The 68281-nt window shown below is 41.4% G+C and overlaps 5 protein-coding genes across 9 annotated transcripts in view; 1 reads left to right on the top strand and 4 right to left on the bottom strand.

The window, feature by feature from the left end:
- Positions 1 to 6740: 6740 nt before the first annotated feature.
- Positions 6741 to 10519, bottom strand: tada3l (transcriptional adaptor 3 (NGG1 homolog, yeast)-like). 2 transcript variants are annotated; one of them, XM_005915355.3, is made up of 9 exons: positions 10281 to 10519; positions 9726 to 9969; positions 9345 to 9592; positions 9086 to 9191; positions 8846 to 8981; positions 8652 to 8755; positions 8424 to 8530; positions 7866 to 8057; positions 6741 to 7759 (listed from the first exon to the last, which is right to left on the bottom strand). In XM_005915355.3, the coding sequence occupies exons 2-9, from the start codon at positions 9933 to 9935 to the stop codon at positions 7567 to 7569; spliced, it is 1296 nt and encodes a 431-aa protein (XP_005915417.1). In that variant the 5' UTR covers positions 9936 to 9969; positions 10281 to 10519; the 3' UTR covers positions 6741 to 7566. The 2 variants fall into 2 exon arrangements, with proteins under 2 accessions (XP_005915417.1, XP_005915418.1); XM_005915356.1 differs by lacking the exon at positions 10281 to 10519 and adding an exon at positions 10070 to 10274.
- A 275-nt stretch (positions 10520 to 10794) lies between these two features.
- arpc4l (actin related protein 2/3 complex, subunit 4, like) lies at positions 10795 to 13398 on the top strand. Its single transcript, XM_005915354.3, has 6 exons — positions 10795 to 10946; positions 11534 to 11652; positions 11975 to 12086; positions 12180 to 12275; positions 12632 to 12802; positions 12882 to 13398. The coding sequence occupies exons 1-6, from the start codon at positions 10944 to 10946 to the stop codon at positions 12885 to 12887; spliced, it is 507 nt and encodes a 168-aa protein (XP_005915416.1). The 5' UTR covers positions 10795 to 10943; the 3' UTR covers positions 12888 to 13398.
- Positions 13399 to 14745: 1347 nt separating this feature from the next.
- Positions 14746 to 30187, bottom strand: pfkfb4a (6-phosphofructo-2-kinase/fructose-2,6-biphosphatase 4a). Of its 4 annotated transcripts, none has more exons than XM_005915360.3 (14): positions 29937 to 30186; positions 22792 to 22908; positions 22562 to 22658; positions 22403 to 22469; positions 22227 to 22301; positions 22094 to 22150; positions 21892 to 22013; positions 21575 to 21782; positions 21313 to 21459; positions 21119 to 21223; positions 20397 to 20526; positions 19076 to 19138; positions 18918 to 18982; positions 14746 to 15747 (listed from the first exon to the last, which is right to left on the bottom strand). In XM_005915360.3, the coding sequence occupies exons 1-14, from the start codon at positions 29989 to 29991 to the stop codon at positions 15688 to 15690; spliced, it is 1368 nt and encodes a 455-aa protein (XP_005915422.1). In that variant the 5' UTR covers positions 29992 to 30186; the 3' UTR covers positions 14746 to 15687. The 4 variants fall into 4 exon arrangements, with proteins under 4 accessions (XP_005915422.1, XP_005915420.1, XP_005915421.1 ...); XM_005915358.3 differs by lacking the exon at positions 29937 to 30186 and adding an exon at positions 23870 to 26267; XM_005915359.3 differs by lacking the exon at positions 14746 to 15747 and adding an exon at positions 16525 to 17322 and having other exon boundaries at positions 29937 to 30187.
- A 2915-nt stretch (positions 30188 to 33102) lies between these two features.
- Positions 33103 to 49725, bottom strand: mapkapk3 (MAPK activated protein kinase 3). Its single transcript, XM_005915361.3, has 10 exons — positions 48964 to 49725; positions 42669 to 42808; positions 40013 to 40077; positions 39774 to 39853; positions 39537 to 39663; positions 39305 to 39380; positions 39023 to 39147; positions 35575 to 35660; positions 35400 to 35480; positions 33103 to 33734 (listed from the first exon to the last, which is right to left on the bottom strand). The coding sequence occupies exons 1-10, from the start codon at positions 49264 to 49266 to the stop codon at positions 33579 to 33581; spliced, it is 1239 nt and encodes a 412-aa protein (XP_005915423.1). The 5' UTR covers positions 49267 to 49725; the 3' UTR covers positions 33103 to 33578.
- A 210-nt stretch (positions 49726 to 49935) lies between these two features.
- Positions 49936 to 68281, bottom strand: part of dnah1 (dynein, axonemal, heavy chain 1) — a 28240-nt gene continuing 9894 nt past the window's right edge. Inside the window, exons 27-78 of the mRNA XM_014341169.2 lie at positions 68056 to 68219; positions 67835 to 67948; positions 67575 to 67763; positions 67378 to 67483; positions 67116 to 67229; positions 66876 to 67025; positions 66332 to 66418; positions 66037 to 66223; positions 65871 to 65962; positions 65641 to 65795; positions 65381 to 65558; positions 65097 to 65291; positions 64879 to 64998; positions 64641 to 64799; positions 64418 to 64516; positions 64192 to 64332; positions 63921 to 64081; positions 63662 to 63819; positions 63266 to 63439; positions 62690 to 62868; positions 62153 to 62383; positions 61776 to 61972; positions 61462 to 61597; positions 61097 to 61305; positions 60847 to 61018; positions 60037 to 60228; positions 59823 to 59933; positions 59487 to 59672; positions 59184 to 59375; positions 58893 to 59060; positions 58597 to 58788; positions 58239 to 58370; positions 57931 to 58056; positions 57715 to 57834; positions 56948 to 57097; positions 56689 to 56849; positions 56276 to 56501; positions 55928 to 56123; positions 55665 to 55816; positions 55383 to 55579; positions 55128 to 55272; positions 54847 to 55005; positions 54199 to 54330; positions 53893 to 54063; positions 53568 to 53747; positions 53133 to 53309; positions 52342 to 52512; positions 52028 to 52158; positions 51435 to 51579; positions 50953 to 51159; positions 50544 to 50778; positions 49936 to 50135 (exon numbers count right to left, since the gene is read on the bottom strand). Coding sequence (XP_014196655.1) covers positions 50014 to 50135; positions 50544 to 50778; positions 50953 to 51159; positions 51435 to 51579; positions 52028 to 52158; positions 52342 to 52512; positions 53133 to 53309; positions 53568 to 53747; positions 53893 to 54063; positions 54199 to 54330; positions 54847 to 55005; positions 55128 to 55272; positions 55383 to 55579; positions 55665 to 55816; positions 55928 to 56123; positions 56276 to 56501; positions 56689 to 56849; positions 56948 to 57097; positions 57715 to 57834; positions 57931 to 58056; positions 58239 to 58370; positions 58597 to 58788; positions 58893 to 59060; positions 59184 to 59375; positions 59487 to 59672; positions 59823 to 59933; positions 60037 to 60228; positions 60847 to 61018; positions 61097 to 61305; positions 61462 to 61597; positions 61776 to 61972; positions 62153 to 62383; positions 62690 to 62868; positions 63266 to 63439; positions 63662 to 63819; positions 63921 to 64081; positions 64192 to 64332; positions 64418 to 64516; positions 64641 to 64799; positions 64879 to 64998; positions 65097 to 65291; positions 65381 to 65558; positions 65641 to 65795; positions 65871 to 65962; positions 66037 to 66223; positions 66332 to 66418; positions 66876 to 67025; positions 67116 to 67229; positions 67378 to 67483; positions 67575 to 67763; positions 67835 to 67948; positions 68056 to 68219 — 8343 coding nt within the window. The 3' untranslated portion in view covers positions 49936 to 50013. The remainder of the gene's footprint in view (positions 50136 to 50543; positions 50779 to 50952; positions 51160 to 51434; positions 51580 to 52027; positions 52159 to 52341; positions 52513 to 53132; positions 53310 to 53567; positions 53748 to 53892; positions 54064 to 54198; positions 54331 to 54846; positions 55006 to 55127; positions 55273 to 55382; positions 55580 to 55664; positions 55817 to 55927; positions 56124 to 56275; positions 56502 to 56688; positions 56850 to 56947; positions 57098 to 57714; positions 57835 to 57930; positions 58057 to 58238; positions 58371 to 58596; positions 58789 to 58892; positions 59061 to 59183; positions 59376 to 59486; positions 59673 to 59822; positions 59934 to 60036; positions 60229 to 60846; positions 61019 to 61096; positions 61306 to 61461; positions 61598 to 61775; positions 61973 to 62152; positions 62384 to 62689; positions 62869 to 63265; positions 63440 to 63661; positions 63820 to 63920; positions 64082 to 64191; positions 64333 to 64417; positions 64517 to 64640; positions 64800 to 64878; positions 64999 to 65096; positions 65292 to 65380; positions 65559 to 65640; positions 65796 to 65870; positions 65963 to 66036; positions 66224 to 66331; positions 66419 to 66875; positions 67026 to 67115; positions 67230 to 67377; positions 67484 to 67574; positions 67764 to 67834; positions 67949 to 68055; positions 68220 to 68281) is intronic.

Here is a 68281-nt window from a genome sequence, read left to right on the forward strand (position 1 = left end):
TTCTGTGTCTCCCGTCCGCACGAACCAGCACATGACCTGCATCTCACTCGGGTTGTTATTTAATCAAAGGTGGGGGGTAGGAAGCAGCTGCTGATGTCACACCCAGGACAGGCCATTCCTGATAAGAGCGCTTCAGACAGACAGCAGCAGATATGGCAGTAAATCACATTAGTCACTTGCATCGGTGACACAGCTGTTGAATTTGTTAATTTGTCACAAGGGGAAAGGTCGCGTTTATGTTTGCTGGCTTCATCGTTTGCAAGCGGCGAGGCTTTTTCAAACAGTGGAGAGCTCCAGTTCTATTTTACATTTTTAAAAAAACATCCTACCTTGTGCAACAGGTGTTTCTTGAAGTTCGGATGGATGGAGTCGTCAGTGAAACCGAGAGTTCAAGAAACATTTTAAAGGAATGTTTCTCATTGCCTTATTTTGAATTCTCTGCATTTGCTTCCATGCAGACTGTTAGTAATAAGGCAGGAAACAGGGAGAGGGCTTGGCTCTGCTTTTTCTTTTCTAAAGCCCACTAATTAATATGATTGTAGATGATGTGTGTTGTTCTCCATGGACAGAGCCCCAAAAGGTCAGGCGAGATCTTAGTATAAACTTTATAAAACGCAATGATTCTTAATGAGATCAAAAAAGGGGCATCTTTTGATCGGAGGAAGGGAGATTGTGCTAACATAAGATGAAATATACAACCCGCCCTCTGAGATATTTTTAGCCACGAATTCATCTGTGGTTTCTTTCACAATCTCCTGCACGTGAACCGTCCCCCACCAGTTGCTCATTTCTCCCATCATTTCTTTTTGGTGGTTTCCTTAAACCTCTCCTATTTTAGTATGTTCCACCAAACTTGCCCTCTTGTGTAAAGACAAAAAAAATACCCCTCCAAGTTCCCCGTCCTCTGTCTCATAAAACAACATGGTCCTCTGTGTTTGCGCACACGAGTGTGTGTGTGTTTTCATGCACCGACGGTTATGTTCCCCATCCTGTAGGGAGTGATCTGAGCTCAGTACAGCGAGGAGGATAGCCTGCCTGGATTCACCAGCAGCTCTTTATAAGGACAAGGGGAAAAAGGCCCCGCTGTCTCTAAATTTAGATGGACTTTATTAGGCCTCTTGTCTTGTTTCCCCTGTCCCATCCCCTCCTCCTTTGCTGCTGTTAGAAATCTCTCACCAAAGCTATGTGGGAGGCCGACCCTCCTCTCCATCACAGTGAGGGGAGAGTTTGCCTGATAATGATCTGGGCTGATAATAATCACAGAGCAGAGGAAGCAAAAGAAACATGGGGAGAGGGTGACAAAGCAGCGGTGGGTGGTGACAGAAGCATTTTTCATTGTGTCTCCTTTGCTCCTCAACAACTATCATCGACACTGCCGGTGATGTCCTCTCGCATAGAGTCTTAGAGGGAGACCCGTAGCAGGAAAGTGGTATGTTTATTTATCCAAGCCCAATAAGGAAGAGTGTGACAATTCTCCAAATCCCACATCTATAAGAGTGGTTTCCATATTCCAGAAGCAGTTGCATTAAATCTCTGTGAAAATATGTGCATATTTATCCATACATAGCCCTCTACATACCTCTGCTATCAGGCCTTATCTCCACTGCAAAACATACTTCAAGAGCTTTGAATGCTGTTGTCCACATTTACTGCCAAAGATAAATAGCCTCCTAACAACTCCACACTCTGTCGTTCTTATCTCACTCATTGCCTAGGTGATTCAAACAAAGAACAGCCAAACACAAATTATCACAGTTCTTAGGAAAATTCGCTACCAATGCAGAAGGGAATGAGAGAGATCATGGACCTGTAATGGCTTGAGTCTCTCAGAGGAGAGACTCTGTATGCAGAATTTAGCATCAGCACTTTATCGGGATTTATCTTGTAGGTCTTGGATCTAACAGAAGTTAAACCTCAGCTTATGTCATTTATTCTGATCGAAACCAGATATGCATTTTTTTTTTTACATTTCCAAAATACCACAAACACAATCTCTCATATACCCAAACTTAGACTACTCTGATAACAATTCTTCTTGTACACCTAAATAATGAGCAACGCCCTCATAGTTTAATGTAAAAGCAGCGAGTCTGTGGTGCTCATATTCTACAAAATACACCAGAGGAATTACAACAGGGCTGGAAGAAGTAGCCCAAGAATATTTATTTCTACTTCACCAATGAGCAGACAGCCCAGGAGCCTGGACAGGTGGGGATGATCAGGGCAGAAGAGAGCGATTTGCATTTGAGCTGCCAAACTCCGGAGTCACAGAAGAAAGGCATCAACTGCCACGCAAATGGGAAGCAAATGAGATTCAAATCAGGGCGGGTTAAAGGAGTGGCCAAAAAGATGAGAGCATATGAGAGTTTTGTGTACTGGTATGCAGAACTATTTGCAGTGTGCACCATCCAGTCGCTTTTGCTTCTGGCCTTGTGCTAAAAAGCCTTTCCAGTTTTACCACAACAGCACCAGCAGCAGCAGCAGCAGCAACCCTCTGGGGAAGGACAAACCATGACATCAGAACAGTGGAAGGAGCACTGGAGACAATAGTTCTCTGTGCGGGAGAAGGGCCGAGGCGTGGCCTGGCTGGACAGAGGGTCTTCTCAGTGGACCAGCCAGCCTCAGCAGCTGTCTCAACCTCTGTCTGTATCTCTGTCACACACACAATTTCAATTCAGCATGAAAGCTGACATAGCATTAGGACAAAGAATCAACAGATTTATGTTGAAACCCTCCAGCTCTATGTATCTCTCCTTGTGCTTGTGCGTGCTTGTGTTTGTGTGTGTGTGTGTGTCAGCCTTTTATGCATGCTCAGTTCCAGCTAAGGAACGCAGGCACGGAGGTGGAGTAGGAGAGCCACAGAGAAAGAAATATGGTTGGTACACAGTGGCAAAACAAAGAGGCAATGGAGAGAACGCCCTCCTCTGATCTGGGGTGATAGTAGCATGGGATAACTGTGCGTGTGTGCACATGTGAACACACGTCGCCCCGCACAATGTCTGCTCACATAACAGAAATATATTTATTATAGTCTGTCTGTTGATGTGCAGCAGATACATATCTCGTGCCAAACTTATTTACCCACACCCTCCAGTGGCGGGTCCTCTTCTTCAAACAGCCGTAAAACTTTACGGGCCATGGCAGAGAGGAGTGAAGAAGCTCACCACGTAGCTGAATTTCACACGGGGAGAGGGGACTGGAGATGGAGCCTCGCTGATCCAGTGAGCATCGGGGACACACGCACCACCTGGGTTGTCAAAAGGAGTCTAACTAGCCCTTTTTTCCTCTTTTCTTTCTTTCTTTCTTTCTTTCTTTTAAAAAAGAGGCTCAATATGTGATGAGCAAACAGAGGACGAGCATCATTGAGCATGTATGAGCAGTGTATTAACACAAAACCCACCTGCCCTTCAGTTTAGGTCTAATGACAACAAATGCAACAAAAGACCTGTGTGATACGCCCGGCCTCGAGGGGCCACCACAGCAATCTATTCAGCCTCTCATTCACCTGTGAGGAGGACTCAATAGGTTTGCATGTTATTAAAAGCTTTCATACACAAGGGCTGATGGCATTATGGATCTGCATAGAGGACACTCGCCTAAACTGAGGAGTTTTTAAAATAATGACTGTTTGCACCATTGTTAGAAACTCCAGCTTTCTGAGCATGAGGGGTTTTTTAAACAACATGCCAGTTCCTGATTTTATCTTCTGGGTTGTATTAATGTAGATTCAGTAAGCTTCCATTAACTGTCTTGCCGTTACACACAAACACGGAAACACACGAGCAAAACACTCACACAATGTAATAAACAGGGCATTATTGCCACCCTTTCCCCCCCCCTGACAGGCTGCTGTTAAATTCGTAATGATTCAGCCGAGTTTTAAGGTGTCGCAAGATGTAAGCTGATTTGTTCCTGACAAACCTGCACTGTGGAGCTCAAGGCTATTTAAAATACAAACAAGCAACCTGACTACATGTAGTTCAAAGCCTGAAATCTGTCATGTCAGCAATGCTTGGGGATCTGACGTCAACCTAAACATGTTGAGAGAAGAGGAGATTTTATCTGTGGGGTTTTCACATGCTTTGTAACAGATTTTCAACAGAGAGAGTTTCACTGCCTTGATCGTGACTTGACCGACTGACCAAGTTATAGCAGTTTCATCAGGAAATAGCTCTGTGTCATAAGATTGTACAGGCCTCACAGATTAAAAGAGGTAGCTTTAAATTAACGAACACTCTCTATTTTTTTTAGTAGTTTCATCTTAATGAAGGGAGACAGAATATAATCCAGAAAAAACACATTACCTAAAAGCTACATTAAAGTTTCAAGTTGATTTGGATGTCATTGAGTGAAATAAGTACTTGATCCCAAAAACATGACTTAATACTTGGTGGAGAAACTCTTGTTGGCAACCATAGCGGTAAGACATTTTTTGTAGTTGTTCATCAGGTTTGTACACATCTCAGGAGGGATTTTTGCTCCCTCCTCTTTACAGAAACTTTCTAAATCCTTTAGGGTTTTTTTTTTTATTACTGCTTGGAAACCCAAACCTTCAGCTTCCTCCACAGACTTTCTATAGAGTTGGGGTCTGGAGACTAGCTAAACCACTCAATAACTTTAATGTGCTTCTTCTTTTGCCACGTCTTTGTTGCCATGTTTTGGGTCACTTTAATGCTGGAAGACCAAGCCATGACCCATATTTAGTGTTCTGGGTGAGGGAAGGAGGTTCTAGTCCAAGATTTTATGGTATATGGCCCGGTCTTTTGGCCACTCAGTGCTGTGAAGTCGTCCTGCACCCTTAGCAGAAAAACAGCTCCCATATCATAATGCTTCCACCTCCATGGTTTCTGTTGGGATGGTATTCTTTGGATCATACCACAGCATTTCTCTTCTTCCAAACACGACGGGTTAAGTTGATGCCAAAGAGCTTGAGTTTGGTTTCATATGACCACAGCATTTTCACTGGTAAACTTCAGACGAGCCTGTACATGTTTCTTCATGAGCAGGTGGAACTTGCAGACGCTGCTAAATTGCAGCGTCTGCAAGTTCTATTATGTGTGTTATAGTGGTGTTTTTGGTCACTGCACCTCCCATGTTGTTCTGTGCTGCTTCACCGCCTTTCTCATGATCCTCTTCGTATCATCAGGCAAAATCTTGCATGGAGCTCCAGATTGAGGTGGATTGATGGTCATTTTGTATTTGTTCCATTTCTGAATAATTGCACCAGCAGTTGTCATCTTCTCATTAAGCTGATGGTCAATCTTGTCCCTGATGTCCTTTGACAGATCTTAGGTCTGATTCTGATTTATCAAAGGACTGAAACTGATTCTGTGTGCAGGCGTGCTTTATATAGGTACGAAGTTGAGATTAGGAGAATCTATAATTGACTGACTGATTGTAATCTTGTCTTACATCTTGTCACACAGGCAATCTGTGGGAACCTGAATTTTGGCTGTGTTGTAGGGGATGAAATACTTATTTAATATTTTGCCTCTCTTCATTCAAATGAAACTACCACAAAAAAATTAGAGACAGCAATGATAGGACTTTGTACACATTTCTAATAAAGCCTCCTGAGTTTGAAAGTCACATGGACGAGTCTTTTCTTATCACACACATCAGGAGAAAGAATCACAGAAAAGCTGTTTGAAACTGCTGAGAATGAAAAAGAAACATGAGCATGGCTGCGGTCTTTTCAAAAGATACTTTCTGAATCCGTCTGGGTGAACAGCAGTTTGGTGGTTTTTGCTGTGACCATGTGACAGTTTCTTAAGGAAACTGTTTCTTACTGGTGACATTTCTTTGGGTGACTGTTTCTCTGTAGGATGAACTGTGTGACCCACAGCTGCACACTGAGCAACAGTCTCTTACTTTATCCCCAAATCCAGATCGGTGAGGATCATAAGTGAAAGATGGACATATACAATCACCAACAAAGAGACACACACAGTATTGCAATTATGTCAACCATGGGCTACTATGTATAGCAAAAGGCACAGACTGCCATCTAGTGGTGCCTCTGGATCCTGTTACTTTCACCTACGCTGCAGGAAATCTGGATTTGCAATGTGCAATGTGGCTTATTATTGAAGACATGTAGCTTTTATGTACAGCAGTTTAAAAAGATTTTAAGAGCATCCTCCTAACCAGCAAAAAAACTGGTGACAAACAGAATAACTTCCAGTCTAAGAGTTGTCTCTTAATTACTACTGCCATTGCTGGAACAATGTGACTGTATTTTATTCTACAGCCCAAAAGCCGAATGGAGAAAATATCTTGTTTTCCTTTTAAATGAAGACAGTTTTAATCATTCCTTAGAGACCTACATAGAATGGTTCTTCACCGTATTAGAAGTACTTAAGTATGTGATCAGGTAAACCTTTTCCACCTGCTGGATTTCAGCATCAGCAACTGAAAACTGAATATCATGCAGTGAATATATCTTTGAGATACAGAGATGATGGACGTTACCGCCTCTTTAATCGTAATGCACCGTGTTATGCTGCTGGGAACAGTTTTCTGTAATCAGAAGCTCACGTTGCTAGATTACAGCATCGGGCTCACCTCTTCTTCTTGGTGTGCGGCCCATTTGACATGTTGATCACATTGTTTCTCTCACGTTTTATGTTTTTATTTAATTTTATTCTAATGTATTGTTAATTATGTGGTCAGCATTTTTTAAACATTTTGCTAATAAATAAACTGACTAAGAACATAAAGAAAGCAAAAGCACAAATATCAACAGATGTAACAGTTTTATTGTTTTAATAAGTAGCAATGGTCTATGTCTTTTTTTTGCTCCTGGTGGACCCACTGTTAGCACTGAAGGGAAGAGATGTTGCTGCACACACTGCAGCATCTTGTCTGTTTTTTTTAACATATACAAAACCTGTTCTTAAATTGTACTGATGTATTCTTTTCACAGCATGACAATGGCAGATGAAATTTAAAAAAAACGTAAAAAAAATAAAAATGAACCAACAAAAGAAAAATGTTTCAAACAACAGTATAAAAGTCAGTGATGCATGCTGAATGTTACTGATCCGATGATTGCTCTGCTGTACATCACATGGAACAAAAACAACTACAGAAACGTCCCTACCTAAATCATGCAGAGCTGTAATAAACAGTATGTTACATCACTGGCCTCTTTCACATACCTTCCATTTAACTGCTGGAATCTGAACGTGTGGCTTCATACATCAGTGAGGAGCCTGCATTGCAACAGTAATGCCACTAGATCAGGCTGAGCGACACAAGTGAGACTGTTTGCTGCAGAGTTAACATGACTGCATGTGCACAGTGCATATTTGCGAGTTACTCAGCCCAACCCACTAGAAAATACCATGCAATAACAAGTTATAAAGCCATTTTGACCATTTCCAATTCCCAAAAGTCAGCATGGTCTGTGTTCTATCATGAAGCCGGCGTGTCCAGATGCCGGCAGGTCAACGGAGAGAGAAGCCTGAAAGAGGCCTTTGATGCAACTGACAGCTGTTCGAGCTGTGTGTTAGGTTGAAGAGGTTTCTTCCAATATTTTTTTCACCACAGAAACTGTGGTTTCCTCTATCCATCCAGTAATTTGAGAATGCTTTCCCTCTCCTTCAGTGCTTTCCAGGCCTGATCTTTCTCCTTCTTAGTTGGGGTACGTTTCTTCTGCCTGGCTGCCATGATTCGCCGGAACGCCTCCATCACCTCATTGTCAGACACCCTGACTCTCTGCCTTAACTCCTGTTTGCGCATCTCCTCTTTTGCCAACCTGTGAAAAAACAGCAAATCCAGAGTTTCATGTGATCAAAGATCTCTAACACATGTACAGTTTCACTTAGGTGGCAAACAGAACCACTGCTGCTCTCTGTCCTCACCGTAGCAGCTCCTGCTTTCTGGCTCGGTTGTGAGCGGTCAGGGCTTTGAGTTCTGCTTGTCTCTTCAGCAGCTCTGCAAGGACCTCATCCTCAGAGTCTCCTCCCTGGCCAGGTCGCTCCTCAGAGTCCAGCAACCCCTGGGCTACCAGCTCCTCTTTGATTCGAGCCTCCAGGGAGCGCGTATGAGGAACGCTAAAGATGGCAAAGATCATAAGAAATATGCAGATGCAGAGCGGAAAAAACCACTAAAACAACCAATGTTACCACCTTAAATCTAGAACCAATTTTTCCCTTTAAATTTAATGGACAGGAATTAACATCCACGTTTGTGTGTGCAGGCACAGCTGCATGAAAGTAGACAGCAATTTGAGGTACTTTGAAGAGTTAGCTGCTGACCTGCCAAAACATCCTAAAAAAGATTGAATGCGTTTTTTCTTTTGTTTCATGCTGAGGATACCGAGGTCTGTGTGGATGAGGAGATGTGTTTAAAAATGGCTGCTATTTCAGGAGGTCCTCTCATGTAATACATCAAAAATGTATTTGATGCTGACATTATACCTAAAAGCTTTTCCTTGGCTTCGGGGTGAAGTCCCAGCACCATCGTTAGCATCCTTTCCTGAAATGTCCGGTATAGGGGAATCCTCCATGGGGGATATAATGTTCTCCTGGAAGAAACCATGCTCATGTATTTATATGTATATTATTATTTGTATTTTTTACAACGCAATGATGCATTGTTATAAGCGTTATCAGGACAAAAGCTGGTCACAAAATGATGAGTCTGACCTCTACAAGGGCCTGCAGCAGACGCTGTGTGAGAGGACCAAAGGGACAACCGTCTTCTGGAGATTCGTGTTGGGATTCTGACTTTTTCAGCAGCGAGTCCACATCTACAGCAAGTGAAGATAAATGTTAGTGTTAAGGTGGAGTTACTAGTTCATGCACAGTCATGTGTAGGCACAAGTGAGCCTTCCCCTCACCTTTTGCGTCCAATTCAGAAAGCGGCCCTCCCATGACGCTTTTCTTTTTGTCGTTGGCTCGTGCTCCTTCCCTCTGCTCCTCCAGCAGATCCTCCTGAGCCCACCGCTGAGAGTAGTGTTTTCCCAATGCTGGAATCTACCATTAACACAGATCAGCCCCAAACCTCAAAACACTCTTATTCACTGCATTGCATACAGTTATTTGTAACATAACATTGCGTGCATGGCTCTATGTCATACCTTGAAGTAGTCTGCTTCATCCTCTGGTGGTTTAAGAAGCTCCTCCAACAATCGTACTTCTTCATTTGTAATATCTGCACAGTATGGCTCCACTGAGGCCCAGAATCTTAAAAACAGAAATATTACAAGGTAATATAAGAATAAAGTTCTTTTCTTGCTAAAACACACATCTGAGAATAACTTGAAAATTAGAAGGAAAAAAAAGAAACATCAAAGAGAAAATAAACTAAGCAGATATATTTTGTAAGTTGTTGCGGACCTGTTGGGAGCATCATTTTTAGGGTTGCGGGGAATGTCTTGAGGGTCATCTGTAAATTCATACTCTTGTACTTTTGGCTGCAGGTTTTTGGTTTTGGGTCTGCCGGGACCTTGGCCTGGCCCATGACCCCCTTTACCGTCCAATTTCTGCTTCTTTGGTTTGTGGCGAGATGAGGCAGCGGGGTCTGGGTCTTTTCCCAGCTTCAGAAAGCGTTTATCTCCCTTCTTATCTTGCCAGTCTGTAAGGATCTGAGATAAATAGAGAGGAAAAAATTATGGTAGCCTTTAATATAGAAGGCTGCATCTAGATGCTTAGAGATGAAAGCCTTATGGTTAAAAGAAAAGTTACATGAAAGAAGAGCGGTCACCAGCTTGTTCCTACCTGTCTCTGCTCTTCCAGTGCTCGGAGGCGGCGGGTAGCTGACGACAACAGTGTCTCCAGCTCCAGCTGCAGGGTATCCAGCTCTTCGATGCCGATCCCATCATCCTCTGAGCGGCCCAGCACAGCAGTGTAGCGGGGGCATACCTTGACATGCTCCACGGGCTTAAAGTCGTAGTATTTCAGTGGGGGGCAGTCCTTCAGCTCACTCATGATGTATTGCAGCAAAGACCTGACAGTGATTTTACTGGCATAAGACAAAGTACTCATTAGATTATCAGACTGACATACAATGTGAGTCCAGCTCTGTGCCTGTAGCTCTCACACACAAATTCAGAAACACTTACGTACGGCCGCACGTACAGTCGGGACTGCTTTAAAGAGCGCAGGCTCGCTGGGCCCGAAATGCTGGAGAATACGTTTAAATTCTAACAAGGCTTTCTTTTATATTCACGATTTGTGCACAGACGCTTTAAATATGGGCGTTTTAAACCCACACCACACAAATATAGCGCACAAATTATAATGTGTATAATATTTTAGAGCAGCGATAGTTACCTTCACTGAATGGCGTCCATGATGGGTGAAACCATTGTGGTAAGAGGGGGGTGTGTGTGAAAATTATTCACCTAAAATGATGTCCCATTTTATATATAATGACGATTCTGAGGAGAAAAAATAAGATAGTTAAATTTTTACAAAACCTAACCAGGCATTTTAAGTCGTAAAAGCAACTTAAAAAGTGGCAAGTCTGAGAATACAGAGTCTGGAGACTTGGCGCTTCATAGAGCCTGTTGAGTAGTCTATCACAATGGTATCATCGGATGATACCAAATCTAGGCGTATTAAAAATATTTGCTGCCAAGCTTTTAATTTGGAAGTTAGACAGTATAGTTTGTGTACGTTAATCTTGATAATTGACATCTAACTATGAAAACCATATAAGGTAAAAATAAAAACTCGTGAGACAACAGCCGTTGTCCCCTCTTCATAGTGCAGAATGGGAACACCCTAGGGTGTGCTCGTTTTACGAAAAATACACTCCACCTGGGCGGAGAAATAAACGCGAACCGTGACATTTACGCTGGGTGGGTAAAAACGATTCATTAGACTAACCCTTGCATCAAAACGAACACACCATAGATTTTCTCGACTATGTAGGATTTACGGAAGAGTCGTCCCAGGCGTGGCTGAGGAACTTCCGTCTTTTACAGCTCAAAAATGGTAAGTCTCCAGCACAACACTCAGCTTTATATTTAATTATTTAGCCAATTACCCCAAGTAACTACTGCCATATTTAACTTAAGATTAGCTAGCTGGCTGTGTGTTCCTTGTAGACGTGGTTTCTGGTTGACTGCAGCAAAATAAGATTACGGGCATCCTTGATACGGTTTGCAGAAACAGATTGACTGAGCTGTCTTTTCCTCTCGTTTCCTTTTCTGCTCGTTTCTGTGACCTGTAGCTTCACCACAGTTTGTCCTTAAACCGTGGAAAAGCGACGTATATAGCTGGCATAAACACAGTAAATAATTTGGATGAGCTGCAGTGTCGATCACCTGAAGGCATCACATCCTCTTCTGCATTCATATCGCAGATAGATCTACACGTAGCTACGTAGCATTAGTAGATACTTGTTCATTCTGCCTGTGATAACAGATAGCTGTCAAGTGAGACTTGCACACGGATTATTGTCATGCGTAGCCTTAAACACAAGTCCCTGCTGGGCGATTTACCTTTATTCAACTGGAAGGATCTCATTGCATGTGCCCGAATCCTCCCAGGTATTGACTTTTTATTACTTTTCTCTTCAGACAGCGACTCTGCGCCCCTACTTAAACGCTGTGAGGGCCACCTTGCAGGCAGCCCTATGTCTGGAGAACTTCTCCTCTCAGGTGGTGGAGCGCCACAACAAGCCAGAGGTGGAGGTCAGGTATGTTTAGCAGCACTCAATTGAGTCTCACTGGTTTGTCCCCTGCTGCTTCCCACCCTATGCTTCCTCATGTTTCTCCTGCCCTAAAGATGTGTGTATTATGATCAGCTGCTGGTAGACGAGTTCAGTCATGTGCAAACTTGCATAAGAAAATCAAGGAGGGAAGAAAAATGGCTACAAGCAAGGGCAAGGCTTTAAAGTTGGACTGAAGGGACTTGCCTCAGCTTGTTCGCAGGTGTCCTCCCTGTTCAGTGTTGCGGGGTCTCGAGCATAACGTTGAGTTTTACTGTGTTTAGAAGGACTGTTTTTGCTGTTGTTACAGGAGCAGTAAGGAGCTGCTGCTTCAGCCGGTGGTGATCAGCCGTAATGACAAGGAGAAGGTTCTCATCGAGGGATCCATCAACTCCGTCAGAGTCAGTATTGCTGTCAAGCAGGTCAGTAGAGCTAGAATGGCTTTAACTTTTATTGTGGTTATGAATTTCCAGAATATTCTAACGCTCTTTAAAAACTACTATGATTGACTGCAGGCCGATGAGATCGAGAAGATCCTTTGCCACAAGTTTATGCGCTTCATGATGATGAGAGCAGAGAACTTCTTCATTCTGCGGAGGAAGCCAGTAGAGGTAAGAGACAGCGAGTGACAAAAGAGAAATCAGTACTTATTAACAGTATCAGAGGAAGAATACCACGTACAAAACGAGGAAGTGTGGGAGCTAAATGAGTCATAAAGGTCTTCATGCATGCATGTTTTAGAAACATCATACAGACAGTAAACACCTCAATAAAGAAGATCCAGAAGAGGGTTGGTGCAGCAGGGGAGGATGTTAGGGATGGGGGGGTTGGAGGCAGATGATCCGCTGTGTTGACCCCTAAAGGGAGCAAGCAAAAGAAGGAAACAACATTAAATATCTCAGTATTTACACTAGCTTTAATGCAGTAACACAAATGGTGTCTTTTATTTTTTCCGCTCTTATTTTAGGGATATGATATTAGCTTCTTGATTACCAACTTCCACACGGAGCAGATGTACAAACACAAGTTGGTGGACTTTGTCATCCACTTCATGGAGGAGATCGACAAGGAGATCAGTGAGATGAAACTTTCGGTTAATGCCAGGGCCCGTATCGTTGCCGAAGAATTCCTCAAGAATGTAAGTAACTTGTTCGCTTCCTGCAGCGGCTCCGCTTTTATTATTGCCTCGTGTTAATTTGATTCTCTTGTCTTTACAGTTCTGATGGAAGTGTTAGTGTTTCCCCCGTGCCACCCTGGGAATGTTCCAACTGCCACTCGGCACAAGAGTGGAGAGTTAAAGGAGTAAGCAGCCGACCCGAGAGGAGAGGAACGTGACCAATCTGGCTTTGATGCCCTTTATTTACCCTTTACACCCGAGTGTCTTCCTGTACTCATGAATATCAATGACTGTACATAATGAAATATTTACAGTTTCATTTTCAGCCACTTAGAACAAATCCCCAAACAAAGGCGGGTCCTTAAAGTATTAATCAAGTTGATAACCATGAGTACAGGAGCACTGAGGCTGTGCTGTTCCAAATAAAACTCAGAAGAATTTTGTATTTTTTTGTGTTCTGTCGCTGTCGTTTTAAATTGTCTCCAAATTTTCTCTGTTCAGGACATACTTGTTTGTGGAAGTGTTAAGTCAAACGTAGAAAGAGCTCACTGTAAAGAAACTGCCATCAGTCATGCAAGAAGATACGGAAATATAATAATAAAACTCAGTTGTTTATACCTGTTTGTGTTTGAAAGCTGACGTTTTTGCTGCACTGTTGCTGTTCCTATAAATGGATTTGCTCTGTTTCAGAGGAAGTTGTTCTGAGCCTGCCCTTTAACCACATTTTGCCTTATGCGTGCGTAACTGCTGTGCGCCGTTTCAGCCGCCAGGAAGGGGAAGTGCAGGCAGGGTGTGAGTCGCTGCGTCTGACGGTGTTTGTTCACATTCACAACTTAATCCGAATCGTTCGATCCAAATCAAGACTTGAGTGTGCTGTGAAGAAAGCACCATTTTCACAATAACCTTAAGTATTTCTTAAAAAAAAAAAAAAAAATCCACTTTAATTTGAGCAGCTGTACTTACTACACGCACACATGCTTCACAAAAGTTGTGACTCGTGGAGGCTGATACTGCCGTCACACGCAGGGAGGAAGAGATTTGTGTTTCTGTCCTGGCTCGAAGAGGACGCAGCCAAATTAACTTTACAATAATGGCAAGATAGCTTTGCAACTTCCTAAGTTTCCATTGTGATACCATGGTTCATGCATTTGACTGTACAGTACTGTGCATAAGTGTTAAATCACCCCATATTTATATTTTGCTAAGAAAGTAGGAAATGCAGCAATTGATTGGAAGGTATAAACGCACATAGAAATACTTTTTTAAAGGCAGAACAGCTTGTAAGTCAACATTTGATTTGATCACCGTTATTCTTAATCACAGCCTGATGTCTTTTAGGTAAGCTCTCTTGTCATTTTTTTAATGAGTCTTCAGAAATAGTTCTGCAGGCTTCTTGAAGGACATCAAAGATGATCCCACACTGCTCAATGTTGATAATCAGATTATCTTCAGATGGTATTTCCTGGTTGATCAAAATCTGATTAATCTGTTTAAAATCCCATCAATTTTAACAAGATTTCTAAAACCACTGGCTGAAATGCAACCCTACACCATGACAGCCCCTCCACAGTGTTTTACAGATGGTTGTAGCCACTCACTGTTGGACCTCTCTCCTAAACACCTCCGTACATATTGACGATTTGATGTTTTTGATTTGGCTCCCTCACTCCTGGAGACCTGTTGCCACTGATTTTCAGTCCAGTTGAAAATCAGTTTCCTTAAAAATTTTAAGCACACACTGCACAGCATGTTGGCCACACAGAAAGGCCCCGTCCAGATGATGGAGTCAACCTTAGGACCTTCTTGCTGTGAGGCAACAGTGCTAACCACCGCGCCGCCCACAAATAATCCCATTATCAAGAAATAACCACAACACGAACAGTACTGCACAAAACCCTCATAAAGAAACCCATCACAAGGTATGCAGTCACAAAAATCTCAAGTGAGAAGACAGATTGGAGTGGTTGGCTTAAAAAAATAACATCTTTATTATTGTGTAGTTGGGATGTACATTTTTTTAAAATCTTAACCCACAACACCAACTTCAAGCTAATATTGTGTTCTTTTTTTCTGTTTTGCATGTTTAATGCTCTGATGTGTTCTCCACAGAAATGAGTGAAAGCATGTGAGTGTATTTCACTGAAGGCCCGTGTGTGGAATCATCATTTACATAAAACATCAGTTTCAGCTGACACTGTACAAGCAGATACAGTACACCACATAGCTAAGGAAAGCTATTACACCAGCCAGCCCTACAAAATGAAATGGCTACTTGTTTACCATTAAAAATGAACGACCCAGTCCTTTAATCTCTTACTGAATCAGCACTTTAAAAATAGTAAGCTGTTGTCCGAGTAGGTTTGCAGCCTACAAATTGCACATTATCACTGAATACAGCTTCACATCCGATGATGATTGCACGTTACAGTTGCATATCAAAAACATGGAGCGGAAAAAAAAAAATCACAGGGTTAATACTTCAAGACACAAAACAGTAACTTTCAGTGTTAGTGCTACTGCTGCGCAAAATCAACACAATGAAACCACACTGAGTACAGTAACAGGCAGACAGGAATCTGCTGTGTGAGCCAAGCGTTTAACTCCCTGCTGTGCAAGACAATACTTTGATTCATAAATAATTTGGAACAGCGATGCCGAGGGCCCGCTGAACACTGAGGCCCGGACACTCGCAAGTTCCTCAAAAAAATATGCTTAAACAAGGGGTAACAGAGAAATGTGTGCGTGTGTATGGCGCTGGTGGAGGAGGAAGAAGGAGACACATTAACCTGCTGGTCACCAGTGTGAGGAGGTTGTGCACATTTGGAAAGGTGGAAAAAAAAGGAAGAAAAAGGAGGAAGGGGAAAGGTCCAGCTTTCAGCATCACCGGGTTCCAGCCAGCAGAGGTATCAGAGATGAGGAGGGACGGTCTGCAAGGCGTCTTCAGCCGTACGTTGGACGTTCACGTTCTGGAAGAAGGAATGCAGCAGCGTCAGTGTCCTGAGTGAATATACATCAACACAAGCCCACTTTTATCACAAGTCACCAAAACAAGGACTCTTCTTTTACTGGGGTGAAAAAAAAAAAGAGCCTTTTTTTCTCTCTGTCAGTGGATGTTAATGCTTTTGTCTGCTGCTGCTGCTGCGACTTCTTCCATCAGTTTTCCATCCACGACTTTTTGCATTTCTTTTGCCCAAGGCACCATCTGGAGAGCCCCATCACCATGACAGTCACTGGCATGAGCAGACTGCCAAGTAATTGGTGTCTGGAAGTTGGTAACTACATGTTTCTCTAAACCTCACAGCAGCACCTGAGACTAACCTAAAATGCTTGTTACTACTTTTTCTTTACTTTAAATGTGATTTTTTTTTTTAAAAATTTCCTCTTATTTTGTTTAATTTTAATCAGAGAGCCTTGTTAAGTCAGTGCAGACAGAAATCTGTGACTGGCACAGTGAGCGTTTTGTTTAGCTGTTTGCTATTCACCCCAGTGGAGTCTTTGCATATGAATGACCAGGAGAAATCTCAGTCTCCTGGTTTGCACTGCACTGAACGTTTCATGTGTACACAGAAGAAGATACGAAGGAAATTCCAGCGTTTGTTTGATCTCCCTCTGATATCAGTAAGAAACACCCAAGTCAGCTTTCCACACCCATTTTAAGTCTTTGACAATTCATTAATATCAAACAGTGAAGCAGATTCATGCCATGCTTTCTAAAATGAAGCACAAAAAGAGTGTGATAAAGATACATGATATGGAAGTGTAGTTTATTTAAAAACAGTCAACAGAAATAGCTTCCTCTTAGTTCTGATCAGTAACGTGAAAAACACTGTGAGAGTCTTCACATTGTTTCACAAGAAAAGTGTAATTTCATATTTCCAGCATTTTCATTAGACAGTGTTAGGACATCTTAACAAATTAAGCAGGAGCTTATGTGCAAGAGTTTATGTGCAAATATAGAGAAACTGCACCACTTGGCTACGTCACAAAGCGCTAACCTTAAGAGTTTCCTGACTGCTATCTACAAACATATAAAGTGATGGCACACCGTTAAAAGTTAACGTGGTTAAAAATCAGTTCAACAGACAGAATCAAATAAACAACGTGTTCACTGACTGCACTTCAGAAGGTGCTGGAGTGTCACTGTTTCACAGTCGGGAGTACAGCATCAGCTCAAAAACACCTTCATTTGATTGTTTTGTTTTTTTATTCATTCTCCAAAAATAGGAGAATGAGCTTGTCACAAGGTCCGTGACAGGATTAATAAATGAAAAATTACAAACTGGATTCCAGTCGATTACCACCATCATCACGTCTTATTATTACAAGAGAAGGAAGAACAGAAGACATGAAGAGTGGAAAGAGACTCAGTCAGGGATTTTTTTTTCCTGAAGGTACACTGTGCATCTGAAGGGTTCTGTGTGGGTAATGAAGGACTAAAGGAGGGGGGAGGGTTGGGGGTGTTGGGAGGGGAGGGTACTGCCTCACTGGTGAGATGGCACTGTTAGCAAAGCTTCCTCTGACATCCGCGACACGTCTACGTTCTGTTTGATAAAAAAAACAGACAAAAAGGAGGAGGGATCAAAACACAAGGGAGACATGAAATCCACTGGGCACACACCATGTCAACGACTTGGAATAATGCATCACGTTTAAGGTTTCAACGTTTTTTTGCCCCCACATGGATTTATTTTTCCACTTGTGTGACAGCATCAAGAAGAAATGAAAACCACTGTATGCACATATTTATGGTTTTGCCAATCTAGTGCAAAAGTTTAAAAAATAAAATAATGTAAGTGCTCAACCATAAAACACACGCAGAGCATAAAACATTCACTGTTGTAGTATTTGTTATGCAGAATTCATCGCTGTTCAGAATCAACTCCTGTTAGAAAAAATAATAATAATAAAACAGTTAAAATGGTCCACTTGGAGGACTATTTACCTAAAGGAAATGAGGGAGAATGTGAAGAGCAGTTAGTCAGTGTTTCATTAATCTGTAACCAGAGATGGGCAGTAACGTGTAATCTGATTACTTTTTTCAAGTAACGAGTAAAGGGATTACTATTGCAAAAACGGTAATTAGATTACCGTTACTTTCCCGCAAGCGCGCTGCGTTACTAAAACCGTGATTTTTTTTGCGAGAATGTCTCTTGACAATGACGTAAGCGAGTATGACGTTCGTGGCAACAGCTGTGTGCAGATCAACAGTGGATCATATATCGAGTACGGAGAGAGTATGAGCGTGCAGCGTTTAAAGCGTGGAAGTACTGACCTTATTTTGAGTTTGATTCCATAAAAAGTGACAAAAACATTAGTGTCCGTTGTGCGTGGGAAGAAAACTTCTTTTTACAGCGAAAAAAAACAAAACAAAAACCCTAAACAAGCACCGAGTGCGCTACGACGTAATGGGAAATTCACTGAGAAACTCGCGGATTCTTCAACTGACCACCGCGGCACACCTGCACCAGGGCAAACCTCCGCCTATCCTACTCCTGCTTTACAGGTGAAAATAGAGCAACAGGACTGCTGAGTCTTTGACTTTATTTATTTTCTGCTGTGTTTTACTTGCATCTATTTGAAAGACTGAGTGTAAACACAAAAAATATTTTGCAGAAAATAGGTTTAAATGTTAAACTAATTTATTCAACTCAGAGAATGGTGCAGATAATTTAATTTTTGCTTGATGCATAAAGTTAAAAGATTAAAACTAATAAAACAAGTTTTAAAAAGACACTTTTCCATTTGATTACATTTTGTATGATGGATTATGTAGAAAAAGTAGAATTGGGCTGAAAGATCTATCGCTTTATCACCTATTCAGGTTGTAAATCGTGTTTTTAAAAAGTAACTAAGTAACTAAGTAATTATTACCATTGAGATTAAGTAATCAGTAAAGTAACGGGATTACTTTTTTGGGGGAAGTAATCAGTAAGTATTTACTGATTACTTTTTTCAAATAACTTGACCAACACTGTCTGTAACCAACACAGGATCTGCCAAACGAGCCAGCTCTGCATCGATTACGAAAGCATGGAAATCAGAAAGGAGCACCACAGTGAGCGACCTTACCTGTGAGAAAGCAGGCTCTGCTGTATGTGTCTGTTTAATGTGTGCGTGTGTGTGTCATGCTACCCACCGCTGGCCTCTCTCTGTGCGTGTTCACTGCATCCACGTTTAGGCTGATGGACTCCACTTTACAGCCTAAGCGTGCAGAAAGAAGGTTTGTTTAATTAGTTTATGTGGCAGATGTATATTCAGTTTGTACATTGCACATTGGCACGACAGCGGACCTACCGTAGGCCACCGGTGTCAGCTTCAGCACCGTGTGTAGTGGGCACTTCAGATATGGAAGCTCCTCTGTATGGAAAGATGAGTTCATTAGAGCACCACCGTATAAGTACACACAGTGCTTTTCACATATTTACATTCTTTTCATAGTGGGAGCAGGTACTCGTGCATGTGCATGCTAAAGGAGTCACATGCGCACTTTTTAAAATGAATTAATAAAAGATATGATTCATCAGGTAGTAAACAAGTATTTTGTGATGAATAAAGAATGGGTCCAAATCAGTTCTCTCTGCTTTCTTTGGGGCCATCGTGGTTCAAAGAGTTGGCAGTTCGTCCTGTAACCGGAAGGTTGCCGGTTCGAGCCCCGGCTCGGACAGCCTCGGTCGTTGTGTCCTTGGGCAAGACACTTCACCTACCACCTACTGGTGATGGCCAGAGGGGCCGATGACGCGATATGGCAGCCTCGCTTCTGTCAGTCTGCCCCAGGACAGCTGTGGCTACGACTGTAGCTGCCTCCACCAGTGTGTGAATGTGAGAATGACTGAATAGTGGAATTGTAAAGCGCTTTGAGGGCCCCGAAAAGCGCTTTATAAATGCAATCCATTATTATTATTATTATTATTTTCTAGCAGATGGACTCCAACTCCATGTTCTTGGACCTGCAGTTTAGTTTGTGCCGCCTCACAACAAAGACTGCTGTCACAGGCTGCACTCATGAGAGGTTGCTAATGATATCGTGAACTATCTGGCTAACAGCAAGGTAACTTTCAAAATAACAGCGTCTGCTAGTAAACTCATCATGGATCGTTATTTTGGAGGGGTGAAAAAACCCATTAATCGCTAAATACAATATGGCAGTTTTTAATACCCCTCAAGTACAGTGTGAGTGTGAGACAGTGACACAGTGAAGAATTCTGAAGTGGAGGAATTATTGAAATAAAGGAAAAACAGAAATGAGGTCAGTCAGCCACGTACGTCTCCAACTGCTCACTTGAAAAATGAGCTTTATGCAAAACACGTCAGCGCACAAACCTCTCATCCAGCATCTTAGTTAAAAAGACTCTAACCCAACCAAGAAGGTCTGTGAGGTGCACAAAAGTTAGTCTGGCATGTGAAGCTGCGGAAGCAGCCGGGGACCGGACATGCACAATAATTCATCTATCGCTCTGCCTTCAATAGATGTGAAAATGAAACTGAGCAGATAGCTCCAGGATCTACGTGATCTACAATAAAAATGTTGTGTGTGTTTTACACTAAAATGTGTTTCCTAAAATAATTTTTCTCTTACAACTCTCAGGTTTCTTGACATTTCAGTTTGAAAACTGACCTGCTGTTTTGTCCAGAAAGTATGCCAACAGGCAGCGCAGGACAGCTTGATGACAGATGACCAGCACGTTCTCCTGCCGCTCCAGCTCCATGATGACGGGCTCCAACCGCTGCACCAGGTCCTCATAGGACTGAGTGGCACAAAACAACGGAAAAGGCAATCGTGCGAATCCCCAAAACAATATAAAAAACTGAATGTGTAAAATAAGACTTCCACTTGACATTGACACATCCTGCAGAGTAATTAATTCACAGGTGAACAGGATGACATCTGAGCAAATGGAAAATCCATACAGGCTGTGTAGACTAACATAGGCTTTAACGACATTTCCGAAAGCATGATGTCACCGCCCGACTGGGCAACCAGCTAATGCCCATATCCATCTTCCTGTTACAGATTAATGGAGAGGTAATGGAATGAACTAAAGGTGAGAAAGGACCAGCAGGCACCTCAAACCACCTGATCACATATATCTGGCACACACACACACACACACACACACAGACTAATGCTGAAGCCTTTGTTTACTGTGATTTAGTGTTAAGCCGATACTGTCTGAGAAGCTGAAGCTCATTAGCACAGAGTAGGCTGCCAGAAGCCATTAAGATAAAATTAGATCATGTTTGTGGTTATCAGAAAGAAAAAGAGCACTTCATTATGCCCACAAAGGAAAATCCTGTCTGCATTAGCAATGTTCCACATGTTAAAAAATAACCACTGACCTCTCCTTTTGGATAGCGATAGCGATATTTGTCCTGGTCTCTTAGTGCAAACTCCAGAGGGTAGTTTTTTTGGATCTCCTCATACATCAACTCCTCACACACACCCTAAAATGCACATACGGGTTCAACTTCAACACAGAAGCACAAAGAGGTAGTCAACAGTGATGTGCAGAAGCCAAGAGAGCACCACCTACAGCATCAATCTCATTCAGGACCTTCCACTGTTCATAGGGCACATTGAGGGCTTCGGCTGTCTGGATGGTTCTCTTCATCTGACTAGTCCATACCTTGAGGTCGCTAATGTTTTGCTCCTGGATGAAGTGGCTCAGCTTCTTAGCAAACTGGAGAAAGAAAAACAAAACCTTTATTTATTTTCACAATAGCTCATGCAGTCAGGAGGAAGACAGGTAAGGGTTTAGAAGACATTTTTTCTTTGATTGTAAAGTTTCGTTGTACCTCCTTCCCTCTAATCGTCAGACCCGAGTCTCCTCCGATACGACCCTTGACGTTTAGCTCGCTCTCCCCATGGCGGCACAGGTAGATGGAGCGGGGTGTGATGTGGATGTTCATGAGGTAGTAGACAATCCGGCTCTGGATGTGGTCTAACACTCTATTGACCAAGTACCGCTGACCAACGTCCATGATTTTAATGTAGGACAGATCTCTGAGGGGAGAACACAGATAAAATACAATAAGAAAATGTGTTTTTTAAGCCGGTTACTCCCATAGTTTTGCAATGGGGACACACACACCATCACCAGGTTCCACCTCACCTGTCCAGTACCTCATCCAGTGTCTCGTACGAGTTTTCATAGCACTTAATCCGCTTCATGAAATCTTCCACTGCTTCTTCTGTGTTGCAGTTGGTGTAGTCCGGGCTATCCAGTTTCACTTGCTAAAGTAGAGCAACAGCAGAGGAGTGAGCCCTGCATCTTCTAACGAGTCAAAACAGTGCCAACAAACACAGACACTCACCACTATGTTCTCCTGTATGACATCTGGGTCTTCACACACAGACTCCACAAAGAACACCTGAAGGAAGACAGAAGACAGAGTCAGTGTGACCGCCAGCAAAACCCGAACCCTCACTTTGAGCCCGCCAGGTTACCTTAAAGCCATTCTGCTCCGCAAACTCCAGGATGGTCTCCCTTCTTTCTCGGGTAGTGTTTGTTGCATCGAACACCTGTAGTAACACACACATTATATGAGCTTTTTTAGCACTGCACCCCGTATCTGAGCTGAAGAAAATATCTCAGCCTGTGTGATAATTAACACATGACCCACCGCAACCTGGCCTCCGTCTTCTGTGAGGTACTCCCGCACATCGTTCAATGCCGCTGAAGCACACTTTCTGTGAAAATCACAGACAATCGGCCATAAAATGTTACATAATTAGTGATTAAATAACTTGTTAAGGTAGCATGATGCCAAAAGCACCCTTACCTTCTGATCTTTAACCCCTCCTCGTTGTCCGGACGGAAGAACTCAAAGGACTTGTAGATCTTTACAAACTCTCTTCTGTACTGTCCAACATTAAACTCTAAAGAGAAAAAAAATGGAGGCAAAAGCTATTTATTTTAATTGCACTCAAAACACTCTCACTGGTGCTTATGCTCTTGTGCATAATTTTACTAAAATCTGACACACTCTGTTCAACTCTATGGCACATGTACCTCTGGTGGGCACTCCGATCCAGTTGAGATAGCGGGTCAGCTTCTTGGAGATGTAGGTCTTCCCTCTGGCAGGTAGGCCCACGGTAACAATGAGTGTGGGACAGTTGGTCATACATACTGAAATGAAAGAGATCAAGGAAGCTTCAGTCCGCAGCTGATCCCTTACAATACGAAAGTCAAATTTAAAAACACACAGTTACTCAATCAAGACTGTCAACAACCAGGTTTGGGGATAGATTAGGAGACTGGCTCCAAAATGCTATCTTTCATATTACACAATTTATAAAGATATAATTTGAACGTTAGATTGGCATTATCAGAATGTGTGCGCCTGCGTGGTGCTGATATCGTTCATCTTGATAAAGTCTCACCACCCTGACAACGTGGAGTGATAGACAGAAGTATAACAGAGGTCACAGTTGCTGCAAGATGTGTCGGGGGTCTTGTGAAACGGCACTTTTACTGCAACAGACATCTGGAGAAAGCCAGCACACTGAGCCACTGCGTACACAGGTGACTGGGCCAGAGAGCAGCCAACCACTGGCCACATGCTCATTATTTTAAACTCCGCTCATTCCAATAATCCTCTCCGAGTCAGGCCACAGTGAGGAGACCCTGACCGTGCTGCGGCGCGCTGGTAAAACTCAGCAGCACAGCCACACGGCGAATGAGCCGCATGACTGCGGGGATACAATTCATGTTTACAACCGGCGGTCGACACAGAGGGTCATCCCTCGGACCAGTCATTTCTCCTCGATACGAGCAGCCTTCATGTGCGGCGAGCATCATGTGAGTCCTTACATAAGCGTGCGAACCAGATGGCTGCTGCAGCAGAGAGACGTCTGACCTCTGTGAACTGTACTCCCCGCGGTAACGGCAGCTACTGCCACACAGATATTAATGCATACTGACCCAGCGCTCATTATTCACGGCGGACTGGAAGCCTCTACACACGCGCTCACGCGCACGCGGAAGAGAAAAAAGGGTTCCGGAGAAACTGTGAAGCACAACCATTGATACTCATATGACCACAAACGTTATATATTCAAGCTAACTGTTGTCGCCACGTCATACGCACCCTTCCTTTGACAAATGTGTTTTTCAGGAAGGCCGTTTTTATACGGCATCCAAATCTTCTTCAGGGGGTTTTGCGTGAGCTCCCGCGGATTTGTCGCTGCTTTGTCCTCCATTCCGTCTTGCGGTGAGGTGGAGGTTGCCGCGGCGGCAGCAGGAACACGGGGCTTCTTCCCGTGATGCTGCTCTGAAGTCGACCGGTGCTTCATCCGCGTTGGTGTGGCGGGATGGAGACGGCACGAGCGTTCTTTTCTCTCTTTCTCTGTGCCACTTGTCACGTGACCTGATCTGCCGATACCAACAACCGGCAGTTGGACGTAATGATCACAGCACAGGCGCAAAACAACTTTGTGATTAAACGTAAGTTTTATATGTTTTGCGCAACCACAAAACACAATCGTTGCATAATTACACCGATTACCCCATAACAATTAATTACGGGGACAGTATTGCTGATATCAATATTGTTAACCTATAAAAGCAGCGTATTTAACAGGGAGCAGGGTGTCATGATTTATGACATGCATCACGATCAGTTTGCAAATTATGAACACGCTTTAATGACAATTAAATCACTGTGACGTTTACTCTCCACAATGACACACCTTTCAGCTTCTCGTGTATTTTGAAACTCCAAAACGCTTTGAGTCAACTTCTGTTGTTTCACTGTGCTATAGGCGAGAAATAAAATGTATGTGACAGTGAACACAAAAAGGTTCAGGGACTTTTATAGTGCAGTATTTGAGGTCTATTTTTTCATTTCCACAAAATAAATAAATAAATAGATAAATAAATCAGTGCGCTACATACTGAACCTAGAGGATAGAAACTAGTGTAAATCCTACTGCCCTAGTTTCAATCCAGCACCAATAGCAGCATTGACATTTGCATTGTCCCACCTCTAAATAACAGTTTTAAGCTCAAAAATATTTCTGGCTGGTCTTGATTCTAATGGTCCTCTTATAATGGTCCTCAGCAGCATCTCATTGGCTTAAAGTGCTCACAGTGACATTGGGTCACTGTTGTACCAACCAACCTCTCCTAAGCTTTACATAACGAAGGGCTGCTTTGACATTCTGCCATAAATCATTTTGATACAGTTTTGAATTCATTGTTTTTTCATTAATTGCAAGGCACAGAGGCACAGAGACAGCAAAGGAGTTTCAAAACACGATTTCCACCACTGTGCTTCACAGTTGGTACTGAAGTTTGGCATCTGCCTTGCTCCACAACTTCAGCTTTCTTGTCATCATTTTTGTTGTCCACAGCATGTCCCAAAAGCAGTGCGTAACATCAGCGGAGGGAAAACTTAGACTTTGTTTCTATTGGTTTCTTTCATAGCATGCTTTCTCCAATACTCATTAATTAATACATTTATTAATAAGTGATAATTATACTTTCAGTAACAGGCCTTGTATGATGCTATGGTTAGTTTATTTTATTAAATTTCCTATATCGCCATCTGGATGAGGCCAAAGCGCATGCTCGGCTCCTATTTATTGACTTTTCTTCAGCTTTTAATACTATCCAGCCACATCTCTTAGCTTATAAACTTCTTAACCCGTTTAAACTGGATTTTAATCTTGTTGGTGGGATTTTAGACTTTTGGACTTGTTGTGGATGAGTCTGCTTCTTGGTGTGATCAGTCATTCTTAAAGATCAGCAGCTTGAAAAGTAAGGACATGGTAATTGACTTCAGGAAGCCATCCCCCCATCCTGCACCAACAGTAGTACATGGTGCAGCAACTGAACTGGTGGATAGTTTTAAGTAATTAGGGGTTGTTCTTGATAAGGTTCTGTCCTTTGAGTCACATTTTGATGCTACAGTGAAAAAGGTCCAATAACGATCGTACTTTTTAAGGAGATTCTGAAATGATGACCCTTTTTTATAAAAGTTTTATTGGATGTATTTTAATGTTTTGTATCATTGCTTGGCATGGTAATTTGTCTTTGACCAATAAGACCAGACTTAGTAACCTTAGTAACCAAGAGACATAGAGTGCCTTTTATACCTGCTGCTATTGTGATGATTAATAACACTAAACCATAAGCATTGTTGCCATCACTACTGGACATTGAACTTTGTTGATGATAACATTTGGGCTGTTCTCTCTGGGCTGTTTTGAGTGTGTGTGTGTTGTTTCATGTGTGGACATACTGCAAATCAATTTCCCACTGGGGACAATAAGGTTACCATTGAACACTGTATACTACCTTTTCTCTAAACTATATACTTTGTTGCCTATTTCAGGAGTACATGCGATGCCCCCAGTGTAAACTTTGCAGGACACTCACTCCTCAAGAGTGGATCACCAGCTATCGATCCTACGTGCTGCACAATAATATTCAATACTTAGTATTCACTGTTATATTCACATAGATCATCGCGATGATGTTGTTTATTATGTTGCTCTCTTTTTTTTTGCTTGTTTTCTCTTTTTTCTTTCTCAACAGGTGATCCAGGTGATTGATATATGTATTTTTTTTGTCTTTTTGTTTTGTTGTTTTTTTTTTTTGCCCTTTATCACCGTTCCTCTTCCCTGCTGTTTTTCTTTCCCTACCTCTCTTTCTTTCTCCCTTTTCTTTGCCTTTAGACAATAATTCTGATGCAAAAGAACCAAACGGGACAGAGGGAAGAAAAAAAAAAAGAGTGGATCACCAGTCTTGAATTTTCTCTAGTTGTATAGTTTGCCTTATTGTGGACTAATCAATGCCCAGGTCTTTATAAAAGCTTAATAACAATTTGACAAAGATCCTGTAAAAGCTATCACAACAGAAGCATGCTTTACACAACTAGTATTTCTTGAGAAGAGCAGACCTTGTCAGCACAAATTTTGTTTGCTTGTATTTAAATGGAGAGCAGCCTAACTCACATTTCCAGGTTTACATCCTTAACTGGAATGCTTGAATCCAAGGTAGCTTTTGGAAAAGTCATACCCCAGAGGTCCGGGTTACATGGTGAGTGCGTTCATAAAGGTCAAGTGATCACGTGTTGTTTATTTACTCTAGTTGGGTTTATAAATGAGATTTAGATGAAGGTCAGAACCCATTTTATAAGCAATTAATGCTGAAAAGACTAATTACAAATGCTTACTTTTAGCTGAAAGGTCATAAACCGATGTATAATGCTTAAAACAAACAATAAGAAAAACGTATGTATGATGATTAGGAGACTCAACAATATGTGTTATCACATAAAACCATATCATGTTTGTATTTCAAATGCACTCAGCGGAGTACTGATAAACAACACATTTCCTAGACATCAGATATGTAAAAGTCATGCTGTCTTCCTTTCTTTCTTCTTCTTCTTCTTTTAAGGTTTTGAACTTCTACATAAACTCACTAATGAAAACCTAAAAGTTCTACTTTAAATGGACCTCAATAGCCCTTTGTAGCCAAATAGGTGCTTTCACTTTTATCCATTCCTCTCATCACTGTCCAACCTGGCAACCACATTTTCAGCATAGTTCTTTCCACCTTTAACCTTTGACCTGATTCACAGAAGTCTAGTCAGCAGGAAAAACACTTTGTGTGTGTCTTTAGGAAAGACGTTTTCGTTTTAATTGAGTACAGGGGTTTGGTGTTTCCCAATTCAAATGTATGTGTCTGTAAAATGTAATAAAATAACAGTAAATAGTCCTGAAGCAGCAACTAACCAGGAGTAGCCAAGTAGCCAACTAGCCAAGAGATAGCCATGACTAGTTGCTGCTCCTGACTCCTCCTGACTCTTGAAAGTGTGGAGCAACAAGATGACACTGTGTATTATGTGGGATTATACACCACAGCACTGCTTTGAGTTTCGACTCATTAGTCATAGTCAGAGTCCACTTATTCTATTTTCATACTCACAAACAGACCTGTCCAAAAACCATAGTTTTTGCACTACATCAAACGTAAAGTGAAAACTATCTGCTTTTCTTTCACATTTTATATGGCAAACAACTTTTTTCCCCACATGCTCACACACTTCACTCCACTCCCTGACAATGTCCATGAGATGGCAGTATTGCACTCCATCTGTCCTCATCTGTAAGTCTGCAGTCTATCAGTATATTAAACTTTGCTACTGGAATCAAACTCACCAGCCTGAAAACACATCTCACTGGTGACTAATTTTTGCAAGTCCAATTTTGTCATATATGCACAATAATATGTTAGGTCATGTGCTCTTCATCTCAGGTGAACAGAGTAAAGCAGTTGGGGGAGTGCAAAACCCCTGCAGTGGACACAGAACTTAGCACACCACACAGGCACTAAACATAAAAACTAAACACAGAAAGCTTCACAAAGGCAGAACGTATGCAGACCTGATCAGACCTGTATAAAAAGTTTACATCACTGCACTGGTGTACCTAATATGTTTTTCAAAGCTCTTTACACTCTTATGTGTGGGTAGTCACTAATTACATTTACTCATTTAAATATACCTGAGTACTTTGGAAAAAAATTCTTTTAGGAGTAGCTTTACTGCACTGTGCTTTTTAATTTTACTTGAGTAATATTATTATGAAGCTTTGCTACTCTTACTTGAGAAACATTTCTCGCTACTCTACTCAGTGTAACTTCACTGCATGAATAATAAACACATTTTAATCAAAAATGCATGAGACACTGACACAAACCTACAGTTTATGTCAAGTCGTTGTTGTTGTTTTGATTTTCAGTCTTTCAAATACCAACATTTGCACTAAACTTTATATTTGTGTCTGTTTGATTATCTCATTTTTAAACATTAAATCAGATGTTATGATCAGTTACACAGTACTAAAGTAGCATTTCTTCTAAACTAAATTCTTTTTTACTGTTACTCGAGTAATTTCTTGAACGGCTACTTTTACTTTTACTTGAGTAAAACTATGTTGAGGTAGTGCTACTATTACTCGAGTACAATTTTTTTGGCTACCCTACCCACCTCTCGTTATAGTTATACTATTTTGGAGCACAGAGTCGATCGTGATGGGGTAGCAACAGGGCCCTTGACCTAAATATGCTCTGATGGAGGTTTTCTAATTAAATAGGCCCTACACGCTCAAATTCCCTGTCTGCTAGTAGACTATAATATATGTCAGGTTCATCAGGTCCACGAAGAAATGGCACAGTAACTCGTGATTTATTTTTATATTTTCAGCTATCAAATAAACATGCTGCAGTGCAAAAAGTTTTGACAGAAACCGCAAAACTGCGTAAAAGTCAGCTAGAGAACATCAGATGAAGGATATTTGCATAAAGTTGTACACGGCCTACGAGAAATCAGCCACTGACAATCCTCCACTGACACTCCTGCTTGGCAGGAGGTTCTCGCACATTTTTCAGTGTCGTCTTAAAAAGCTCCACTGGAGAACATGAACAGGAAACGGAGCTGAGCCGGGCTCCTCCTCCTCCTCCCAGCAGCTGTCAGGCTCTGATTGCAGCTAACCGCCTGTAGCCTGTAACATACTGGACAAGTCATTTCCTAACATAGTAGTGGACATTAACATTACACTTGGTAGTAAAGTCGGCATTGGCCGTACAGGGAGTGTGAGGGAGCCCGAAGCTTATTACGATCGAGGATGAAGCAGACACGAGCGTCAGGCTGCGGTTACATCGCAGCGGCATCTGATCAGTCACAACAAACAGCCATAAAACGCAAACCATCAGCCTCTCCAGCAGCACTACAGGAATCAGTGTAGGACCATGACAGCAATCACAGCCCGGTGATGGCACACACCAATAACCTGGAAGATGTGTCGCACGCACGCGCCCAAATCGTAACATTGTCGTTTTGTTATTTTTAAAAAAAATCTATTTTATTCTAGCAGCAGCTCTAAAACACCCGCCCGGCAGTAGCTGTGAAGCTGCTGCTGTTCCAAATAAGTCTGCCAACTATTTAAGAGAAAAACCCAGAGACTGTCGCCAGCTGCCGTTATGTAGGGTAAAGGTGAAAGCGCCAGCACACCAACAGGCATCGACTCTTGTTTACGTCTTTAAGGGCTGCCCCTCGCCGTCCTACGCGGTCTGTCTGTTAAAGGAGAACAATTCAAAGTGCTGAACGAACGGATCCGAGGAGCGCGGAAATCGACGCCTCTTACCCGCTCTGTCCTGGTTCTGCGAGAGCTTGGACCTGCTGGAGCAGCCTCTCATCATGGGCGTCCGTCTGATGGAGCGCAGTGCCTGGCGGTGTGTACGTGCGTCCAACAGCAGCCAGCGCCACTGATGCTCACTGTACACACCCCCGATGTGCGTGCGCGCGTGTACGTATGCGGGAACCTGGAGTCAGGAGGACGGCTTTCGACAAAAATGGGTATAATGAAAGAGCGGCCTACCTGCCTTATGACCCTCCTACACCCCACCCACGTTTAGACTGTCCGGAACGTCTTTACCAGCCCAACCCTTACAGGCAGAGCAAAAGAAGAAGGACTGGATTGGCAGCCAACTTTGACAGGGATGTGATATTTCATTCAAAAACAAACAACACAAAACAAAACAAAAATACCTGCACAGCATAAACTCAAACCTATATATATCATGAACCGGTTTGGGAAATATCCATAAACGCGCTGTAGCCTACGTTGGTTTTGTTTGCAGGTCTTCAGTGGGATCATGGTTTAAAGCCAGTCTCGCGACCAGGCGATGACCTTTTTTTTTTTTATTAAGTTCCACAGTCATATATATGAGGGGAAGCAGACTTTCCCAGGTCTGACTTGTGTTGGACTTGCACAGGCCCATGCACTCAGAAATCACTGTACTCTTGAGTCCGATTCTCTAAGCTACAGTTAACTATAATATTACCATGGGCTTGTTGTTAATATAACGTATGGTTATAACCAAACTGTATGGCTTAATTTCACTTACAGTAAAATTGATTTTCTAATTTAAAAAATACTATCAGTAAAACTGATTCTCAATCCAGCTCAGGGGGTACAGCGTCTGCACCTCTGGGACCACAACACTGCAGCTTATTGGGGCTTCACCTCATCTGCTTTCACGTGACACTTTTGGCTTATAAAATGCACAGTTCAAGAAAGAATCATTCAATTACACAGGCCTCCACAGTTCATACCATAACAATAAAAACTCAAAAACCATCCAGTGTATGCTGAATGTGCTCTAAAATTTCTTTATCCTACTTAGCCATATAGAATATTCTGCTCAAATAATACTAAAAAAAACCCTGAACCATGTCACTTATTTACTGCTGAATGTGAAAGCCAAATCCTTTTTTAAAAAAAGTTTAAAAGCTTTCCAGGAGCTGTCATACTTGCAGAACTTGTTCTCTGTAGCGCAGGAAGACTGCTCCTCCTTGCCTTGACGTAACTCAGCCAATACTGGTGGGGCCTGTTGTTTACAGTTCTGTTGCGTTTAATTGGACAATACACACAGGAAGACTCCTGGTATAAAATAGTTTTCGGAGAGTTATTGCACCTGTGACGGAAAGAATGGAAGAAAGACTACAAAATATGATGTGTGCAGTATGATCAGTGCAAGATGAATCACACCAAACGGAGTCCTGTGATCTTGGAGAGATTCTCGTGGTTCCAATGGTACTAACATTTATTTTTGTGCTTCTTTTCATATTTTTCTGTGACAAAACCCAACTTAATTTATTTAAAGTTCTAAGACAACAATTGTGGAAAAAAATGAAGTCAAGGCGCATCTAAGTATCAGTTATAGCTGCAGTAAAGAATTCTCCGATCTTCCATACAATGCTATGAAACGAAGCACACATGCACTGAGCTACCAAGCACTGTGACCCTCTGGAGATAATATAAGCATCATGTGACATGCCTGTGAGGACTTGAGGCTATTTTGGTGGCAATGATGATACCCTTAACTATAATAGTGATGGTGAGACTAATTGTCGAGCAGGAGCCTGCAAATGCAGATCTGTGAATAAAGAATAAAGACAGCCTTGCATACAAACACACAGAAAAGATAAGATAGGACGACACCGGGGAAATGACGAGGCATGGACAGAAAAACACGTGGAAACGGAAACGACCAGGACTCGGGAGGCTTCACGTACAACACAGACTATTCATGACGGGGTGGAATAGAAACAGTGGAAAGTCATGTAACTCTCCACCGACCTTCAGCACATTCCTCCCTAAAGGCTAAAGAGATCAAACCACTCACCCCACTCACCCTATGCTCCTGCTGTTAGCCTCGCACCCAAAACCTCTCACAGTACACCAGGATAACCACATTTTAAAAAACTGTGTTTGATAACAGCAACCAAATGACTCAATGAAAGACGTAATTTGTGATCCCCCACTGAGGAAACAGACTTCTAACTTAAGCAGGCATGCTTTAATTATTTTTATTGTCATCCTTTTGGTTTGCAACCCTTTGCTTTTGAGGAATTACGCAAAAAAAGGGAAGTGTTCAAGACACTGTTATGTCAACATCATGTTAGTAATTGAGACATAGTGGTACATCAGGACTGGACTTGTCTCTGTATTATGGAGCGATTAGCACAAAACATTCCCTCCCCTAATTCGTCACGAGGAAAAAAAACATGCTTTGGAATATGCTGTGATATTTCACTCGGGGAAAGCTGAGACTTTATTGTTTTATTCTCAGAACTTCTAAACTTCTTACGTTCACAGAGGCCCGAAGAAGAGCTGTGCAGTCCCGCTGACAGTACGGCAACATCCCAAAGGCAGAAAAGCCAAGTAGCTTTTTATGATCAGCGTCCCCTTAACACTCTCAGCATCACATGATCAAAGTGGGCTAAAGGTTGCAATCATAAACATGAAAATGTTGACCTTTTGCAGTTGAATGACATGTCAGATGGCTGCGTCCCACAGAACTACTTCGCTGCTCCTATTAATAGCAGCCTGACAAAGCCTGAAATACACGATACCAAAAAAAAAGAAAAATGTTGCCACATCCACAGGAAACGTGTCTGTCACACGAAAACTTCTATTTTAAGTTTAGGAGCGTGTTTAGAACCACCACGTGGAAAATCTTAGCATCTATGTGAAGTGGATTCACCCAAGACGTTTCCTTTCTCCCTGCTAAGGTTGTATTTTAAAGAGAAACTGTAGTCACAATTTACTGGAAGCATTTTATCACCACAGTGACACATAAGAAATTTCTCAGGAAAACTGACACAACTTGCCAATGCAACACAACCAGCCGTTAGCCCACTGCAGCTACAGGAAGCTGACAGTCTGAGTGCTGCTCTGTTAACAGGACACCAGACTGATCTGCAGCAGTGATTCTGTACAAAAAAAGTTTCTCAGATGGAAGCGATTGTGGAGGCTACATTTTATTAACATTTTAGGATTTTGAATCCTAAAAGGAAGGCAGCAAACGAAGGACGATATTAAGACAAAAGACAATAATGAGCCTTTTAGTTTCACAGTCTGTCCACAGTTAGTTTCTTTGAGTGTGATCTGCACACAACTGCATAGTTACACCATAGACAGGTAAATCCAGCATTCAAGTACACAACATATACCACTACAAATATCTCTACACACAGGTACTCTTACAAACAGCCCAGCCCCCTCCCCAAAAAAGAAAAGACATTATTACACAAAATAATTAAAAACAGAGAGGCCTGCGGTGACAACAGACAGGTGATATCACGTCTCCACGTCCCCGAAATATCCAGGTTTAACTCTGGCGTTCCTAATGTCTCTTATTTTAGAGCGCACTTGCTTGAAGTTGAGTCTCTCAGAAGTCTAAAGCACCTCTTGAACCTTCCACCAAAGCTCATCCTTGCCTCACTGACTCTGGCATACCGTGGACCCACTCTTGCCCCCCGCAGCGGCCTTCTTGCGCCTCTTGTTGAGCAGAGGGTTGCTGGAGGTGTCGAGATCTTTGATCTTCACCTGGTCATAGTCCACACGCATGGTCGCTAAAGCGCTGGTCATCTCTTCCTGCGAGAGAAGAGGCAGATGTTGGAGGATTTAGCTGGCGCTTACGGATGTGGAAACCGTTTGCTTTTTTACCAGTGGCACATGTATGTTTCCAAAGAGCAGCCAGTTAGCTTAGCATAACGTCAAGACATAAAATGGAGAAAACAAGCAAGCACGCTAAAGCTAATGAATTAACGCAATATGTCTGCTTTTTATTTTCCAAACAAAAAGTATAAAAAGGAGAAGCTGCGGTTTTAGTGAGGACTGTTTCTCAGCAGGGAACAGTTGCAGGTGTTGGTCAAGAAACTCTGAGGACATAAAACCCAAAGAGCCTGCAACTTTTTTTTGTTTACACATCAGTATAGGTCTGAATTTTTTTTTAAAAAGAGACGATATGTTAACCAGAGAAGCTTTAAAAGTGCTGATAAGTGGAATTTATTGCTGTAGGATGGTGTCAGGTTAGCTGTTTCCAGGCTTTACACCACCCCAAAATAATTAGAGCTGACATCTATCCTCTCATTAGTCATTTTTCACACCATCAACTCTTAGAAAGGAAACAAAGGAGGATGTTTCCTATAATGTCAAAATCTTCGCTGCAAAGGCTTCCACGCAGTTCGCTGCTGTTCAAGATCTGTGCAGCAGGAAAGAACTAAGCAAAGGTAGAAAGAAAAAAGGAAACAGGCTGGAAATATTTTTATGATTTTAAAAAAAGGCCTGAACTCAAAATGAGTCAGAACAGACCTCAGAGAAAACGAAACCTTTTCCATTTACTGTGAATAAAGCTCAATATAAAGACTGTACCCTCCTGACTCTTTGCTTTTTGAGAAGTGGCCTTTTATGCAACGCTGTACCCAGTACCCACTGCAGAAATGAACAGTGGTGTATTGTGAGCGTATCATTTTGCTGAATGGTCTTTTCACACCTTATCATGACAAACCTGTTCATTCAGCTGTTGTGAAGGAATGTGCCATTCCACATGTTATTTACAGGGATTGAAAATAAGTGATTGCCTAAGTGAGACATTTTGTACATTTCTGCATGGTTGAATGAACTTGATATGAGGAAGTGGTGTTTTCTTTTGTTTAGTAGTTTAAATCAGGAAAAAATGCAGGAATGGCAAAAGGTAAGCTAAGCTTAGGTGTGTTTGGGTTAAATATTAAACTGTAACTCATACAGTTGTACAGACTGCGAACACTTCTTCACCCTGCTGGTTGTCAGGAGATAATCAGGATGTAAAGACATGAGGATGGCAGTTTTCCTCACATTTCGATCATTAGAATATTTAAAAGGCCACTTTGCTGTTTTCACACATGAAAATCTGTTTAGAGGTCGTTAGGGTTTTACTCCAACAGCTGAAATTGTTGTATATGTCCTCTGTGGTTCTGAGCTTTTTAATGATGTGATTGTAAGCGGCCTTGATTACATCATATGTATGCCTTTAGGTGCATTTCAGAGCATACATGGAGGCTTGAGGTTTCAAGAGAAACCGGAGTAAACTGGGACATTCTCATGCATTCTTGAAAGTTACCAGTTTAATATTTTTGGAGTTTTCCCCCATACTGGTCTATAAACCACTGCAACGTTAACTGAAACCCTACTGCAAGCTGAACATTTCAGCAGCCTATCATTAACAAGCTGTAATGTCAAGATGTGACCAGAGGGGGTCGATGTTGTCGTGCTACTGACCTTCACGTCCTCCCACATCTCTCTGTCTTCTGTCAGGACCCGTGTGGTGTGCAGGGGAGTGGAAGGAACCATCATGGACTGCTGCAGAGTCCAAACACAAACACCGATGAGGACGTAAGCAAACAGATGCACAGACGAGCAGGAAACAGTAGATGAGGCGTGTACGGGTGCTTACATTGATCCAGGGGTGGTTCATAAACTGGGTGATGGTCATTCTCTCGTTAGGGTCTGTCTTCAGTAGTTGGTGGATCAAATCTTTTGCTGGGAGACACAAGGCAATGCAAAGTTTACAACTTTTCACATGATGTTTGCCTTGGAGATAAAATGTCCTATTTATAGTGGATTTTGATGTGTTGAATTCAAATGTCACTATTAAAACAGCTGCTTGTCTCATTGTTTTATATATTGGTAGATAAGTTGAAAATATGTGCTGTGATTTGCTGAAACATGGGCAAATGTACAGGGAAATACAGGATATAAGGCAAAAACAGAGTTTTTATAGTTTTAACAACCATCAAAGTGAATATTTTGCATGGCCACCTTTATTCTTTAACAAAGGCTGAACTCTTAGGCATGCTTTCTTGTAATTTCTTCAATTAGTCTCGAGGTTCAGGCTCTGGGGAGAACAGACTGATAGTGTTTTATGTGTCTTTCTATTATCTATTATCAGTGCATTTGGGATCCCTGTCATGCTTTACAGAGAAGCTGTTGCCAGATAGGTGCTTTCCAGATGGTATTTTTAAATATTCTATTTAAAAATTTCTGACATCAATTTTGAAAATATACCCAGTACCACTGTCTGAAATTAGCTCCATGGAAGCGGAATATAAAGAAATCACATGTGGCTCAAGACTTTTGCACAGTACTGTATATAAATAAGACTTGATATGAAAAAAAAAATGGTTTTCCCCCCCAGTTGTTGATGTTTCCACAACCAAACTTATTGAATTAACAAAATATTTCACTGGTGCATTTTCTGTGAGTCAAAGTACTTTCAACAGAACACTGTGAAGGAAAAGGAAAATATTACTCAGGGATATTATGCTAAAAAAACCCTTGTAACTTTAATTTGCATCATTACAAATTGGTTAAGGTTAAATCAAAGGTCAGAGCAGAGTTTAAATATAATACCAAGAAGAAGAAGGAGTCACTGGAGCAAACGGAGCCACATATTTAACACTGGATGCAATTTAAAGAGACGGTGACAATGGACAGAATATTGAACATTAGAACAAGATTTATTGGGGAAAGAATCCCAAACTAGCTGGCTATATCTGAAAAAGTAATCCCCGCCTAAACCTAATAACTGGTTGTGTCACCCTTGGCAGGAAGAATTGCAATCAAGTGTTTGTGTAGGATTTTGGCCCACTCATCTCTGGAGAATCATTTTAAATCAGTCACATTGGAGGGTTTTCGACTACGAACCGCCTGTTTAAGGTCAAAGCATCTCAATCACATTTCAGTCCACTTTGACTAGGCCACTTCAAAACCTTCATTTTGGTTTTTTGAGCCATTCACAGGTAGACTTGCTGTTTTTTTTACGGACCTCTGTCCTGCTGTGCACCTGAGCTTCAGGGCATAAACTGATGGCTACAGTTCAGGATTTTGTGGTAGAACAGAATTCACGGTTCCATCAGGTACAGCAAGTCGCCCAGATCACCTTTTGTCTCGTCAGTCCAGACTTATACCCAAGTCAAAGCCTTGGGTATAATCAAGATGAAGATGTGAGATGAGCCCTTGTGAGGTTTTTTTTTTGGTCAGCAGTGGTTTTCTCCTTGGACCTCCCCCATAGATGCCTCGTGAACTCTGACCTTAACTGAGGCACGGTAGGCCTGAACACTTTTTTTGGAAAATTTCTAACATTTTGAGTTATTTTCCAGTGTTAGAAAATCAGCACTGCTCAGTGTTGGTCATTGTTAATCTTCAAAACTGACTAGGTTACTTTAAAAAAATATAACACTGTCAAAAGTGTTCATTTAACACTCAACAGTGTTATATTTAACACTCAGATTGGTGGACCCATATAGACACTCTCTAGTGTCAATTTAACACTGGAGATTTTGCTGTGTAACCTTTCTAAGCCTGATAGTTGTCAGTGACTTTTAAAATTAGGTCATGGCATGAAATGTTGCTTTTTGAGATCTTTTAGCTTGTTTCACTTTGTCAGGCAGTTTCTCTTTTAGCGACTTCTTGATTCGACAGGTCTGGCAGCAATCGGGCCTGGGTGTGACGGGTGAAATTAAAATCAGCTTTCTAAAGAAATGTGGTTCATCATTTATCATTGACTGTTAATTCATGATTTAACAAGGGAGGGAACCATTTTTTCACACACAGCCAGGTTGGTTTGGATAGTATTTTTTCCCTTAATAAAAATAATCATCATTTAAAAACTGCATTTTTATTTACGTGGGTTATCTTTCTCTAATATTACATTTTTTATGATCTGAAACATTTAATTGTGAAAATATACACATACACACAAATATACACAAAACTAAGAAACCAAGAAGGGCCAAATACTTTTTAACCACACTGTAAGTAAAGTTTATATAACAGCGAGATGCAAACTGGGGCAAGATTATATCTTGCTGTATATGATTCTCGAAAATGTTTCTGTATGATAATATCTTAACTTGACATACATTGACATTTAGTAAATTTGCAGAATTGGCCTGAGTGCAGCCCCTGCTGTTTAAGGTTTCCTGTTTCTGACAATAGAGAGCAGACAAGCAGGCCATACATGCATGAATGCAGATAAACACTGCTGTGTCACACATGATTGCAAACATTTGTAAAACCTGCAAATGTTTACAATAAAAAGACAAATATATCAAAAATGTATTTTTTGTAATTCTCTCACAAAAGCTCAGATTTTTAGCCTACAGGTGTTTCTATTCATATGGATTAAACAGAGGAAAGCTACAGACTTTTTTTTTGCTGCCATACAAAATTAAAAGTTGTAGAAAATTTGTACATTTTTGAAGAATGAAACATGTTTATGAATTTTGCATCTCTTAAACAGCACAGTGGCTTTAATTTGACACGTCTAAGGAATTTACAGTAATTTTAGAAAATTTTAGTTTTGTTTTTTATAAACAACCCTCCGTTTGAGATCGGATATTTTTCAATGGCCAAGTCGGTCAGCTGATCTCAACCTCAACAAGCAGCAACTGAAGGAGGCTGCAGTAAAGGCCTCGCAGAGCATCTTAAGATAGGAAGCACAACATTTGGTCTGTGGTTTCTAGACTTCAAAAAGTATCTGACTGCAGAGGTTTTTTATCCAAGTATAAAAAAAAATCCTTTTATTTAAAATGATGCTACTTTGTCCAGTTGAACCTCTGAAAATGGCAGACTAAGCAGAAAAAATGGCTTTAAATCTCTAAATCGTTTATACAAAATTTTATATATTATATAATTTTCATCAAACCCCTTGTCAAAGCTGTAAATCTGCACTTAAATCATCTGTTTGATTTAAAATCCACTGTGCTGGTGTAAAGAGGCAACCCTACAAAAACTGTCCTTGTCCAAAAACAAATAGACCTAACGGTAACTATGTGTGCTCGTTGCCTATATGGCTGCAAGCTAATATGCTGTTTGACAGTGTTTTAGTTTGAGTTCCTCACCTTCCTGTGACACCTCCGACCACTCTGGATTAGGAAATTCATACTGGCCCATCCTGATCCTCCTCTTCATCCCAGGAGAAATGGCTTGGCCTGTATTCGAGTAAAACGGAGGGAAGCCGCACAATCTGCAGAGACAAACAAGCCGTAATGATGACGACCATTTAAAAACGTAATAAAATTAAGCAGCGCTTCTTGTAACAGTATCCAAATACAAATACATGCGCCGTACAATAACATCTGTGGTGAAATCAGCACTGGCCTCCACACAAAGACAGTACTCACAGGATGTACATGATGACGCCCAGAGACCACATGTCACATGACTTGTCGTACTTCTCTGGACCCAGAACCTCGGGAGCTTATCAACAGGAATACACACGTACAAACAATATAACAGTGGAGATTAGGGCACAGGCAAAAAGTGACTCAGCAGCTTATTACTGTCATTTTGAAACATCTGGCTCATTTGTTAATATGGCCCAAACCCATCCCGGGACAAAGTAAGACACCTTACCCACATAGTACGGAGTATAACAAGGAGTCTGCAAAGGATTGTGCAGCGTGGTCTCCTTTGCAAAGCCAAAGTCTGTCAGTTTGAGGACCGCATTTCTCTCTTTACTTGTGTACAGCAGGTTCTCTGGCTGGAGGTGGAAGCAGCAGAGGAAAACAAGTGAACCAAGCTTTCACCAAACTACCCAGACATGACATCACATGCTTCACGATTTGGGCACTGAACTTCATCTCTGCATACCTTGATGTCTCTGTGCGCGATATCAATGTTGTGGAGAAAATCGATGGCCGTGCCGATGTCCCTCATAATCTCTGATGCCTCTGGGAGGAAAAACAGGTAAGCAGACTCTCTCAAACCAGAAGCAATTCCAGTGTTAAAACAACAGGAGGCACAGATGAAAGAGAGCTCGCTTTAACTAGTTAACACGTCGCCGTTGCTGTGTATCCATCACGTGGAGTCTGCCCTCCATCAGTCCTCACCTTTTTCAGTGAACGCCTGGTCTCCTCTGGCCTGGATTCTGCTGAACAGCTCTCCTCCCTCCATACTGGACACATAGACAAGCAGGGAGAGAACAGGGATCAGTGTATTATAGAATAGTACCCACATTTCTGTTAGTACACGTGTAACACTTTTACAAAGTGCTTCACAGTTGGGATAAAAAGGCTTTAAAAATAAGTGTACATATTTGTACAGAGTCAAGCACACAGCCTTTCATTCAATCCTGCATACAAAAAGCCACAGATAACAGACAAAAGATTCAAACAAACCACAGAGCCAACCATCAGCCAACCTGATAAGGAAGGCTGTTCCAAAGTTAAGGGTCTAAAGTGTGATCACGCCTGGTTTTAAAATAAGTGTGTGGAACAGATGGGTGACCCTGATCAGACGACAGGAGACTAGAGCTCTGCTACAGGAGCCTGTCCATGTAAGGTTGTCTGTAAATTACACATTAGAGATCATTAAAGACCTGCTTGCCTTTACACCAAAATTTGGGAGCATTTTTTTCCATCAGTAAAGGAAAGGAAGACCAAAAGAAATGTTGGTCTTCCCCCAAAGCAAAAGCACCAGGATTATTTTAAACTACTAGTGTTATTTTTTAAAGGGGGGATTCTTTTACTTAATTATGAACTATTTACTCACACTGCTAAATCTTTTGGAGTTTCTTCTGTGACGAAGCGGTAAGTGAAATAATAAAAATACTGAGTGAAAGTGAAACTGAGACAGTTTAAAAACAGGAAGAAGGGAAAAGCACCAAAGTCCTACTAAACAAAACTGTGTTTATACTGAATGAGTGTGCCATTATTAATTCATCTTGCAGTGATATAAACACTATTTGTCACTTCTGTAGTGTCATTAATGACTTAGTAACACAATAAGAGGTTATTTTGCAATAACATAAACGTTTGGTTTCATTTTATATCTGAGAAACGTTCAGAGACTCACTACCAAAAACATCTTGAGCCAGATGCTTCCCACTCTCCACTTTCATTGTGTGATATAGAGAATCACTGATACCTGAAACTCCACCTTGAGTTCTTTGGAAAAATGTCTCCATAATTGCATTAAGTAAGCGCACTTACTCCAGCACGCTTCTTGTGGATCGCAAATGAACTGAGAGCTGAAGGAGGAACGGGAGCTACTAAGCTACCCACAGCGAGCCGAGCAACTTCCTTCATACAGGAAGCAGCAGACATTCTCTCGCTGTGTGTGTACCGTCAAGGTCACTACGCACATATAACAAACACCTGCCATGTCAGTCAATGCGGTGATGACAATCACTCTTTAAAATTCCCACATACTGAGCAAAGGTGTCAAGCCTATGGAGTTCCTTTTTTCCCCTCTGAATTATTCACATTTCCTCCCTTAGAGAAATAAAAAGTCCAGAGTTCAAACATGTGTCAAAGCACACACACGCACACACAGTTATGCGTCCTTCACTCATATTCACCTTAACTGTAGCTACTTTCCAAACCTTTAACCTTCTCCTACCTTACAACATGCATTGACTTGGACAGTTACCATATGTAGACAAGTGTTTTTGTCCTTATAAGGAAAACACTTCCCCACAACATGAGTAATACCTGAACCACACACACGCACACACACACACTTACACAAACACACAGACTGTTTAGCAATGGCGTTGAATTCATTACAAACAGTTTGTCATGACACATGAATTCCAGATGAAATTCTGTCTCTATGTCAGCTTCAGAGCAGCAGCTCTTATAACTGACCTTTTTTGTTCTACATATTTAAAAAAAAAATAGACCCTTTTCTCCCAGCGGCCATGTGACATGACGTAGCTGGAAAACGCAGGTGTTACTAATCACATAATTAAGGCTCGTAAACAAATCAGACTCCCTGGTTAATGACACCGGTAACACCTGTGTTACTTCGTGTCAACATGGCTGCCGTGACGTCTGCATAACGTTCGAGGGAATGGCTTCACCGGCTGTGCTGAAAGGTGACGTAATCTCTGATTTCAAATAAAATCCACAGATGACGTAAGCGTGTGCCCGGCTCTATCCTAACCTAACCTCAGTAAAGAACTAATGTTATTATTTGACAGAAGGAGACCATATACAGGACGGCCTCTTAATTCTGTTTATATTTAGCCCAACTAACACTTTGAGCTTGAGTTGCTGTTATGTGTGCAGTTACAGTGTCACAACAGCGTTGATAGCATCTTGTTGGAAAAACATGTGGGCATGTTGTAAGACCTTAATCACTGCTGAGCTCATTTTCTTTGTTTGTCATGAAGCAAGGTTAAAAAAAAAGAGAGAGAGAAAAAGCAAAAGTGTAAGCTGTAAAAATGATGCAAGGCAACTTTAGCTTGTTATTTTTAATCTTTCACTTTGTTATGTTGTCATTTATTCAAAGGGCGTCATCTTACTCAGAGCTGTGACTTATGGGACTCTGTACCCACTCCGAGCTCTCTTTCACATTAAAATACTGATTCATCATTACATCCTACAGAATGAAAATGTCTTTAATGTCATGCTTTCAACAAAAAGAGAGCAGACTTGCTCTAAGTTTCAAGACACTGTTGTTTTTTTAAGAAAAGCTTTAAATAGGAAGGTACAGAGAAAGTGTTTGATTCAAGGAAGTGCTAACTGACTGGTGAGATCCTACCACTCCATGATGATGAGCAAGCACTTCTTCCCGTGATACATGTTCTCGTAGAGGCTCAGGATGCGAACGATGTACGGCCCTCCTGACACTCGCCAGTGGAGCTCCACCTCTCGCCTCGCTTTGGGACTATCATAGAGAATCTGGGAGAGACGCAGAGAGAAGGACAGATCATGTCACGTTATATAATCGTTTGTGAGGAGTCATTCAACTTTAACATGGATAGTTTTGGTGTAGTGTAACACAGCAGCAGCATCATTTTATAAAAACATTTCCATACAGCTGGCAGAAAACAATAAATAAAGTTAAAAATCAATTGCTGTTAATTACAAACTGTGTTTACAGCAAAATAAACCCAAATATTTCCTGGGATTTATTTATCTTAGTCCAGGAAAGCAGTTTTTGGTTTTTTCTGCATAATGTCATATACATGGGCCAAGCTGATAAGTAGATGAATCAATACTAAATACATTGATGCTAAAAATAATCAACATCGTCTTAGGTTTTACATGTCAAGACATATGTGGGTCTAAAAATTTGGCAAATACGCTCTTGTATGAAAAAATTACATGATATATTACACTGTGTTGTTATTTTTTTTAACAAAAGGTCAGTCAAAAACTGTAAAAGCAGTCAGCAGTACATCCCTACTGCTTACAAAGGAGTTAAGAGGGTAAGTATTAGAGGTGGGAATCACCATACATCCCATGATACGATATTATCACAATACTTAACGCACGATACGATATTATTGCAATTTTTTAAATATTTTGCGATATTCAGATTCTGTACATAAAGGTAAACTTTATCAATATTCATTTTATCTAATATCAAAGTCACACTCAGTCTTTCTCTCATTTCAGTCAGTTTTATTGTTGACAAACTGAACGGTTTGTATTACAGTCTAGTCCAACTTAACTGAATGCAACCATCTGGTACAATTATAGCTATTCTGAACTATGCAATATGAAAACTATGCAGCCCATTCAGCAACTGAAGAATTTGAAAGTAAATTAAAACAAAATATAATTTTACATTAAATAAAAAAGTTTTAAACTTAATTAAAATAAAACATGTCTTAAATTAAAATAAGTAAACTGTCATGTTTATTGCTGCCAAAAAAAGTTAAACACATTTGGACAGTGAAGGAATGTCAGGATTCTTGCTCAGAAAAAGGATCAACATGCTCTGAAGTCAGAGCACAAAAACCTTTTTTGTAACAAAATATCGATTTCTGCTGTCCCTGTATCGATACATTATTAGCAAACAAAATATCACGATACTACACAGTATCGATTTTTCCCCCACCCCTAGTAAGTATGAGCCAGGTGTTGCTAGGCAGATGCATTCAATGCTATAAAAGCAGATGATTTTTGGCAGTTCTCTGGTCTGCAGCATTCAGGTGTGTGTTACACAACGTCAAGACATCACGAGTGATCTTGTTGCTCATCAGTCTTGGTTTTAGTCTGATTACTCACAACTGGAAAACATTCAAGACATCAAATTGACCCCAAGGTCAGACAATGCAGTTATACCTCAGACTCCACAGGCCTCAGTTGGTATGTTAAATGTTAAAGTTTGTGACAGCACAAATAGAAAAAGACTGAACAAATATGGCTTTTTTGAGAGGTGACTGGGGAAAAAAAGCCTCTTCAATCTAAAAGGAACATTTGCAGCATTTCTTAGCACTGCAAAGTTTCATATGAACAAACCAATGTGGAGATGTTGTGCCATATTTCACAATGTTACGTTTGGTGAAAACCAAACACAGCACATCGGCACAAACACCCCGCACCAACTGTCGAGCACGGTGGTGGAGGGGGTGATGATTTTGGTTTGCTTTCCAGCCACAGGACCTGGGTACCTTGCACTCATTGAGTCAACCGTGAACTCCTCTGTATACCAAAGTACTTTAAATTCAAAGGTGAGGGCGTCTGTGCAACAACTACAGCTTGGGCTAAACTGGGTCAATGATACTGTTTTGATCCCAAGCACAGCAGCAAATCCACGACAGAATGACTGAAAAAGAAAAGAAGCAAGGTGTTGACCCAGTCAAAGTCCAGATAAACCTGACGCAAAGGCTGTGGCATGACCCTAAGAGAGCTGTGCATAAACAAATACCCATAACATTGCAAAGAAAGTGGGCCAAAATTCATTCACAAAGATGTGGGAGACTGATACTCATACAGAAAACCATTATTTAAGGTTTCTGCAGCTAACGGTGATTCTACAAGCTACTGAATCGTGAGGTGTGCTTAGTCTCTTACACAACTTCCGTATTTTAGCTTAGCTATTGTTTAATAAGTAATGATTTATAATCTCATGCTGCGTGCTGTTCCTCCTTTGAGGTGGCATTTAAATAGTTTTAACAACTGGTGAGAATCAGATGATTTTTTTGTTGTTATGTAAAACCAAAGAATGGAAAGAGGGTACTTTCTTTTCAAAACGACTGTAAGTGGATTGGTAGTTCAAGCTCTAATGTCAGTATAAGAACTGATGCCTATAAATACTGGAATAGCCGGGTACTCACACAGTTTGCAATACAGCAGACACACACACACACACACACACACACACACACACACACACACACACACACACACACACACACACACAGACGTACAAAGCAGGTGACAGACTTTGACATAGCACAAAGTCAAGGGGTATTTTTGGATGTGACAGTGATGGAGCTATCCCCTGTTGTTCACAAGGCCGGTCTGCTTACAGACTGCGCCTGGAATACACAACACACACAGAGTTTGACTCACTGACGTATGACAGACACACATACATAAATCTGTGGTGTGTTGCAGGTGACTTTCGCAAGGCTCTACCCGAGCAAATTGGATTCAGCTGGTGGGTAAACATGAAATTTCTTGGAAACTCCAAAATGCCGGAAAGAAACAGCTCATCTGTGTAGTGCCTTTTTTTCCTCTATCTTTTTTTGCTTGCTAATGTCAAAGAGGAAGCAAAGGGTTCAGAGGACGGCAGTGTGTTAAAAGAAGAAGTTGAGGGTTTCCGGTGTCTGATCTGCTACTACATGTGTCCTATTTTGCTCACCCTCGCCCACTTGCCTTGACTTTAAGCGGAGCAGTGGGCAGGTTTTGCTTTTGCTATGTAATTTATAGCTTTATGACTCCAATCAAGAGCAGATAGTTTATGAGCTGGTTTCCTTAATTTCCTGCAGCGAAACAGAATCGGCTCTAATAAAAAGGGGCCTGTAGCACTGTAGTAAAACATAAAAAGGGTTGCAGAGGAAGGACTAAGAGAACGAGACAGTTAATCTTCAGGAGGATTTTGTTCTTATTTGAAAGGGCACGTAAACCAGTCAACGATGACTCGACACTCAGACGAATCAGATCTGTGTCAGGAGAAGCTTAAGAAACACTGAGACACACACCTTTAGCTGCTAAGTTTAACCACATGCTGCCTCCCACAGAACCTTGGTTAACACACACACACACGCACACACACAAACACACTTTAATTGCTCGAACATGTTTACACTCTATTAAATATTAGTGAATTTCAAAGTGCTGGTCTGTATATCTTCATAAAAATGTGGTTTATCTTTACAACATCTGCCAATAAAGATCTGCTCATAAAGGCTACAGCAAAGTGGTCTAGAAAGCAGGAGACTGTGTAAGTGCTAAATACTAATGTCAGCAATCCTAACATGTTCATATTCAGAGAACATCAAAGATTTGTTGGGTTGTTTCTTTTGCTTTTGGACCAAAGTGATACACAGACTGATGATACCAATCCTAGAATCACTTTTTTTTTCTTTATAATGATTTAAAAAGCCTGAAAAACTCACTCAAAATTGTAAATGGCCTTTTTCTTCTATAGTGCTTTTCTACTTGAACCTCAGTCATTCACACACTTTGCTTTCCGTCTGACATTCACACACTGATGAACACATCAAGGGAACTTCAGTTCAGTATCTTGCCCAAGGATGCAGATGACCTGTGCTCACAGCCACCTCTTAGAAGACTTCTACTGCTCAAGTATAAAAATACTCACAATGCATTTTTGCATATAGAAAGTGGAAGTGAAGCAATGAAAACATAAAGTTCCTCTGTGCTGTAAAGGTACAGAGTGATCAGAGTGATCCCAACAAGACACTTCCAGCTCTGTTGGGTTGATGAGGTTTAAAAGCCTAAATCCTTCAATTCATTCAAAAGGACCCCAGAGACTGATTAACTTGTTGGAGGGAGCTTAACCCTAACCTATGAGATCTTACAGAAACTTTCAAAACAAAAGTCTTTTTTGGAGCTGCCTTTAACCAAAACAGTGGGCATTTCCTTTATGGTTTGGATAATTTACACCCTGAAACACACTCATTTGTGCAACAAGTGTGCCAAAGTGATAACCACAGAACCCAAAGCCACTGATAAGATTTTGACTATGAGTAAAACAGGCCTGCAGGCCATTTAGCTTCACTCGAAAAGGCCCAATGTTCTCTTAAGTGGAACAATCATTTGTACTTCTGTCTAAGCAGTTAATGGTGGAGGTCACGAACGCATCCAAACAGCACAGGGCTCTCTCTCCCATCCCCTGCTGTTAAGTAAGAAAAATCCAAGTTAAAAGAACCAAGATAACTTTAACTGCATTACACTGAAAGGATGGCTTTGTTCAAGCACTGCTGCAAAGTAGATTAAAGCCATAGCCATCTATTACATTCAGCGCTCAGAGCAACACTTAATTTAAAAACCCAATGGGCCGGTCATCCGACTCTACATCAGTCTAGATTCTGTTTACTTTTACTCACTATTTAACTTGACATAACAAAATTAATCAAATTTACATAAACGGCTGTATGAACAAGCACAGTGCAAAAGAAAAACTGCAGCAGCTACAATAGAGAAGACAGACTGAGCCATCAGAGGTGTTTCTTCTGCCGTCTCTTAACACCTTTTAACAGATCTTCAGAGAGAAGAAGATGGTCAGAGGCTTAATGTGATGCGTTCCCTCTCTACTTGGGTCACAGCGATCTATTGCCGGCTTTCCCCTACGGAACAGTGTGGTTGCAGTGACACACACACACTTACAGTCTTTTGGCAGAACATTAAAAGACACAAAACTTTCTTTGTGTGTTTCAGTTCTGTCATTACTTCTGACAAAAGACAAAAACTTGCTGGATTCAGATTAGCATTTTGCCTGAAGATTTTTTCTGCATCGGAAGTCTTTTTCATTTTAAGTAATTCTTTCTGCTCATATTTCTAAGCAGAATTGTTTTCTTTACCGGTCCCACCCATGATGCTATCAAGAAAAGTATCCCCTTTCTGATTTTGGCATTCTATCTTTTTTTTTGTAATATTCAATTTCCTGCTGCAGTTTATCTCTTTTTTAAATCTTTAGCTTTAGTTTCTATCCCAAAGTTTTGGGTATGCTCTCCTTTTGACACTGCTGCCTGGCTGGCAGCTCAGATCCAGATGGATTACTGTAAGCCAGTAAATCTCTCCGGGTCTGTGGACCAGTGGTGACAGGTGAAAACCTGACGACCTGTGCATGTGTGCAGATGAGTGTGAAGGTTTCTACCGCTCCCAGAATAAAGTGTCACCATCATAGTCCGTGTCTCTTTGAAGCAGTGTAGCACGTGATATTTTATGGCTAGGTGACCACACACCCATTAACTTGGAACTGATTGCAAAAGGCTGACCTTCCAGGAAACACCACCAGATAAGTGAATGTGAGCTCGGGGAGAAGCATGTACAGTGCATGTCAAACCCAGTATGATCAGTAGGTATATATACATGCAAAACCAGCAGTCTATTCATCTATCTGTCTATGTCAAACACTGGTTTTGTTAGTAACCTTTAACCTTTCATGTTCCTGGAAAAAGAAAATCCTACTTCCATAAAGGTCATAGTTCTTGATTCTTGTCTACACAAGTTTCCACTCTTATATTTTAAACCCACAGTGCAAACAAACACTTTAGGATAGCTTATGGACCCTTATGTGTGTTTCCACAGAGTTTGATATTTAAACCATACTTGCATTAGATTAGGATCAAATTTAGAGGAGTGATATAAATAAATACCTAGACACACCACCATAATCCAACATAATGGACTGACGCCTGTTTTTCCAAATGGATTGACCAGTCTGGACAGTCGACATCTATGTTATTACATCCAAACAAAGTGAGAGATAAACTTGTATCAGAAACAGGTGTTCTTTCAGCTGGGATGATCTAGAGTTATCGCTTAAAAGCTATAAAGTCTGCAGTTATACTGTGAGAGTGTCAACAGGAGGGTCGGGGACAATTTATGATATACTCATGAGACTTCGATACCTTTAGCGCGCACTTCTCTCCAGTTTTCTTGTTAAAGCACTCGAGGACTTTGCCGTTGATCCCCAAGCCCAGAACCTGATTGGAGACTTTATAATCGTCCGTCACCGCGTTTCGCTTTATCTCCAGTTTAGGGTAAGTGGGCATGGGGAAGTGTGTGGACTCTGCGTCCTTCTTGTCGGCGGCTGGGAGAACTGCCGGCTGCTCTTGCTGCAGTTTCGGGTTGCCATCCGTGGAGTCTGACTCTGTCCCACCAGTATTTGGCGGTTGCGGAGCTTTTTGCTTTCCGTTTCCATTTTGCAGCATGTTTTACACCGGCTTGCTGTCAACAGCGGTGCACAGAGGGACAAACTGTGAGCAACTCTCCGGATTAACGCGATGAGTCCAGCCCTCCTCCGGTAAATGCGTAAAGCTGAGACCTCTAACGCATCCGCCTGTCCCGTGCGGACTCTACCACAGTGACTCCACTCTATCTTCACACAGGCTTACAAGTCAGAGTCCATTTGGGGAAACTACACTATAATTCTATTCTTTAAATGTAGCTCTCTGAACTTTAGCGATCCGGGGTGGCCCGTGAGAGAAAATCTAAAAAAGAATTTGAGCGCAAATGAACCATTTAAGAAAATTCCAGTCAGACGTGTTTGGGGGTAAAAAAAAAAAAAGAGGCAGTGGTGACGATTATCTGTTGATCTCGGTTTCCCGCTGATAACTCCTTCAGCTGCATTCACATGGCCAGTCGCTGTCACAGTAATTTAAGCGCCACCCTCCTTCAGTCAAGTCATATTTCTCAACTGACCTACGCGGCCGCCTTAAAGGAGCAGGACGGATATTCAAGCATCAAATGAGCGCTGCGGGGAGGTGAAACTAGTCAGTGGTAATAACGGTTGTATATTTGGCTGTGCAGAAAATACACACAAAAAAGGATCCAATTACCAAGTGATTTTAGTGATGGTAAATAAACACAGAGGATATTGCTTGTGAACACTTTATTAGATAGATTAAAGTAGATAACCAATAACTAACAGCAATAACTAATAATAACTAATTTCTCGTTCAATAGTCCAGTGCACAGATGAGTGCAACACCCCGTTTGACCCAGTGCCTCTGGGTGTGATGTGTTGGCAACTCCAATGACACCACATAGTTCGTAGAGTGGCCGGTGGTGGACAGAGTCCCTGCAAAAGCACACAGAGCACTTCAGTGACTTAAAGACAAAAGTGTTTTAAACCATTTCTGTTTTTTCATTGCTACACTGAAGGAAGGATTTGTGAGCAGCCTAAGGTGCCAAGACGTTGGCATTGCGAGTGGAAAAAACTGAGCTGCACTTTCAGCACTTTCAGATGCTTCATGAAATTAGACCCTCACTGGAGTCTATTTTGGGTGAGTAATAAAACCAGCAAACAGAGATACGCACAAACCTATGACGGCACACCTACTGACTACAGATCATAACCTGAGCCAGAGTTTCACAAACATGGACTTTTCTTTTGTTTTTTCCTCACAAATTTACAAAAAACTCGAATTAATCTATATTATTTCTTATAATCTCTATACTAATCTATATCACTCCTCTATATACTGACCAGCTCGTGTGAGTGTCTTGTAGATAGGGCATACATAGATCCCTGAGGCTGGAGGCTTTCGGTTGGGTTTGGGGATCAGCCAGATGACGGCCATTTGGGTGTAGAGCTCCTTGGGTCTGGACTCTGCGAGCTGACCTGCCTTGTTATCCCAGCGAGCCCCCTCCAGGAATAGACCATGAATGTAGCAGCCTGTGTCTGGTGTTTCTGTTATCTCTGACACTGACTTCACTAATACCTGAAGGATAAATCATCACAAAAAAGTAGGTCAAGACCAGTGAAAACTTGGGTTAGGGGGGTAAAGTCATTATGAATGTAGCACTTTATATACATACAGATATGAAGCAATGTTCTATATCTGTAAGACTGTTCTTTAAAACATTGCTGCTAGTGAGGCAGCCTACGGTCTGACCTCAAAGTCAAATCCAATCGTGTCAATTGAGGTGCCGAAGCGACGGGCATAATTTTGGAGGGTTCCGGTGAGAAAAGCCTGCGGGAAAAAGAAGCCGCTAATCCAGAACACAGGTGGAATGCCGTTAGAGATCCATCTCTGTAGGAAATTGATCCTCTGAAGCAGGTCTGACACCCAGGAGGCCAGAGGCTTCAGAGACGGGTAGGCCTGAAGAACGAGAACAGCGGAGTCAAACTGTGCATTCTCAGAAAGCACATTATTACATTTTGCTTTCTGAGGAGAACAGAAATATCTTTATTTGATTTTCTGCCCAGTGAAATGGCATTTCAAATATTCAAGTCACAAGTGTGCACAATCTAGTGATACAAAAATTTGAAGAAAAAAAAGGATAACAACAGAGAGAAAAAAAGAGAATACATTCACATGTGCAGCCCCTGCTACAAAGTGAGTCACATGTAAAGTAACAGCTGTGTGTGCCTTGCCTTGGCTTTCCACATATCAGGCACCGCATTGTTGAATAAGCTGCGGGCCATAAGCTCGAGTGCAGATGACATCACCACTGAACCTTTCAAAGCCTTCACAATATCTCTGAGACTCAGAGAGATGACCTCCAGCAGCTTGTTATATCTGAAAGATAAAAAACAAACAAACACAATTACAAGTTACTAAAGCATTAATAACCACATGCCCACAGTTTGAGTAAAACGCAATTTTCAGGGCATGACTTACCAGAAATCTACTAATATGTGTGAGGTAATGAGACACTCCCAGATCAGGTTGATTAATGTGCAAAAATTTCTTTTTGTGCATAGTTCCACAAAAACAGATAAGCATTCACCTTGCAGAGGAATGATGAAATGACCCCGTATGTTTCATTCCTCTTCAAATTTCTTCATGATAACAAAAAACCTTCACTTAATGGACAAAATATTTCTACTCTCTATATATACAAAAAAAAAAAAAAGTTTGCTGATCAATACGAATGACTCGGGAGATGCTAAGTCGGATTCTGGGACCTTCAGCCTCCAGACTCACTCTGGACAAATTTCTGACTAATAGTACAGCCTAATGTTACCTGATGACCTCCTGGATGAGCACAGTGTTCATGGACTCCTCGTAGAGCACCGGGTATTTTCCCATCACTTCTTCAATGTCAAAAGGAGGAGGGATCTTTTCAACGATGCCTGCCACTATCTCCTCCACTATCTGTAGCGAAGAAAGAAAAACAGATCATAGACAACACATCACATGCCCCGTACCTCTCAAACTCTATTTAATTACAAAGCAATCAATAACAATTAGTGCTAAATTGAATTATTAAGCAATCAATAACATGATGCTAGTAGTAATAATAAAGACATCTAAAGACAAATGAATCTGTATCTATACCTCCTCAAGAGTTTTGCCCTCAGCAGATGTAGCTCGGGGCTGGAGACGAACCACAGCTTCTAACAAGCCAAAGGCCTCATTCTGAGCAAAGCTGATGTTAGCGTTGTCATGGAGACCAAAGATCTCAGGTGTGTCATTGATGGGCAAACCACGAATGTATGCCAAATAACCCTAGGGTCACAATTGCCATGACAGCGAGTCAGTCAAGCAGTCAGTGTTTGACATGATCAGAGTTAACATTTTACAGCATTTTTAACAAAATGTCTTGATTGGACTGCATTTCTAGTCTAAGCTTAAATCACAAGCTTTCAGGCTTTTCTGCAATCTGTGTTACTGCAGGCAAATACTCACAGCCTCTCTTGTTATATTTCCTTGTTTGAGAATGGCAGCAAGAAGAGAGAAAACAGTTTCTATTGTTGTGAACTTGTTAAAGAACAAACTCACACAAAGGGAAACACACTGTGGCATTGCAGCACAGTAACTCATGTGATAGTTTAACTTCTCTGAGCTGTGGAAACTTTTGTTCTCTATGACTGATTTGTATTTGATGGCTGTGTGACTCATGGTGTTTTACATGACTGATGTTTCCCCCCAGGCTTGGCTAACTCAGCCTTACTTCCAAAAAATGCATATAGCATGACTCTTTTCTGTTTTTTAAAACAAACATATGCCCCTATTTAAGTTTGATAAGGCACACACTTGCCTTTTATACTTTGCTTGTCTCACAATCAATAGCCTGTTATAAACTCAAAATTATGTATAGTAAACAGAGAGTTCTGAGTTTATCTAACCTTGATATCCAGTTTTGTGTCTATTTGCCGGTAGACTCCAGATGCACAGTAGACGTGATCACTACTGAGGACAGCAGGACAATAGAAGTCCTCCACCACACTGAGCAGACATCGTCTGTCCCAGTCATCTGTCACACGGCCACCATAATTAATCTCTCCTGCAGTGTATTTTAGAACCTGGACAGGTGGAGGACAGCAATGGGAGACAGACAAATGAACATGCTCAGCACAGGCAGATGCACACACTTAATTTCTACCAAAAACCAGAACACAGGCGTCTTTCCTAGATGGCCTGTGTTTCTGCTTATAGCTTATACATCAACTATCTGTAAGAAACATTCTTATAACTGTAAGAAACAGTATGTATAAGTAGGAGCAATTTGAAACATCATCTTCAAATAGGTAATGAAACAGAGACAGAAGTGTTGCCTCCACCTTGTATGGGATGTCCTGGTACTCATCCAGGAACATTTTGAGCTGGCTGATACAAATGTTCAGGTCGCCATCAGTGAACTCATAGGGAATGTTGAAGCCCAAAGGGCCAAACTTTCGTCTCTCCAAAGCAATTCCATGGAACAGGCAGAGAGACAGCAGCAAAGACTTAAAGTCTGCTGTCTAGACAAGAAAGAAGAGTAGAGGAACCATTCATAGCAAATCTACACACTGGTTTGAGAAGACTTTACTATATGTTGTCAAACCAAAGCAGCAGGAGCTAAATATGGGAAACCAATCAGAGACACTAGAAGTACTTGAGACAGACCTTGGTGGAAGAGGAGAGAAAATCATTAGTGAGCCTCATGTAGGTTTTCTGTAGGTTGGCCTTGATGCCTCTTGGAGGTTCAATGGTCATCTTGGAACCATTCTGCAGAACAGACACCGGGAACTTATTGCTGGGAAGACTTGTGAGCCACAGGCGGAAGTTCTCATGCACCTGTACAGGAAAAGAGACAGATTTTTCCCTTGGAATATAAAGGATGAAAAAGCTCTGTGTCCTTGGCTAGTCTAGCATATACACACTGAGGATCTGTTTTGCTTCTGGTTTATATTTGTGTCCTCTTGTTGTCACCTTTAGTGGGTTGATGTTTTCAATAAGTCTCTCCAGGGTAGGCATCCAGCTGGGTGCCAGATGACAGTTCTGGAAAAAAACCCAGTGACCTCTTTCCATGGCATCGTGCATCATACTCTCAGCCCAGGGGCCCTGAATCACACAAATGACAGCATTTCTGATAGGTTTAATCATTATTGGAGAAGCTGGTCTCATAAATAATATTTTGACTGTGGGCCTCAGTGCATCTGCCTACAGCTGAAAGGTTTTGGACACTCAGTTGAAAGACAGAAATTGAGAAGGGGGATACAAAAAGCCTGACACGAGCCAAGATCACGTAATTGCAAGTAATGTGATGCTAATGTCTATTGAACGTCTAAAGTGTGCTGCTAGAAGAATGTTGCCAGCACGGTTTAAGGTTTTTGGACACTGAGTCTGCATTTATCATTCAAGCTTCTTAAGCTCATTTATGGCCCCTAGAGTACATTGTCCTGGAATGGTCATAAATAGTGAAAACAATTAGCACAGCGGTGCTCTCATTCTCATTCTCACCAAGACAAATGACACTGGCCTGGTTCAGTGAAAATGTGATTTACAGCAGATTCCTGTGAGTCAGAGTGTGTGTGTGAGAGAGAGTGAGAATTCCCAGGCCCCCCTTCTAAAACTGACCTGGCCTTGGCCAAGAGAGATGGCGCTCATTTTCTTGGAGAATTGCATGACATCAGCAAATTTGTAGAGGTCAGCAGCAGGGTCGGTGCCAGGGGACAGAACAAAGATCAGGGGAGTGGAGGAAGATGACTCTGCGAAGACGACAGACAGGTCTGATGTCTGCAGAAAGATGGAAAGAGAAATAAGCCATAATTGATGTTATCACATACTGTGTCATAGTGTCATGTTACTGCACACAACTGAGATTTACTATGCATTTTAAGAAGGGAGAAGTACTTTACCTGAGGCTCTATGAAGCGCTGTCCTAACTCAGCAGCAACAAAGTCCTGCAGGCCTTGAATGAGGCAGTCAGCCCTCAGACAGCGCAGGACCAACAGCTTCTGGAAAGAGTCCAGGATGACATCCCACGCTCCTGGGAGGGGCTCCCTTTAGGCAAATATACAGACATAAGCACAGCTTGTTAGACACAGCTTCTGCAATGTACAAATGAAGGTGCAAAGTGTGAATGTGTTAGCACGGTGTTTGGCTTTACATGCCTGTGAGGCTGGCTACTGTCAAAGATTTTCTTGAAGCCCTCCAGATGTTCAGGGAAGCTTTGCGCCAGGTTAGAAAAATTTTTCAGAGTGCTGAGGCCTAAAATGTCCTGCCAGGCACGTTCTGACAGCCAGCTTACTGCTGGGTTGGCCAGCTGTTGGACAGGCATTGCTCCAGACAACAGGTAGCGCCACTCGACCTGTCAAAAGGAGGCGATGCAGCTTCATCACGTGTATTTAGGCTGCTTAAAGAAGATGACAGATCCCCTTCTTGCCGTTACTCACCATGTCAATCTTTTTGTCGTTCATCATGATGCGAGCGCACAGGAGAAAGGCAAACATCAGTTTGTGTTTCTCAAACAAGCTGCGACATATGTTACCATAGAGGCTGAAGGTGAAATATTCATTGATGTTCCAGATTCTCTCCTCCACTGTGTCTGTGTGAAACATGTCAAGAAAAAAGGTGCTACCATAACATTGTTCACATCTGGTTCTTGTGATTTTGTTATCTTCACACATGTAGTTCAGTGTATAATCTTGCTGACTACCTGCACTTCTAGAGTTGGCAATACCAGACAAAAAGATTCCCAGGAACCACTCCAGAGAGTACTGGTACATTGGGTCAGCATTGGACAGATCTGACACGCAGAAGAAGAGGATCTGTGCACGCACAGCCACAGGGACATACTCCAGACGGGCAGCATCAATGTTCTGCTCTGTCTTTTCTGCTGCCTTCACTTTAGCCTGCCAGAAACCCCAACATCGAAAACAGAGCAAATGTGGCTTAAAAGTTTAATGATGCATCACCAACATTTTATGAACAAGGGTGTAAAGAAAATTATTTAAACACTTCCCCGATATACAATATTGGACACAAAACTTTTCCACTGCCTGACCTTGATCTCTCCAGCTTTGATCTTCGAAGCCTCCAACACTCGGATGAGCTCCTCATTGTCCACAGGGTTGCCTTCTGTGGAGCTGAGTCGGAACAGTATCTCATCCTCAATTTCTTTCAGTTCCTGCTTCATCTTGGCATTGCTGGTGATTAGCTGGTTCTTTGCAACCTCCAAGTCTTGCTGCTCTTTAGCCACCACCATCCCCAACAACTGGTCTTGTAGACCACTGAATATAAATAGAATGCACAGTCCCACAAATTCAGACCGTATGAGTAAGTATCACTAACAGAAACAGGTTTGCAGGATTCAGGACAATGTCCAAGCAATTACATTTTAACATCCTGCCAATCTTTTCAGTTATGGACTAAATAAATTATAATCACAGCAGATACTAAAATTAAAATGTGTGTTACCTGGGTGACAGGGTGAAGTTTATGAGTGTGACTTTGGCAGAAAACTCTGGAGAGTAGTGTGGGTTGGGCAGCTTGGTTGTGAGGTACATCTTGAAAGACTCGTGGTAGTCGATGAGTGAATCGCCCAGTTTCAGTAAAGTATGGCCTTGCTGCTTAAAAGTCTTAATAGGTGTGAGATAAACATAGTGGTGTGTTAGAAAGGTGAATAACACTGAAATAAAAAGAACCGTTTGTTTGCAGCAGGTGTGTGAGTAATCACCTGTTGTAAAAGGACAGGTTCTAGAGCAGGATCTAGTTCTTCCCCCACATTCTCTAAGAGGCAGGGTTTACCGAAGCGGATTGCATTCTCAAGCCTGCGCAGGAAGTCCCGGTCACTGAGTTTCACAACCTCCAACCCACTGTCCTTTTCCTGGGTGACCACAGGAAACATTTATGAGTAAGCAGTAAATCAAAAATCTATTTAAGCATGTATGTGTTAATAATATGTCCAGAGTTTGTTACACATCACTACAGGTACCTGTGATGTTGTTGTTAACATATTAATTATGTGCACTAGAAACTTTATGATACTGACACTTGATCATATAATTACATATCACATTAAAAAAAATAAATTAAAGGAACACTTTTTAATCAGAGTATAGCATCAAGATAGTTAAACTTATGGGATATTGATGTGGTCAGTTAAGTAGCGGTTGGGGTCAGTTTCAGTTTCAGCTGCTTTGGTGTTAATGACACTAACAACAGGTACACTGGAGGGTCAATGAGGCAAAAACAGCAATAATTTTACAGGTAGAGGCCATTGACATCTTCCCCTTCTCATCTTTTCAGCCTTCTGTAGGTCAATCATTTTCATTTCCATCAAACAATGTGGCATCCTGTAATTCCTAACACAATCCCAAGTAAATATCTGTATAGTTAAATGTATGTTAAAGTGTTCCTTTATCTTTTTTGGGCAGTGTATATCCAAATACTGCTCTTTTTCTTCTCTCAAGTTTTGACATAATCAGCACAGTTTGACCTCACCATGTTTTTAATCCATGTGTTTGCTTGTCCCTGAGGATCAATGAAGAGGGCCCAGCGCAGAGAGTACTGAGAAATCACACCATTTTCCACAGAAAGGTTGTCCTTGGGCAAACCTGCTATCTACAGGCACATAGAAATAAAAAATAACATTAACACAATAAAAAGTCAAATTAAAAAAACAAAATAAGGCACTCCTATAAATAAATTGCCTCCAACCTGCCAGGTGCGGATGTTCACTGGATCTCCCAGAGTGCTGACCAGGTTGGGTACATCAGTGTGTGGAACACCCAGCTCTTTGAAACCTTTCAGCAATTCTTTAGCCATGGCTGCTCGGTACTCTCCCTGCCCCCCCCAAAGAAACAAACGAACAAAAAAACAAAAACAAAAATAATCAACACACAAATTATGCTTCATTGATAACTGCATATACAGTATATTGTATTGTGGGAGAGGACCAGATGGAGACATGCTAAAGTGAGGAATATAGACAGATACAGTGCAACATTTTATTATGATAAACTTACAGTGAAGGGTCCCAAGTATGCAATATATCCTGCAGACAGAAGCATGTCACCGGCTACGTTACTGATCATGTAATCCAAATGTTGTACTGTCTCCTTCCAACGCACTTTTTCATCTGCCAATCCACCAATAAGCTGGGAAATATAAAAACAGACTAACATTTAAGGACACATAGTAATTGGTATCGTAAACCTTTCTGCTTTCTGTTGTTTTATTTTTTCATATTTATGTATATGTTCCAAACAGTTTTAGTATATAGACTGAAACAATTGCATTACTATATAAGTTAATGTGTTGTTTCTAACTGCTTGATTTGGCCATGTGGGTTGTAACTGTAATTTTTACTCCCGGTTGTCTGACCTTGTCTGCTCGGACGAGGCGAGCCTCACATAGTTGATACTTATTGTCCAGCTCGTCCTTCTTAGCTAGGCAGTCCTGGTACTTGGCCTGCAAAGTGGCAATCCCAGCTTCAACTCCTGCCAGTTTCTCTTTGGCTTTATCCAGATTTCGCTGGGTTTCTGCTAAGTCCTCTTGGGCTGCCTGGAGAGCTATCTGCATGCAAATTTACACATTTACTGTTTTGATGACTCTGTTATCTGAAAGACATATTACTATATCAATTGTATGTCACACATAAATAATTAACACAGTTTTACCCTTTTAGGTTCCACAGCCTTCGCCACAAAGTTATATGCATGCATGGCTCGCACCCACTGGCAAATGGAAGTGCAAGCTTTGGAAATCTTGGCAATGGAAGCTGGCTGAAATTCCTCATTATCTATATATGGCTGGATTAAGCTGATCACATTCTCTGGGATGTTATCCTGCAGTATAGGAGGCAGAAAAAGCTGCTTTTAATACACTGCAAACATCAAACACTGAAACTTGAAGCATAAACTCAAATCTGAGAAAGTCAACAATAACGTTCTCGTCAATACATACTACACCTTATCATATTTGAAGAGACTTTCCAGAAACTTTCCAGGGTCCTGGAGCAGACCCTTCCCAGGCTCCCAGTAGTCATCAACCTTGGTGCCAGGTTTCTCCCCAGGTACCTTTTTGGGTTTGATGCCTTTCATAATGCACACTGCTTCAATAACCAGCTTTACACCTTGAGGAGGTCGCTGCATGGCTCGCACCTATATAAACCCCCCCAAACAAAAAACAACTAAAAAGATACTGATACTGTACATCTGCACATATCTGATATGTGATAAATATCTTAGCCAGTCATTATCATAATCCCTGACCTCAGTGACATCATTCTTGTTGAGTGACTTGAGGCTGGCCAGGGCGGCATCCAAGGCTGGCAGAGCTTCGTCTAAGTCTCTCTGAGCATCTGCTGCAATGGCTCCTGCAACACGGGCCTTCTCTGAAGCTTTTGCCTCCTCTTCTTGCACTGACCTACGGGTCTCCTCTGCAACCACTGTGTCTTTCTAGTAATGTAGAGTAAGAATTACACTCAACATACACATACAAAGCATACACACCTCATACAATGCTGAACAAAAGAAACTGGTCCCAGATTTGGTTGCTCTAACTCTGACTGTATTGTGGTCAAGAAAACTACATTAATGCTTTCTTACTTTAATGGTCTCCATGGTAACTTTAGTGTCCTTAGCAGCCTCCTCCAAAAGAGGTCTCATGGTCTCCAGCTCCTCTTGCATTTTACTCACACCTTCAGCAGTGCTAAGAAGCTACGGGACCATCATATAACAAACATTCAACTAAGACTTCTCATTAAATGCATGAATTTAAACCGTGAACCATGAATTTTCTTGTTATTATACAATGCCTTGCCTTCTCCAGACCAGTATTCATGCGTTGTCGAGAACCAGACAGCTCTTGTTTTTTGCGTCTAATGAGATCTGAGAAGATTTTGAACAGTTCCAGGTAGCTTTTAGGTGTGACATAATTGTGTCGAGAGAGTTCAGCCATGTACTGTTCACTCTTCCTGGCCACCATCTGGTGAATCCTCACACACATTGTTGTCTACAAAAAAAAAAAATCAGTTAGGAAAAAAAAAATATAGTCACTAGTGTAGCTATTTGTGTCACCTTACAAAATCAAAGGATAAAACTGTGTTGTAGAGACCTGGAAGCTGCTTTTTGTGTATATTAATGCATCAGAAACGTTTACATTTGCTCTAAATCCAAACAGCAGAAGCAGAAATGCAGATTCTTGGCACAGCAAAACACAAACCCGTAACAGTTTAAGAGTCATTTTTCAGATTACTGTACATTTTCCCTAAAATTTCCAAACGATTCATTTTTATCTCTTAGGTCTGAACAATTTTGTGCATAGTTGGAAATAATGAAGGATTTTAGAACAGAGCAGGATGGGTTTTTTTTTTTTTTTACTTATTTGCCCCTTAATGTGAAAAAAGAAAGCATAAAGACAGATGCTGATTATATAGGGAATAAAAATGATCAATTAACCCATGAAAAAGGAAAGTATACAATGCTAACTCTCAAACTTAACACCGGTGGCAAATTGGCTTCATGTTTAAATGTGTGAAAGCTATCACCATGGTTGCTACAATGTCTTATTTTTATTACATATACTTTGAACATAGCGCTTTCTGGCTTTGTCTACATCCAGGATTCTCACCAGTCCCCTCATGGCAGTTGGGTTTGCTTCCACTTGAGGTATCTCACTAAGAAATGATGTGGCCACAGCCAGGAGAGCCTCCTCTGGCCAAGTGCTGAACCAGTCTATGGTACAACACGTCACCAGTGAAGGAAACTGCCTCATTCGTGCACGAAACACCTCACCGATGGGACTGTAGTGGAAAAAAAGAAGAATGCGAATATAAGCAGCAGGAAAGGGAGATTACACATTAAAACTCAGCGTTACTAACCTCATGCAGAGAACAGTGTGAATATTGCTGCGAACTCTCCTGATGTAGGCAGCCATAAGATTGGCTTTAGTTGGCTGGTGGCCCAGGTCTAGCACCACTGGCTTCATTCCCATCAGGATACGCTCCTGCTCATCTGATGCATACAGGTTGGGCACATCACCGCTATTCAAAATGCTGTTGATATCCTCCAGGAACAACTCACTCTTAATCTGGTGATTGGACATTTAACAGTTAACTTTTAACAGTGAGTTTAAAAATTGACTCAGGTTTTGCGTAGGACGTAAAAGTACATATCCACACATGTAGTTTCTTCAGCTTATTATACAGTCAAGAATATCAGGTGGTAAGAATGTGCGGCAGTATACCTGTGTGTCTACAAAGAGGAAGGTGATCTGCTGGTTCTGGAGGCCTGCCTTGAACATGATGTTTTTAATATCTTCTCTCCACTCAGTGTGGCCATAGTTCTTAGAGAGCTCAATCTGGAAACACTCATATTCTGATCTGAGTATGAACAAATGCTTTGTGAAAGCTGAGCCACAACATGATTGGAGCACATTCTCCATGTTTCTATAACAATTAAACTTTAACGTAAAATAAAAGCAACCAAAGGCTGATAGTTGTATGTTACTGAATCTACATCTCAAATACATCTCAGCTATAAGAATGATAGGAATCTTACATATAAGAGGCCAGCTTAGTGAGTGACTGGCGTCCACTGCCACCCACTCCAAGGAGCAGGGCATTGCCTAGGGGCTGCCGCAAGATCCGCCTGATACGACACACGTGCTCAATGGCGTCCATAAAGAGCACCAGCTTCATCTTGGTCATGCTGATGTGATTGTAGTCTTCCATGTACTCCTCCATTACTTTTACCAACTAGACAATTTCATATAAAGAAAAACAAGATTAAAATCAGTTCTGCTGAAAGGACAAAAACACATTCATGAGGCCAACAGAAAAAGATCCATGATTATAAATCAGCTGTTTGAAAAAGTGAAAAGAAAAAAAAAAATCATCCACCGAAACAATTTTTAAGGCTGGAGTAACAGCGCTCACCTTCTCTTTGTCATCTATGAGTTTATAGCCTTTGTGGTCAGCTCTGGGATCCATGAAATCTCCGTACAAAACAGGATGGCAGGGGACAACCTCTTCAAAGCAGCAGTCAAATTCCTCAATGCAGTCTTTCAGGACCCCTTTGAACCACTCTCTATCCTCATCACACACCAGGCGGTCCTGGAAAATCCGGCAGCTTTCGTGGTACCACAGGTGGAGCAGCTGTACTTTATCCTAAAATAAACAAGCAAAAAAAACCCAAACAAAAAAGCTAACTTTGGACTTGGGATTTTAAAATAATCTCAGCAGTTGCCACTGAATTATTAATGCTCTGCGCATATCTGTAAGTCCCGTCGTCTGAGTTTTGCAGGTCGATCTTAAAGTGCTATAATGTAATGACATTACTTATTTCATTGGTTACAGTAAAGAGTAAAGTCATGTGACATTAGGAAACGAAAGGATAGACCTACAACGTATTCAACATTATAAATATGACTATTTAATCATAACTACCAACATAACTAATCATGTCAGACTTACCTCTATCATTCTAGCTTCAGCCATGAGGATGCCCTGAAAGACTTTGGATAAATCTCTGAGATTGAAAGTGTAATGGGATTTGGCTGGAGTTGGGAGCAACTGGGAGGTAATGGTAGAGTAGACTCGGATAGTGGCATCTACAAGAGACTCATTCAGTGGCTGGATTGTTGGTACGGGTGCTGATAGGAAAAAAAGAGAGAGATAGAGAGACACACAGAGAAATAAAGAAATGCATTAGATTGGAAGACTTTCACAAAGCACTGGTCCAAGTTTGTTTTTTCCAAAATCCTCCATTTAACAATTGAGCTGTTTTACCTGACCATAATTCAAAAACACTTTAGTTCTTTTTGTATTAAAGAAACACGTATAAAACTGACTGAGTATTAGGAACATTTCCATTTTCTCTATCCCTAAACTCACTGCCTGGTTCCTTTTTATTCATATTTCCATGTGAAAGAGAACAAATAATGAGCCAGAAAGGTTTTTAGGCTAATATCTATCCTGCATTCACTAACATAACGTTAACATGTGGTCTTAAATTCAAACCCAGTGGTAGGACTCGGTAGTTCTGCTTACCCATCCAACTTCCTAGAATGGTAGAAAAAATGTTTTTCTTGCTGGCATCATCCAGTTCAGTAAACGACAAGAAGTTGAAGTGGCGTGTGAGGCGCTGAGTTATCGGGTTTCGCCCTCCACCTGGGGGTCCCATGGCACAGGCAAAATTGATATCCACTAGTTGCCTGAAAGTCCCTGTGTACCAACAAAAAGAGAACGCTTCATTTCTGATCCAAAATATTGAAATAAAACACAAATTTTAGTGTTGGAACATGAACGATCAATGTTGTAAGAATGTCCTCAGATGGTACAACTAGGCAATTAATACAAAATGAAGCTAAAAGGTTCAAATGTTTACACAGAAATATTCCTGGGAACAGTAAAAGTGAGAACATGAAATAGGCTAAAAGCTCTCACCTATCTGAGTCCTGTCGTACCAGCCTCCGTGGTCCATCCACTGCCTCAGCAGTTCAATGGGAGGCTGAGCACCATAGGTCTCCAACATGGGCATGTTTAGGTCATCGATGAAAAATACAAAGTACTTCCCTATTGGAGGTCCAAACACACCTTTCCACCTGACACACAAGCACATGCACCAATCAAAGGGCGAGGATCAGCGATATTGTTGCCTTGCTGAAAATATCTAGTTGGTTTAATTTGGAACACATCTCGGTACCTTTTGTCTACTTTGCTGTCAATGAAATCTTGAATCTGATTGGCTGAAGTGCGGGCAGAGAACATGAGGAAGTGTGTGATATACTCAGCAGGCATGCTATTTAGCAACTTATTTGACATGGTCAGGGTCTTTCCTGTGCCAGTTGGCCCAATACAGAGCACCTGGAAACACACACACATTAAACAGATTAAACTGTTTTAATCTTTTCAACATTTTCAACTTTCCATTGAAAACCTTAAAAATTACTTTAATCACAGGAAGCTGCACTCACAGGTTTCTTGTTGGTTAAAAGCATATCCAACAGGAAAGACATTCTCACTGTGTCTGCAGTTGGAACAATAATGTCTGAAAAATTTGTTTCTGGGGTGATTACTACACTCTCTGCATACTTCATCCAGCTGACCCACTGGACCTATAGTACAGAAAAAAGGCTGACTCAGCAAAAAATGAAGCGATAGTTTCATCTAACATCTATGCAAAAATTTCTGTTCGTTTACTTTTCCTCCCTCATCTTCATCGTCACCATCCTGATTCCTTATTCCATCATCAAGTCTGTAGTCATACACCGAGCCTTCTTCTGGAAAACACAAGTTGATCTGAAGGAGAAATACATTTACAATGTTGAAATAAACTGTTGTCAAAAATTATCCAGTGAACATATATTATACTTAATATATATTCAATGTGTCTGGGATGCCAAAGCAAAGATGATAAGCTGACCCTCTCTTCTGCCATTTTGCTTCTGAGCCACGCACTGAAGCGCTGGCAACTAGCTGCATCTCCTGTGGCTCCTACACTCCACACCAGACAGAAAAAGAACCAGGGCTCAATCAGCTCCTTTAGATGGTCCAATTTCGCTTGAGGTGGTGGCCTCTCACCCTAAACAATAATGAAAGACTTGTGAGGGAAGGATGAGTATTATAAGAGACATTCTGACACAGCCAAGATTGACACAAACCTCTTTAATATTGAAGGGAGTGAAGAAGCAGTCCATCATTTTAAGCAGACTACAGGTAAGGTTGCTGTCCAGAGATGCGATGACCTCCTTTACTGAAGTGCGGACAAATGTAATGGAGTCCTGAATAAAATACAGAGAATTAAACTGTTTTTATAAACACTGTAACAGCCAGAAGCTTTAATATTATACTGTCTCAGTTATGTTGACTACTCTTTTACCTGCAGAAACCTGTCAAACAGAGAGCTGAGCATCTCTTTGTATGGTTTCAGGGCTTTAGGAATCTGCCTCAGCCAGCACTCTGTGAAAGGGGTGAGTCCCAGAATACTTGGCTCCAAGTAAACCATACCACAGCGAGACACTGTAGCCGGAGATGCAACTGCCAGGTCCTGCACCTCAAACATCATGGTCATTACCTACTCGAGAAAGATGCAAAACAAAATTGGTGAAGAGATAACAGACTGACTGAAAACCCAAGGTTGGGAAAACGAAACCTTCATCTTACGTCGGTGAGCTTAATGATTTCGCCAGAGCTGAGACAAAGCTTTTTGTTGTCATCCAGGACAGTGTTCAAGTTCTCAATCCACACAGCATCCACTGGCCCGTCAAACATGTACCACTTTTTCTTCTGGTCCATAGATGCTACGCCTTGGCGAATAAGACACGAGAGGATACCGTCTGTCCTACACGGGTGGAAAAAAATCCAAAATGTTGGTGCCTTTTTTAAAACTCCTCTATAAATCGTGTCAGAAGGGGAATTCTTACCACTCATGTGTGAGCAGGTCATACTCTCCATAAAGTTGTCCCATGGTAATTGACTTTGGGTTGAGGACATATGTTTGAACAGCCTCGTAAACACCACCGCTCACAGAGGGCTGGCCCTCCAGAGCTGTTATTGCTGCACCTAGAATCTCATAACACTAAAATGCACAGTGTTTATTAAGATAAAGTAACACAAAAACATTAAACACAAGAACAACATGAAAATGACTCACTTTGGTTTTCCCTGATCCAGAAGGTCCCACCAACATCAGGCCATGTCTCACCACAGTGGTTTCATACAGCTGAATACACTTATTAATATACCCTGGAATGCCCACCAGTTCTGTTATTAACTCATTCAAAAATAAAGACAAAAGAAACACTTTTAGAAACACTGACCATCGACATCTTTGAGGTTCTTCGCGGTGCAGACGTTACGAATGGACTCTTCCAGTGTGCCATAATTGATCGGCTCCTGTTTTATCTTGGGGAAAAGATCAGACACGATGCCATTGAAGAGCTTCAGGTCGTCCTGTAAAAACTTTGGTACATTGACATCTTGAATGGCCCGAAGACAAATCAGCTCCTACAGGACAGATTGTAAAATAATATCATTTTTAAATTTGTAATCAAAAGATTTTTCACAGCTCACAATTCTACTTCTAGATACACACAAGAGAAAAAATAATGGCACCTCGTTCATGTTCGGATTTTCCCTTTTTAGGTTTCCAGCAGCTGAGATCACAGTCTTAACAGCTCTCATACCAAAATCATAATGATCCTTCACAGGACAAAACACAAAGGTCATCACAGAGTTCAACTCTTTGTAACATTATGACTACATACATACTACATACATACAGTTTAATGTCCTATTTGCCAATTTTACAAAGTCAAAAACTAATAAAAACAAAAATGAATTTCTGTTCAAACTGACCAGATTTACTGCAGTTTAGTTAGCTGTTCTCATCATTTAGTAAACAACAAACACAACATGAACATCAATATTAAAGCAAAACTACACAAACCACAAAAAAATTACCAGAAAAAAGCAGAAAATTTGAAGACTCTCTACCAATGAGTGATAAAAATGCTCACTGGTAGAGAGTAGTGTATCACTCCCAACTGTGGCAGATTGTGCATAAAATACAATCGTTTCAGTTTTCTGCTGTAAATGACACTGGTGGTGCCATTTATAGCATCTATGAGGAGGTATGAAGACTCCTCTGAGTTCATACCTGAGAGCTCAGCTGTTCAGAGGAGAGTTTGAAAGTTGTTGTGATCTTGTTGGAGAGAACTTTGGCATCACTGAAGCCAAATGAGTATAGGGAGATCTCAGCTATCATCGCATAGTTAGGGACCATCATGGCCACGGGACGAAACAGGGCCTGTGGAAGATGTGATCTCATTTTTTGAACCTCATCAGCTTATCCTCAGTGTTACAATGACACAATTAAGTTCGAGTTATCATGTCAAACCTTGAGATTGTCAGGCAGTTCTGTGCGGCCAGCATAACCAGGATTCATAGTGATGAATACCGCGCAAGAGGGGACAAGAGGGATCTCTACCCCCTCGAACACAAACCTCTCTGCCTAAAAAAATAACATACATAACATGCATAATTATCTTTTATAAAAAGAATTAGGTAATATATATGTATACATATTTAAGTGATACTTAAAGCTGTAGCTGGTAGGTAGGGGGGTGTGAAAGTGTAAAAAAGTGCAATCAGCTTCTCACCCGTTGCTGCTGGGCCTTTTGTATAGTGGTGATCTGCTGCGCCACCACGGACAACACTTCAACATCAATACGATTAAACTCATCAAAGCAGGCCCAGGCACCAGAGCTACAAAGTGTGAGCCAGATAAGGAATCACAAATGTACGGTGCTACATTTTGTAACAGCTGAATCATTGTGTCATACCAACAAGCTGTTACCTGGCCAGTCCTTTGAGAAATTTGCCCATTGCAATAAAGTCCAGCTGATCAGAACAGTTGAAAACTACCGTCTGGATCGCCAGAGCCTTTCCAAGGTCTTTAGTTGTTTCTGTCTTTCCTGTGCCTGCTGGACCTGCGGGTGCCCCTCCAAACTTCAGGTGCAGAGCTCCTGTCAGGGTCAAGTAGCATCTAAAAAAGCCAGATTAGTGTTCAAACTGGTGAATAATATTCAGTTAAAAGCAGGGTAGAGTAACCTTTACCTGTCAGTGAGTGGAGTGATGACCAGCCGCCCAGAGTTACCAAGGTACTCGTAGCCATACAGAAATTCTGCATTCACTGCGCGGATGTACAAATCACCTTTTGCCCAGTAGTATCTACAAACAGCATCGCATAAATGTAACACTCCTTCTGCACCTACAATGTTTCACATTTACCCCATGAAGGAACTGAAGTAAAAACAACAGCAAAATAAGAAGGAAACCTTAGTTGGCTGATCCACTCAAAGTCATTGATGCTTGAGACCTCCTGCTCCACCATTTTGGCTGCCACATCTTTAGCATGGACTTCTATGACAATAAGGGCAGACAGCACAGCTCGCTGCATCTTGGAGAGCTGTCCTCGCACAAGCTTCACCAAGTCCCCCAACTTCACAAAAAAAGGTAGAATGTTAACAAGGTTGTTAGACTCTCGTGTGAACAGTGTTCAGT

This window comes from Haplochromis burtoni, unplaced genomic scaffold, assembly GCF_018398535.1.
Source record: "Haplochromis burtoni strain Fernald_Lab_line unplaced genomic scaffold, NCSU_Asbu1 Contig_12, whole genome shotgun sequence".
Classification (NCBI taxonomy): domain Eukaryota; kingdom Metazoa; phylum Chordata; class Actinopteri; order Cichliformes; family Cichlidae; genus Haplochromis; species Haplochromis burtoni.

Excerpts from the sequence above, each read along its gene's own strand:
- mapkapk3 (XM_005915361.3), bottom strand. The coding sequence starts at position 49,266 with ATGCTGCAAAATGGAAACGGAAAGCAAAAAGCTCCGCAACCGCCAAAT. Across the intron at positions 39,664-39,773 it reads TCGCGCACAGAGACATCAAG|CCAGAGAACCTGCTGTACAC; the intron begins GTATGCAGAGAT and ends TTCCACCTCCAG. Across the intron at positions 35,481-35,574 it reads TGAACCACCCCTGGATCAAT|CAGTCCATGATGGTTCCTTC; the intron begins GTAAGCACCCGT and ends TGGACTCTGCAG.
- pfkfb4a (XM_005915358.3), bottom strand. The coding sequence starts at position 24,074 with ATGAAGCACCGGTCGACTTCAGAGCAGCATCACGGGAAGAAGCCCCGT. Across the intron at positions 22,909-23,869 it reads ACACATTTGTCAAAGGAAGG|TATGTATGACCAACTGTCCC; the intron begins GTGCGTATGACG and ends CTTTCATTTCAG. Across the intron at positions 22,014-22,093 it reads TCATACAGGAGAACATAGTG|CAAGTGAAACTGGATAGCCC; the intron begins GTGAGTGTCTGT and ends GCTCTACTTTAG.
- arpc4l (XM_005915354.3), top strand. Across the intron at positions 11,653-11,974 it reads AAGCCAGAGGTGGAGGTCAG|GAGCAGTAAGGAGCTGCTGC; the intron begins GTATGTTTAGCA and ends CTGTTGTTACAG. Across the intron at positions 12,087-12,179 it reads TCAGTATTGCTGTCAAGCAG|GCCGATGAGATCGAGAAGAT; the intron begins GTCAGTAGAGCT and ends GATTGACTGCAG.
- tada3l (XM_005915355.3), bottom strand. The coding sequence starts at position 9,935 with ATGAGTGAGCTGAAGGACTGCCCCCCACTGAAATACTACGACTTTAAG. Across the intron at positions 8,982-9,085 it reads ATGAAGCAGACTACTTCAAG|ATTCCAGCATTGGGAAAACA; the intron begins GTATGACATAGA and ends TGTTAATGGTAG. Across the intron at positions 8,531-8,651 it reads TGCTGCAGGCCCTTGTAGAG|GAGAACATTATATCCCCCAT; the intron begins GTCAGACTCATC and ends GGTTTCTTCCAG.